Raw genomic sequence first — 60,948 nt, forward strand, 5'->3', positions numbered from 1 at the left:
GGGGCGCGGAGCACGCGCCCGCTGGCGATTAACGGAGTTTTGACGGCGAGCGGGAGCTGCAGCCGCCACCGCGCGGCACGGCGGGAGCTTGCGGCGTCGGGGGGCGACCGCAGGTTGTCGCCTCTTGTGGCACACCGGGGTGGCGACTGGTAGTGGGACTTCTTCCCCGTCCGCTAGGGACACGTACGGTGCGTGCGAAGTGCGGGCAGGGGCATTGCCGCCGTGTCGGGGCGAGCGGGCAGGCCGGGGGAGCCAGGGCTGGTGCTCGGGCAGTCACAGCCCGTCTGCTCCCGCACCGGTGCGGCAGCAGGCGGGCTGTGACACCCTGAGCACACACCGGCCCGGCCCGCCCAGGACTCCCGGCTCAGTCGGTGTGTCGGTGTCACCGTGCAACATGCCAGTATACTGGGTTTGTTCTCTGTGGCGGGGCGCTGCCTGCAGAACACTCGCTCTGCATGTTTCAGGCCCTGAAAGATATCCAGGTACTAACGAAAGGTTACAAAAAGTGACGAGATCAAATAGTTAAGGCAGAAGAATGCTGCTTCGGAGACCTGGACTCTTCTTGCCCGTGATATACATTATATTAATAAAGATTTTTTCAACCTAACATTTCCGTTGCCCGCTAATTTCAGTTGCTTGTTTGTTAGAGACTGGCACCAGGGATCCGATTTATGAATGTGCTGAGCCCTCGCTGCCAGGGAAGTGATGGTGGTCATGCTCTGTGGGTTTTATAACCCGCTGCACGCTGAGAAGTCAAGTTCTCTGAAACCTCTCTCACTTTAAGCACCCAAAATAAATTTTTTGTAATCTCTGCCTCAAGGCTGCATCTCTACAAGGGGGGTGATAACAGGTCCCTTAGCTCTGAGCGGTTTATGAAAATAAATTTAATAATGTCCATAAAAATATGATGCTGGGGTGGTTAGCATCATGAGGAAATGGTTTGCTTAATGTGCAAAAACTAAGGAAAGAAGATTGAACAGTGGAAGAAAACAAAGTAATGAACAGACAAGCACTGTCCATCCTTAACAATGAATACAGAAGACAACTATGAAAACAGGGCTCTTAATAGTCTTTAGTGGCAGAACTACATTAAAAAATCAAAGCTAACCTTAATTTTCCAATTTTCTCATTTCTGAGCGCCTGTCTTTGTTACTGAGATAATATTCTGCAGAATATACTTTTCCACCAGGTAATTCACGTGGGTGCATGCTGCAGATCCCCATTCATTAGTTAACTGCTAGTTGTTAGTTTCTGCCTTTGCCAAACACATCTCTCTAGCATTACCCACAGCAGAGTGTTTCCAAATAATATTATGATAGGTTGCCATTCTAGACCCAATATTTAAATATCCCTGTCACAAGCAATCCTCCCAGAGAGCAGAAATGTCAACAGACAACAGCTACCCTTCTGGAGCATCTCTGATGCCCTGTTTCATTCTATTTTTGTGCAAACCATTTCTCTTCAGTTGCAAATGGGAACTCAACCTTCATTTTAATTATTCATGTTGCCCATCTTTCCTGCTGACTCTGCACTTCTTCTCAGCAAGTGTGTCTTCAGAGGAGTGAGGGGCTGAAAAGCAAAGACTCCTGGTTGGAAAATAATGGGGTTTGATGGCTTACAATAAATCTTCAATTACATGGTGAGACTAGCCGAAGCACTGCTGGAAAGAATTGTTCGTCTGCTAACATTTTCACCTTCTACTGCAGCATAAAAGTCTAGGGCTTCTTCACTAGGCTTCCTCTAAAGGGAGAGTCCTAATGAGTATTGCAGTTCTGTCCTTGTTAGCAGGAGGTGTGGATTACAGATGGAAAGCTAATGAAAGCTGTCGGGTAAAATCAGGAATTAATGCACACTGCTTTTAATGTCAAAGAAAGTCACCTTAAGCAATGAATATTTAGTTAGACGTATTATTTCCATTTGTGTGTTCTAAAAGCGCATCAAATACTTGGATAAAAACTGGCACCTTTTCATGCTCTGGTGTTTGGATGCCATTTAGTGTCACACTCCCCCCATGGAATTATTTTAATGTATTTCTCTCATCAGAGCTAATGAGGAATCTCATCCTATGATGTCCCCCTCTGCTAGGCACTACATACATATACTGAAAGAGACTGCCCCTAATTTACGGTGTCTGTCATCTCCAGTGGATGCAGGATGAGTAGTGCTGAGCACTCCAATCACAATGTAGGTACAGTGGGACACTTCCAAGGACTCCCTTTATAGTCTCAAATAAACACAGCTAAATTGAGAGGAATACATCTACAAATGGAAGGAAAACCATCTTCTGTGCATATCTCTAGCACTCCGCAGAGACTGAACAAATAAACGAGCCATACACCATCAGGTGGAAAGTACTGTATATGTATCGTTATCATTGTAACTCTGGGCAGTTTCCAAAACATTGGAGGCTGCTGAACAAGGAGATCATCACAGCACTTTGGATTCTGCCAGCCTGCATTTGAACTCTCAGATTAATAGTAAAAAGCTCCAAGTCCCATTCCGTGTTCCGGGCAAATCTAGTTCTGCTGTGAAGCACAAGGGAGATTTAAATTCCTATGCTAATGCAAAATTGCTGGGCTTGAATTACTTACGAAATGAGCTATTTACTACCAGTTTTATAGTAAATAGGAATGGCAAAATGTTCTTTTAAATGATTATCTTCTGGTTTTGGGGAAAGACATCATAAAATGAAAAAAAACAATGATAGAAAATTATAGGCAATGCAAGGAAAATGCTGAAATCACAAAATTTTAAAGAGGGATAAGTGAAGGTTTGAGTGGGGTACTATGAGTTCACCCCCCTTATTTTGTTTTAACATTTTTGCTGGTGAATTTTCCTCCTTTCTACCCTGAAAATAATGACAATGTTACTAGTATCTTCAGGTGGCACTACACATGCAGTCATTGACAGAATAGCTTCCAGTAGGCCTCAAAAGCCATCACTGAATCATGCTTTAGAAACCCATAGCATGGCCAAATTGCAAAATTCTGGTTTTAAAATCCTTAATCAGGCACTTTTGCTGACTTCAAAGTCTGTTAATTTCTCCTTTCGTTCAGTGCATCTGCCTGTACTTTTCTTTTTCCTGAGATGCTGTTTTCTGCACAGTTTTTATAAATACTGCTAATCACATGCATTGATTACAGAAAAAAATAGCCAGGCTTATGTGCTTTTTTTTTCCTCCTGGAAAAATGCCACAGGGAAGATCTAACTAAAGTGGCTGCAACGATGGCTGCAGCTGGTTTCCTCTTCAAAAGTGTCGCCCCCCTCCCCCTGCCCCCATTGCCCTTAGCTCTGGGTTGCAAAAAGCGGATAAACAGGGGGACAGTGAGAAGAGCGATGCTCCTGGCATCCTCAGAGCATTTTGATACATCTCATAGTGCTTTATGACAGTCTCCCGTTCGAAGGGATGGGGAAAAGAAGGTAAAACTTTCCTAACAGTCTAAAAGCTTCATGAAAACAATTAATCTCCCAATAAACCCCAAAAGGCTATCTGTCAAGAAGTAAAAATGAAATGTTAGGATGTCACATGGCTGGTAGCAACTGCAGGCAGGAGGGGAAATGAACTCTCAAGCAAAGGAGCACCAGCTATGTCATCTCGTGCATGGCCACATATTAAAACCACACTGAAGCTCCAGATGCCGGCTTTTGTGTTTCTGCAGGCATCTCTGATCTTAGCATCTCTGCTGCTGCATTGGTATTATCAACGCAAAAGCCCATGACAGAGAAGGATGCAATGAGTCCAACAGGCAGGTGTTGGATGACCTAAGGGGGACTGGTGGGAGAAGCAGAAGCTGCCCCATGTCCTGAGAGCTGCATGGGTCAGACGCAGACCAATGTCTGGGAAGAGGCAGATTGAGCTGTCAGGTAACCCTGGAGTACAGCCTCCATCCCACACAGCTTTACTTGCCTGCATTTGCTTGCTGAATCAGGATTAAACCAGTGTTTTATTTCCACCCAGTTTCCAAAGGGCAAATCAGGGCCCTGGATTAGAGCCCTGGCCCCGCTCACTGCTGATGAGCGATAGTGTCCACAGACAGCCAAGGTTTGCACAGGAGGGGGAAGGGAAGAAAAGAAAAGCAATTGCCTCCCCATGCACCCTCTTTATTGCACATGCCTAATAATCTAATAAACCCAGTCTCTGGACTGCACCACAGATTTAGCGTTTGTAGAATACCCCTCAGTATTCTGAACGCCATCATTTTAATGTGGGTTGTAAACCCTAATATGGCCAAATGGCGAAGTCCTTGATTTTTACGCCCTTAGTCAGGCACTTGGCTGATCTGAAAGCAGTTTTTAATAAAATAAAGAGTCTCTCTAGTCTGATGAACAAAATCAGGATTTTCTTTCCTGGTTTACTGTACTTTCTACTAAAAACCAGGGCCTTGATTTGGCAATGAGCCCTGTGCTACCCAGTGGAAGGATGCAAAACATCAACAGGCTGACCAGATCAGGAAGTGAAAAGAAATGCTTCATTTCAGTGTTTCAAGGTTGGTGAGAGCTGCAAAATCAAACAGGCATCATCCATGGCAGAACAGGAATGAAACTCCTAAAAACCTCTCTGCTTGAACAACCCCAGGCCCATAATGATGCTTAAAATAAAGGGGGTTGTTTAATTTCAGTGAAGAATCTTCACCTCTGCTCTGTACTGACATATATTTTTTTCCCTGCACCTTCTGTCTACCTTTCCTCACCTGCTCTGAAATCTTAATGTGTTCACTTTGTCCCTGCCGCAGGCGCCCACTGGCCAGGCAGGTCCCTAACTGGATCCCTTCTTCCCTGCTCTCCTCTCACATCATGTTTTTACTGGTGTCTGTTGCCTGGTAACCCAAACACCTCTGCTTCCTTCCCAGGAATTTTACCTGTTCCCCCCTGCCACATTGTGAGTCTGACACACGGCCGGTGGGGGAAAGCCCTCCCGTTGAGTCAGGAGGCTGGGAAAGGATCCCCTTGCTTTCTAAACTCCTTCTCAGAGCGGAGCCCAGGTGTGGCTGGATCTGACCCCAGCCTCAGGCTTGGGCAGCGGTTTAGGGTCTAGAGGGCTGTGTGTGCAGCCACTCTGCAGCGGCAGCCTCTGCCTGTCAGAGCCCAGCGTAAGGACTTTCACTGAAAAGTTTTTACAAACTTGAAAAAAAATAGATGCTTTATTAAGGTGACAGGTATAACAAACTCTGAACTGCCACTTACGCAAATGCACTTACTGCAAAAAATGGAGTTTGAGTTAAGACTTCAGCACTTTTTGTAACAGTGCTGTCCCGGGCAATGCCTAGGCGCAAGCCTTACCAGGAGGAGTCCCTCCTTTATCCAGGTGGCTGGGCCCCTCCCGACCTGTCTGGTGGTTGGACTTCTCGTCCTCAAAATAATAGAGGATTCTAAAATGACAGATTTACACTTATGGTGAGGTGGGACTAAGTCCATTACTGTGTGCCAACTGGCCCTTAACAAGGATCGTCAATTCTGGAAGGTCAACGGGACACAATGCTTCAGCATGGAGCAGGCAGGATTCAGTGCAGATACAGATTTATGGTACAGATTTACGGTTACAGATGTGCAGGGGGCTTCCTGGCCTTTCCTGAAGCACCACTTGGCTGTGAGCTCCCCACCTCACCCCGGACATCGCTCAGTCGGGTTGCTGGTTACACTGCACGCGTTACCTGTTTTGTGAGATAAGCACACTGCTCAAGTCCAACCCCCAAATCCACACTGAGCTGAGCCCCATCACTCACTGCTAGGCAGGATGGGGGGGAAGCACACTGCCACACCCCCCAACACGCACTGATAAAAAAAAAAAAACATTATCTCCACCCTGACTGCTATGTTCCTTCTCCAGCTGTGCCTCCACACCAGGCAATGCTGAAGGCAGACAAGTCACTCAGGCACTGACCCCAGGCTAGCGATCTCCACGTAGCCAGAGCTGCTCATCACCGGGCCCAGGGGGAGAGAGGGAATTAACGCTGATAAAAGAGCTAACCCAAGGTGGGGAACTTGGCCTATTTGCCGGGCCTGTGAAAAAATGAACTATAGCAAAAAAAAAAAAAAACACTCCTTCTCTGCTTGGTAATACTGCATTATCAAAGGTTATTTGTGAGGTAGCTGCACACTGTTTTGGGGAGAGCAAAGTCCTAGTTTGATAGGGGTGGCAGGAGTTTATGGGGGCCTTTCAGCTCAACAGCTACACAGCGGCTTTTGCCTGCTTAGTCTGCACAAGGTATTTTCAGAGAGGGAATTTACTCAGTTGTCACAGCACTCTCCAAACCATTAAGCTGCAACAAGGTCTTTTACCATCTCATACCAGCATACTCTTCATGCCAGTCCCTCTGCTGCCTTCTCCTTGTCTCACCTCATCCAGGGCACCTGTTCTGTCTACTCTTGCTTCTTCCTCTCTCCACTTCCTCGGCTGCTCCCTCTTCACTGGCTGCCCAGCCCCTTACCAGAACCAGCCACAGCTGCACCTTATCTACAGCAGCCAACCCACCGCCCCTGAAGCCAGCCCACAGCTGTATGTTATCAATGATCATTAACCCAGCTTCATTCCACTACACTCGGTCACTGCAAATGTGGCTGAGAAGGTATGGGTTCCCCTTTCTTTCCACTCAGAAGCTGCTGCAGAGACTATCCCTTTAGGCTTCACCTTGTTGCCCTATAGCCTCTAGGCTACAAGATCCTCTGTGGGGTAGGAAATTACTAGTGGATCAGCTCTCAGCATGGGCTCTGGGAACTAATAGAGCGTCATAAGTCTGGACTGTAACTTGCAGAGAAATCTCATTCTCAGGACCATCCATCCCTTCTCCTGCAGGAACAGCAAAATTCCTATCACAGGCTGCATTAAAAAGTGATGGATCTTCCTCTCCAAATACAGATTATCTCATCTTTGGCTTCAGTACGGTCCCAAAGAAGCAAGGCTGATGATCCCTTGAGTATCAGAACAATATCAGCCTACCATGCTGGTGCTATATTCTCCATCATCAGAGACTGAGATTAATCTTGCTGTGCCACTTCACAGAAACTTAAAGAGGCTGTACTTGTGACCCTACCCTCACAATGTACAAAGCTGGAAACAATCTAGCTTAGCAGAAGGACACTGTCCAGTGCATTTTGCACATAAGAGAAACCTCCATCTGGGGATATTCTGCTGATCACATCAGCCAAGAGTGAACCAGTTGTATTTTACACCAGACTTTGATAGGAAAGAGTAGGTTAAATTAATTAAGCTCACATCACAGAGATTCAGCATGTGTTCCAAACAAGTGACAAACCTCCGCTGATACCAGAGCTTCATCTGTAATCGAAAGTACCACAGCATCTCTCTGCTTTGCAGATTATCCCGAAGTCAGTAGGTATGTGGCAACTTAACAGAATATGGTGGCATAGTTGCACACCCAGTAAGGAACTAGTCATGTTCTTCTATTGGTGTGATGAAGAGTGGAGCAAGGACACTTACAGATTAACAAACAAAAGATCTTATTTGATCATTCCTCCCACTCCCCTCTCCCCCGTGTTTTAAATATCCCCTTTGCTGAACAAGAAAAAATCAGAATACCGAGGCAGGAGATAGATTAATATAGCTGATCTATTGGAGTGAAGCCAAAACAGCAAAGCCAGGCATGTGTTTCTATAGTACCTAGTACAGTGGGGCTCCACTGGGACTCAGAAGCTATCATGATCCAGTGATAAATAATGGTAATAAGAACACCAGGAGAGGAATACAGTCAAGCTAGATGTCCTACAATTCTGTCAAAAATTAACATTTACCATCAGCAATACACCACATGACTGACCTTCATAGCTAATTTAGTGCCGTGAAGTATATATTGTTGTCTGAGGGAACAAAAGGCAAGACAGAGCAATGAGCAACCTCTATCAACAGGGCTGTTTCTCCAGGACAGGCTTCCCCAGTATAGGACAAATCAGCAGAAAAGTGTTTCATTCACATATAGAGCATTGCATCTGTCAAAAATTACATCTGTAAGAAACTGCATTTCTACCCAGCAGAAAACACCCCTACATAACCAGCCTGGGCTCTGTACTGAAAGAGGACATCATGAGCCTCGCCAAGCTACATGATCTCGTTCACCCAGCCCCAAAATTACCCTTGTTTAGTCTCTGTCACTTTACCAGATCTCTCAATCGTGTTAAATTTCTTTTTTATTCCAAGTTATAACAAGATTTGGATTAAAGAAAGGTCAGGTTATGCGTTTCCTTGCCTTTGTAAATCCACTATCAGAGCTGTGGCAAAAGCAGTATCTTTCACGCTTAAGGTCCAGGTTGACTGGAGTATCTTTTCTATCCTTATTATCCATCTATGCAACTCACTGTGGTTGTTCCTTTCTAAAAGGGAAAGGTGACTGGAGAGGAGCATCTTATGGCTTATAACTTACTTGCCTTTCAGACGAAACCTTGGACTCCGTTCTGGGCAGAATAACTGATCATTTCAAGCTGTTCTCAGGTGAGTATCAAGGATACAGAAGCTGTAGCCTAAATTTTTGTATTGCTCATGTATTTCTACTTTCTCACCCGCAGTGGATTCTATAGCAGATCAAATGTCTCCTCTGCCTTTGATCATTTACAAAAGGGGACGTGGAAAGCTGTACTTATCACACATTTCTCTCTCTCTGTATCTCATTTGTTTGTCCCTCATTATTAAAATTCATATGTCTACCTATGTCTTATAGTCATTATTTATCATATTTATATCAGTACGTTTTACAATCTCTTTCAGTCTGTCTATGGGAAAAATACATAATATATTAAATGTAGTAAATTCTTGGGTTTCGCCCCAAAGATCTCAGGCCCTTCAGGTCAGGAGATGTTGACTTTCCCATTTGCGTGGACTATGTTTCTGAAGCCTGACTGCCTTCCAGTGCTGGCAGAATGGAAGTGACTATATACAGTGCACGCTTTCCAGATCGTAACTGTATGTCCTGGTTTTGACTGGGATAGAGTTAATTTTCTTCCTAGTAGCTGGTATACTGTTGTGTCTTGGATTTAGTATGAGAACAGTGTTGATAGTACAGGGATGTTTTAGTTACTGCTGAGCAGTGCTTACGCAGAGCCAAGGCGTTTTCTGCTCCTCACCCCACCAGTGAGCAGACCGGGGCGGGGGGCACAGCCGGGACAGCTGGCCCCAGCTGACCAGAGGGATATTCCATACCATATGGTGTCATGCCCAGCATACAAGGAAGGGGGAAGAAGAAGCAAGGGGGATGACATTCAGAGCGATGGCGTTTGACTTCCCAAGTAGGCATTACATGTGATGGAGCCCAGCTTTCCTGGAGGTGGCTGAACACCTGCCTGCCCATGGGAAGTGGTGAATTAATTCCTTGTTTTGCTTTGCTTGTGTGTGAAGTTTTTTCTTTACCTATTAAACTGTCTTTATCTCAACCCACGAGTTTTCTCACTTCTACCCTTCTGATTCTCTCCCCCATCCCACCTGGGGGAGTGAGAGAGCAGCTGCGTGGGGCTTAGTTGCCGGTTGGGGTTAAACCATGACACGGTACCATCTCCCACACCAATTTTCAGTGAAACAGCTTGTCTCAGTGGCATCCAGAATCTAGTTCTCTGTAGGAGCTGTAACCCTAAGACCTCAGTCAGCTGAGCAAATAAACACTGGATTTATGAGTGCAAGAGTATGTCAGAATATCACCTCTCAAACACCGTGAAATAACCACCACTGAAGCTACAAAGATGTTGCTGCTTATCCAGTCTGTCTACACAAATCAACCTTTTCATAAAATATTTGCTATGATATAAAAGTGACCTGCTTGCTTTCAGTCTATAGAAGACTGGGTATTATACAATGATCTAATTTGTAAAGTAAGGATGACATTAAGTGATTATATAAATTCCTATATCCTTAATGCAGCTCAAATATCTCATTTCAGCACTCATCCTAATTTTAAAGCACTCTTAATGCATATGGTAAATACTCAGACGCAATTTTCTAAGTATTTTTTCCATGCTCATCATATCTTCATTCCCTCATTCACTAAGAAAATGCTAAAAACACATCATGCATTTAAAAGGTGGCTTCACACATAAGCTGTTATTGGCCCTAATCCCCAACACCCTGTAAGAGATGCAGACGAGAAGGCTCACCCCGACAGGCGGAGCTGCGGGACACGTCAGTGGGGCTGGGTCATTGGGAGAAGCGGGAGAAACATGGGGAAGAGAGGTGGGAAGGTAATTCGGCTGAGGTGCACAAAGGTGTTGCTAAGAGGTTGGAGTTTAACCTTGGGCCCCTGTCACCTGTCCTGAACCACGCTCCCAAAGGTTAATGCCCTGGCATGCCGCAGGGGTCAGTCTCGGAAATGAGCCGCTTCAAGAGCTCTGTGCTGCTCATGAGGGGGTCTTCACCCATTTTGTGTTATGAGCTGACAGGTTTGTGGCCGTGCCTCCCCTTCCCACGGGTACCTCTCTACGGAGGGCATCACCTAAGAATAACCTGAGTAAACTGTGGCTTACACAGAGCCCTTCACATCTAGTAACTTAAGAGATATATATGAGTTATTGTAGGAAGAACGCTTAAACACAAAGGAAAAAGGATAACCAATAAACTAATCCAAATTCTAAATGGGTTAGCAAATAAACAATACGAGGACAATTGCGACATATCCCATTACTCCCAGAAGACTGGCCCAATTCCCACCATCCCCAAAGCCTCCCAGTACAGAATGAGCGATCTTGCTAATAAGGTCAAGCACAGCTTATTCTTCTAACTGCCCTGCATTTTTCAGTACTGGTATGTCTAAGTCTAGCACTGTGATCAGACGTGAACAAATAATTGTGCAACTTCATAAAGGAAGACAACAGCCTAGTGAGAGATTTTTCTAGGCTGATCCTTATGGGCAGACTGTCCTTAATTGAAAACCAATGGACTAAGAATTAAATGAAAACCGGATAGTGAAGCCAGTGGGTAGTTGATGGGAGATACAGTCAGAGAAGCAAACAGAGGCATGGTCAATGAGTGATTTTATAAATCTATATTATTACAGATACTTTCATTTTAGAGGAAAAGTGTCCATTTTCTTTCTGTTTAGCCAGTGTATATTTGGTTAATATAAATTGTGAGAATAATGAAGGCAATAAAACCCTGGTTTCAGATGAATTCCTCATACGCTGCACCTGACCTCTGCATGAGAAAATCCTAGAGAGCTGCAAAGTCTGTTATCTACTGTAGATTTGGCAGGTTTGCAGATAGGCTCTCAGAAAGTCTGTCCCATATGCCCATGTACTTCACTGGTATATGCACAGACCTCCGAATTTATGCAACAGGGATTTTGCAAGTCTATCTTTTGTAGAAGGGGTGTCTTACTGACTTCGCTGGACCAGATCCAGCCCCTACAAGTTTTTGTCCCTGTTTAGAAAGAGTTTTCTCCTTAACCACCTTTCTCCACTGTGCCCATCTCAGTAACTTTGATTACTCATTAAGGAACAGTATCTCCTTTTCTTATTTGTAGAGATCCACGTCTTTGGAGTCTTGACTACAGTCCACCTCTGGTGCAATCTGGGAAACAATCAATGCATGTCACTTCACAAATTTGTCTGAAGAAAACAGTGAGTTAGGCCTCAGACAAAGTCTGCTTGCTATTCCTGCCACAAGGATCACTAAATAAAGGGTGGCCATTTTTTTCAACTAACTTCTGATTAAATTGGCTTCTCCAGAGAACAGTCATCTCAATAGCAAATCCTACCTGTAGAGTGATGACAGATAGAAGGATTTTGCACATTTTGCCTGTTTATACCTCAACATGGATTTTTCACTGCCACCGACACTTAGCTTTGCTTCCTCACTCCTGTGCTGCTGGCACTTCTCTTTGTCCCTGCTCTAGAAATCCTGATTCGTACAAGTGATCCAGCCACCAGCTCATCTTTCAAAGAAGTTGCACCAGCTCCATCTTCAAACATCATTGCTTCCTCACTGAAATGCAAAGGTACTGGGTTTATTGTAGTATTTTCCATTTTCTTCCTCACCCATGACATCCTTTTAGTTCATCTTTTCCTCTTTCCACTCTTTGTTCTTTTGTATTCTCACTGCCTCTGATTTCAAAGCTCCTGTTCAGCTCCTTCTCTGGAGCACCTATCTGTTGCTGTCGAGACCACTGATTCCCCATTTTTCAAATACCTGCTAGAAATAAATTTCCCCCTTTCTCTACCTATCTGCCTTGAAATCATGCAGTATTTTACAGAAACATTGGATGGGAATAGAAAATTACTTCAATCATCAACATCCAACATTAATCAGGTCTCTATCTCTACTTTTAGTAAACACTATATATTGTATATACTAAAGCTTTTAAATAAGACGTTATGAAGGAGGAAACACATTACCGATGTAGCAAGACAGGAAGCTCATAGATGTCACCCAAGTCAAAGGAATTTCCAGCTTTAGATGCTTAAAGCAGCCATTTCCCATTTTTTGAATGACTTGCATACTCCTATCCTCTAAGGCCAGTGCAGGACAGAGAGAGAAAGAGGATCATGAATAGAGCTTACAATGGCTCTCTTTTTGGAGGCATTTGGAAACACTGCATTGACGTGACCTTTTTTTACCTGGTGTATTCTGATGAAATGCATTTTATATTGCCCTAACAGTCACATACGAAATATCCCAAACTTTGTGTCATTTAACGTTTTATTACCTCAGGGACACAACTTGTACAAGATACTTACTCCAGAGCAAAACTGACCTGTGTTACAGCTTGCCCACATTTTGGATGGCCTAATTTAGAAATAGCCCAAATACAGCTTCATGAGAGTAATGCTGAAAATTATGAATTATAATGACAACTGTTTATTTTAAGAACCAAAGTCTTTGGATTGTATTCCCATTGCTGCTGATTTAACTAATGACTCTAATTCTGTGTGTGTACGTACATGTACGTGTATCCATATGCAGGACATGCATTTTTGCGTTCACCAAGGACATTTCATCAAAAGTCTTCACATACTGCCTGTCAGTGATGCTTGGGAGCCAAGCCACCAGGCCAAGGAACATTTTACTGTCACACAATATGCAGAAGTGAATTAGGAAATCATAGAAAAGGCACAAAACAGGCCCAAGGCAGGCAGCAACAAAGAAAAAAATCTCAAAACATTAGAGAAAACTCAAACGCCAAGACACCAGGCAAAATCTCAACACCAGGAAGCCTTCCTTTCCTGAGCTGCCACAACACTCCTGCTCAGGGCTAAGGAATTACTGTGACAGCTGTGCGCAGAGAAGTAGGGCCATAAAGACGGCTCTTCAGACTCTCCTTGGGGCAACCTTGTTAATATAAGCTACGCACAACATTTGAAGGGGAAAGAAATACCTTTTCGAAGAGTATAACAATGCAACAACAGCGTGTTGCAGGAAACACTAAATCAGTTTTCTGCAGTGAAATCCTCAGTGAGCTTTGATTAAATAGTGATAGTGCTAATCTCTACGTGTCCACACTTGGGACCTTACATTTGCAATATCATGTGGTCCCTCTAAATGAGTTTGAAAGGCTTTCATAGATCAAGTTCCATTAGAGTTTCCCATCTTCTTGCAGGACAAAGCAATGATGTTTCCTCACTTAAGGTTCACTTAAGCTCCCAGTATATGCAGAGTTATACTGATATCACACTATATTGGCCACCTTCCATCACTGCAGTGCCCTGGGAGATGAGGTCTGGCCTGGAAAGCTGCCTGGATGGGGAAAAGAACCATTTCTGCAACAAAAGAAGAAAACCGAGAACCTCACATGTGAACTGCAGGCCTGATGGGACTACGATCAGGCACAGATGGCAAGCCTGTGACCACGCTGCCTGGGGCTCTGTGCTCACCAGACCTCACAAATTTGTTTTGAGCAAATCTGGGGTTGCATGTCCTCAGGAAAACCCCATGTGCTGCAGGATGATAACTGTTGGGGGTGCAGCAAAAAGCATTCCTCTTTCAGAGCTTTTCTCCTTTTTTCTGCTTTCTTGTGAGCAGATCACCCACACATGTGGCAAATGACCTGAAAGATCTCCCGTTTCCGCTGCAGCTTTCACTCAAGTGGTTTCACTCAAGCACTTCTTTAGATACAAGAATCCCCGTGCTCAGAAATGGATCTGTCTCGAGGATGAAGTGAGCCATCTGCTTAGCTGTGCACTGCAGCACCCTCAGCTTGTTAGGAGAGAGAGAAAAGCAAGCAGGATAACTACATCCAAGTGGAAAAGCAAGTGCAAATGCGTTTACACTGAAATTTGACCCAGGCCCTGCAGCTTACACTTTAAACTCAGTAACAGCACAAGTGTATTAAAGGTCAGGAGCATAAAACACCTTCATCTCACCTCTCTTCCAAAGATAGCATAGCTAACTGAGCTGCAGGGCCTGCCAGTCTGCCGACAGAGTGGCTAAGTACTCTCTTAGGGGAGAGTACCATTTACTGCATCATCAGCCACACTTCCTGAAATAGCCTATTTCTCCTTGGAGGCCACTCATCTGATCACCATCTACAACTTGCGGGGACTTTTGAGACCAGACAGGAAAACAGTAGAAACTTTCCCTTCGACATCAGCCCAGTCAGGTATGTCTAGCATGGCAAGAGCCTTCCCAGAGGCCAGGGTTTGGTACCCATCAGGCATGACAAAGTTGGTATCCTTAGTGAAGGTTGCCCCATGGCGTAAGACAATAAAAACAGATGCCACGTGTGAGGCAATCCATGTAAGCCCTGGCTTTCAAAGACATCACCAAACTAGGCACTTTCCAGACAACTTTGCTTGTTGTGAGATCTTAACTCCTTCACACGTCGCTGGAACAGATATTAAAAAAGGCAGTCGCTTCTCTAGCAGGTCTGCTTGCTCTGTAAAATTAGTGCTCACAGTTTTCCTCTTGCAGTTCAGCTGTAAGAAGGGTTGGGAATAGCTGTGCCTCGCACTATCTGGCTGTTGCGCAAAGCAAGCAATTAGAAGCACAAGCGTCCCCATTTGCTCCCACGCTTCATTTTTAATCTCATAAACAGAGATTGAGCCACAAAACAGAGAGAAAGATTTTTTTTGCAAGCTTAGGGGTAGTTAGATGCACGTTTGATGGGTGTCTGTGTGTTACCATGGAAGAATTCAGCTGAATGAAAGTTACAGCCATATGTGTGAGTTCAGCCCAGGAATGCTGATGTTAGTTATGTAGGTTCAGGCAAGTAAGGCTAAATATACACTTATCCTGGAGTGCAGCTGCAATCATTGCTTGATCCTGAAGGTGTAAACGTGATGTAAAGACTAGGTAGCAGTCCCAGTGTGGACACTTAAACTGAGCAGGCTTTACTGCTGGTGGTCGCTGGATGGCATTTCTCTCCTGAGTGCCAGCAATTCAAGATTTATGGGGATTCAGTGCATTTTATAAGTCTTTTTATGTTGTTCAGCAATTCAACTTCCAGTTACACTCACATACTGTCTGGTTAGACTCAAACCCAAGGGACTTAGTCCATGCTTCTGTACAGACCTGAATGCCAAGTGTCACCTGGTCTATCTCTTGGAGTTAAGTGATCTTTACTAACCTTGAACCACTTGCCATTGACCTGGGCAGTAAGAAGATGCCAGACACGAGCAGCCCTGCAGTAACTGCTTCTGTGTAGACTGTTATTGCCCACTAATGCTGCACAATATGCAGACTTTCAGCATTATGGGAATGAGTGTCTTCACCTTCATGAAGGGTCAGAGCAGGCACCCTGCCAGTCGTGGTGGAGCAGCTGATGCACAGAAACTCGAGCCCATACTGCTGTGGCATAGCATTAAGCAGTTCTGCAGGTCTCCCTGGGGCAGTAGTAACTGGGTTGATGGAGTGAGGGTCTGCTTCCTTAGGGTCTCAGTAAAAGCATTGTTCTCAAGTCAGATCTAGGTCACTGCTAACTCAAAAGCCTCACACCATGCTCCTTTGCCTGGCGTAGATGTGCCTTCAGAATTAGGACAGCCTTGGATACTGGTAGATAAGATAGAGGAAAAATGAGTGCTGGGAGATATAGGAGTACCTACTTTGCAATTTTCAATATCCTCCTGATAAGAGAAATGTGGGTGGGTGGGCGGTTTTTTTCCCAGATCTACTGTTTTCACACACAACAGAGGAATCAACCTCACTGCTCTGCAGTCCAGCCCAAGTGCAAGAGTTTTCCCAGAACACTGGGGTACACTTGAGAGATTATAGCTGCAGTCTGCAGATGGGCTGTCAACAACCGATTTTAAGAGATTAAAAAGTGATCCTCAGAATTTGTTGGCAGCATTCCCTTCCAGTGCAACTGTTCTGCAAATCAGAGTACTAATTTCTAATAAAAGTGCAAAAAGAAACACTGGGAATGATGATAAATGGTTTTGACTTGGCCAGTCCTGGGCTCTTTAGCCTCCATGGCTAAACCTCTTAGCGATTTGTTATTGCCTTTATGAAAAAGAAAGAAAGAATCCAGTATGTTGAAAATGGAATTTGGAACAGTCGTTTTAATTCTGAACAGCTCTTCTGTTTAACCATCTACCTCTTAATATTCTTTATTAGCAAACATTTCTGTGACAAAGATGTTGCTCACATACATGCCCAAGGAATGGCTTGTCATGGAGACACTTCTATTTGCCTGCAAACATTTCTGTTGTCTATTCTTCCCTGATTGTATACTATTCCTGGGAAATTCATTGTAGTCCTAATTAACCATTCTCAACCAGGCAAGCAGCAGGCATCAAACAGCCCAGCAGGATCAACTGACCCATCACACAACCCAGACTGCGGAAGAAAACACATGCGCAATGCTCTCTAAGTGAAGTGTATTGCGCTTGATGAATATTTGTAAACAACAGATCTCTTGTGCTAAAAGGATTTATTGACTGCCATAAACGATATGGAGACATCAAAGGAATTTGTACCAAGGTGGCAACCTTTTGTTGCATATAATTTTGTTTTCCTTTCCTTTCTTCCTTGGATATAACTACATAAGACAATCTCCCACATAAAGGAATTCAGAGGCTTCTCTGCTTTTGTTTTTCCAGGTCTTTCAGAAGCTCTGTCTCTTCTTTTCCCTGTACGTGGACGAAAGGCTATGGTGCAGAGCTTTACATACGATTTGGAAATAAATAATGGATGATTGACTAAGCTGGTGACAGACTGTAGCAGCAGCAGCTGTGTATGCTGGAAGCTCACTGCAGCTTGGGAATTCTGTAGCTGAATGGAGGCAGGGAGGGATCTCTTCTCCCGTTCACAAGGGCTTGATACCATTTTCATCACAATCTGGTTTTGACCCATTCAGAAAGGAGTGACACTGGTGGTTTGCCCCTGTAAGTGTTCATGAAGGACTTGATGAAAATTCTCATATGGCCAATAGTCCCATAAATGCCAATGAATGCACAAGGAGAACTGGCCTGAGGCCTTACAGGCTATACTGCTTCCCAGATTGATATCTGGTTTTGAATGTATATAGACTTGAGCCATCATAGCAGCCCTTAAAGTTTCAGTTTCTAAAAATCTCACCCAACAGAATAAATGCTACAGCAAATTCACATCCAGCTAGAAAAATGCATCAGCAGAACCCAGGTGCCCAGCCTCCTCAGAAACTTTTCCAGTTTCCTTGTAGGACTGTCCTGAAATGAGAGGAATCTGTCCTACACCTACCCATGTATTAACTAACCTATTGGGCAGAGAGAAACAATCACAGCTAGAGGAAGGTCTGAAGATCTCACAGATATGTATCCAGTATGTTTCTGAATATTTACAGTTCCACCCAAGAACACATCTCCCAGCCATGAACAGGACCCCACAAAGACAATTTCCTTCAGGTAAGCTGTGAGCTGGAAATTATTGTTTGGTGAGTCACAGATCCTAAAGTATTCCTACGAAGTATGTGACCACTGCATCATCATCATCATCATGATCATTATTATTATTGAGGAATGCAAGTGTACGCTTTTGGAATGTGCTAAGGAAATCTCAATGTGGAGGTGGAGAGACAGGCACACCAAGGCAGTTTTAGACACTGACGGCACCTTAGGGGCATCCAGACAGACACACACGCCCCATCTGTTGCAGAATGAGACAGATAAGCACGTTCTGCTTCTATGGACAAAAAAACCCACCACTGGACAAAAGACAAGCACAACAGCTAATACTGACCAACACCATGACCTCATCTCATGGCATACAGATACTGACTGCAACCTGGCTTCATTTTGTCCGAACATATGCCTTATTTCACAGTACAATGTATGTATATAATATATAAACTCTTCCTGATGCTGAACTCTGTCAGGTTTTCAAGCTGGGTATCATTAGAGGTGCTGACCACCTGCAAGACTGTATGAGGAGTCTAGTGGGCCCCAGGCAGCTGAAATCTAGATCTGGACATCACGTCATATGTTAAATGAAATGTGATGTATCTCTCAAGTACAAATCCTGTCTGACTTGAAAAAGTGATAGCTTCTCATGTTTGCCCTCAAGCACCACGTTTCCCTTGAAAAAGAAAAAACAAAACAAAACAGTCCGTTACAAGAACGGTCAACATGGTGACCCTATGACTGATGTTGTAATGTTTCTTAAATACTTTAGTACAGCCAGCATGTTATTTAGCTCCTCTCTAGGAGGAAGAAGCTGATGGGCTAAACGGACCTTTGCCAGTCATCCTGCACAAATCTTAGGGCAGCTTTAAATTCTCTGGCTGAGAGATCCAGCTCTCAGCTGAGGGATACTGTTTGGTATCAACATAGAGTCTAAGTTGGCCAACAAACAGCAATCATTCAGGCACTTCTGTTATCATCTATTTTGGGATTTACACAGTTGTGACGTTCTTCTTCATATTCACCAGCAATCTGTCAGGAAGAGAGCTCGGACATTTCTGGAAGAACTACAAGATGGAAAACTCATTTGGGTGCTTAGGCAACATTCAGGACTAAGCCACAGTTTAGTATATTCAGTATGGTTCATGATGCAAGGAGCACCCAGTTTTGTCAATATTTTATGACTTTTTCTGACCACATCTGCACGCATATCGACTGAGGCCACTGCCAGGCTCTTTTGTAAGAAAACTTGTTTCAGGCATCCACTGTTGACCAGTAACCAAAGGAAAGAATCTCAAAGATTTCCTTAAGACCAATGCATAGGGGGGGAGAGAAGGAAAAGTCACCTGTGTCTCAGTGCCCCCTATACCATGTATGCCCATGGCCTCAGGCAGACTCTGAAAGAGGGAAGCAACATCAACTTCCAATGACACTTTGCCACAGCACACTCCAAGAAACCACTCCCTTCCTCGATTGCTTCCACAGCTGCTCAAATCTGAGGAATTAAACCTCTGTGGCAGCCTCCTTTCCTCTGGCAAAGTCAGTGTTCCAGCACAAGACACATACATTGTCCTTGTAAATTCTCCTGAACAGCAATCAATAATGGTACAGCAAAATCTCTGGAGTTACTTAGACTTACTTTTTGCAATATGCCTAGCAGACAGATTGAAAAACGACCCAGCAGGATTTTTTCCTTCCTTATTTTTTAGGTTCCACACATCAATTCCACTCTAGCTACTGTGACTAATACCCACCACCACCACACCCACCCCGCAGGATTTCCTGATTCTAGATCACGCATAGTTTGAGAAAGATTTGTAACTTACTCATCATTTCTTGGCTTGAGGTACCTGAAGATGCTGAGCATCCATTTTCATAAAGTAAGATGTCGTGAAGATGTGTCTGGTAGGGCACCTGGAAATCAAAGCACTTGAAATCATGTCATCATTGCTGAATAGCTTAGCTGTAATTTCTTTCATGCTAGTGTTTTCACAGTTGTACTCTCGTGGCAAGTATGATGCTGTTTGCTTCTCCTTGAGGCTCTGGCTCTTGAATTCAAGTGAGTAGATGTATGTCTGTACCATGCTGTGACCACAACCTTGGCAACATCCAGAAATCTAGCAGCAGCGGCCTCACGTTACCGATGCATAAAGCCTGATTTACTAGTCCTGCTAACAAGGAATTACCCAGGCACAAGTTCCAGACCTGCATTCATACCTTTACGTGGAGCTGTGCTGCACAGCCACCCCAGTTTGCCCAGCACTGCACCACCACATGCCGTCACACTGGGCTGGACGTATCTCAAAAAGAAACTCAAGTTTCCATTTTAAAATGGCTTCCTGGTTGCAGAGGGAAGCTTGAACACATTGTACCGCAGCCGCAGCTTCGCCATGTAGAAGTTACAAGGGTAATGAAGAGACACCTCCCAATGTATTATTAGGAAAACAATCTCACTATATTTTCATGCGTCCTCTAATTTTTAAGCATGAGGTACAACCTACAAAATATCTGGGCACAGCAATGCACCTGAAGTACATCAAACCACTCTATGCAGACGTGGTACTTGGCCTAACGAAGCGAAGCCTGGTGCCAAGCGCTGCCCTCCCGCTGCCTGCACGGGGGAGCCGCACCCCGCTGGTACCCCCCAACTGGGGAACCTTCCAGGCGTCAGAGAGTGTCTACCCGTTTTTCAGCAGCATGTGGGAAAACCTGGATCAGGAAAATCAAAGCCCCCGCGCGCTGGTGCCAGGGCAGCAGGTGGGCCTGGCTGTCGCTGCCCTGATGCAGAGGGCACGGTGGGTTTGCTCGCCCGGCAGTACGGGTACCCACAGCCCCGCACCCTGGGGGGCCCTGGGCTGGTGCAGGTCGGGAGTGGCTACTGGTGGGGTCCGGGAGAGGCCAGGGCAGAGGAGAACCTGGAGTGAGGAGGGGGAGAGGGGGAGATGGGGTCCCAACCCGAGGACAGGGGGCATGAGAGCGCGAGGCGCAGGAGGGGAAGGGACCCGGCTACCGGGGGCCGGGGGGAGCCCAGTCGCGGGGGCCGGGCGTCGGGCTGGCCAGCGTGGCGAGCAGGGGTCCGGGCACGCACTCGCCCCCCGCCGGGCCAGCGCGGCGAGCGGGAGCGGAGCGGCGAGTCCCCGCACCCCGGGCTCGCCCCCGCCGCCCCTTGCCGCGCCGTGCGGGGCGGGGGTCGCGGCGGGCGGGGACGGCGGTGCCCGCGGCGGGCGGCGGGCGGCGGGGGCGGGCGGGGGCGGGCACCCCGCGGGCTGCGGGCGGGGGAGGAGGAGCGGCGGCCGCCGGAGGATGGGAGCGAGCGGCGGAGCCGGGGAGCGGCGCGGGGGCAAGGCCGGCAGCGCGGCGGCGGGCGCCGCGGCATCGCCCGCGTAGGGCGGCGCGGGAGCCGGGCGGCGCCGCGGCCATGGAGCGGGCGAGCCCGGCAGCGGGGAAGCTGAACGCCGGCGGCCGCGGGGCGGGCGATGGGCACGGCCCCGCGGGGGGAGCCCAGCCGCGGGCGGCGGCAGCGGCGGGCAGCGCGGAGCCGGGCGAGCTCATCGGGCGGGCGCTGGATTTCAAGAGCGAAGGGGCGCAGTGCTACAAGGACAAGAAATTCCGGGAGGCCATCGGCAAGTACCACCGCGCCTTGCTGGAGCTCAAGGCGCTGCTGCTGCTGCTGAGCCAGGAGCCGGCCGGGCAGCGCCCTCCCGCCGCCGCCGCCGCCGCCGGGCTCAGCGAGGAGCAGCGGCAGGCGGTGGAGGCCATCGAGGTCGACTGCTACAACAGCCTGGCAGGTCAGCGGGGCCGCGGGGCGTGGGGCGGCGGGTCCCCCCTCGACCGCACACACCTCCCTTCCCCTCCGCAGAACAGCGCTGCATCGCTTCTCCGCTCGTTTCATCGCCCTCCCTTCCGCCGCCTTCCATTTTTATTTTCGCTCTCACGCTCGGCACAGCAGCGCGGCCGGGCACGGCTGGGCGCCCGGCTGCCTCGGGGAGCGCTGGGGAGGGGGCGGCCGGCCAGGCCGCCCCTTGCGCGGGCTTCGGCTGCGGCCCCCGCCCTGCCCGGCCGCCCCGGCCGCTCCCCCGGGAGGCAGGTGATGGGCGTGGGACGCGCGGATCGCACTTGGGGAAATGTGGCTCGTCAGCCGGCCGGGATTGCATGCTGCGCTTCTCCTCAGCCCCAGATGTGTCCTTCAGTCCCTCCGCCACAGCTGCCGTTCTGGTGCCTGTAATTACCAGTATCACAGAGGGAGAGACTCCTGCTGCCACATCTCGTGTAAGGAAGGGGAAGGGGTTTGGGCGCTACTGCAGTAGCTCCAAATAGTACTGGATACAAAAAAAATGTTGGCCTCTTAGCAAGGAAAGTTGAAAGCGAATGCAGCGCTGGCTTCCCACTAGCTGCCGGTCACCACGGCGGTCAGCAGGGGAGCACGCCCTTTGCTCCCTGCCAGCTGGTAGCAAGTGCTGCAGGAGGACGGAGGGGAGGGCTGGGGGGGGTTAACTACTTTGTTAGTCTGATTGTGAAGTCCTTACGGAGCCAGAACTCCCGTTGACTTCAAGGAACTTCACCCAAGCGAGAACTGCAGGATCAGAGGTTATTTTTGGTCCCTAGCAGCGCATGGATTTTTTTCTTTCCAAGCCTGAAAGCGCATCTCTAAACCAAAAACTTGTGCCTGGGTACATACAGGGAAGAGCACGTTCATAACCTGGACAAGGTGCACAAACTAACAACGTTAATAAAGTTCTGCTGTTTTCCAGAAGGATGAAGGGTCACTCGTTGGCCTTTCTGTCCTTGAGGGGGAAAATGGCAAAAATCAGGACATTAGTGTGTCAGCTGTCACCATCACTTGGCTTTGGGCTTTCCAGACAGAGTTGGTTAGATTTGTTTCCTGTTGCCTAGCGCTAAAAAAGAGGCAGAATAAAGCGAATGGTTTGAAACACCAAGCCAGCATTTCCTCGTGTCTTAATATATGCCAGTCTGTTATACCTGACATGCCTTTTGGGATGTCATGGGGGGCACACCTTAGCCCCCTTTTCATCTTGTTTTCAAATACTCTTCCCTCAAAAGCCTGTTGAAATTGCATAGAGGGAGAGGCAGGTGAGATTCCTGAGCAGTACCACAATTGCACAGCTGTAATTTTGTCTCTCCAAATTTCTGTTCACAGGTTTATTAAAACCTATTGTATTTGGCAAGGATCATTTAGATTGGCAGGGTTATATACAAAGAGCCCATAATACTCTGAACAGTATAGCTTGGTGAGTTCCTGGGCTTGAAAAAGTACTGATGAGCAATATCTCTGCTAGGCACCGATGAGATGTGGTAGGTAGAAGGTAAATGAAGTGGGAGGGTTGGATGGGATTTGCTTCTGTGGCACTTTCTGCTGAGTACACAAGTTCCACTTGCTCCTGCTGACGGAGTTGGCCTGTGTAATGGTCATCGTCCAGCCCATTTATTTACCATTTGGGGTTTGTGGGGGGAATTTTTTTCACGGTTGTTTATATTTGATCTTGTCAGCAGGATCATTCAGTGTGAGAAACATGCTCCATCTTTAACCTAGATTTGAACAGATTTTTTCCTAAATTTAACCAGCGTGAACACAGGAGGAGATGAGTATAATTAACCCTGGAGTTGCAAGCAGTGCTTTTCCTGAGATAACCTCACAGCAGGTCAAGCTGTCATTTTACACAGACAGTTGTCACGTGTTTTCAGTAGATGGCACGCACAGAGCAGAGAACAGCATTTTTCTCGGAAATGTGTGGCTTCATGTGTGTCTGCAGAGCTGTCTGCAAGCAATTTTGAAGAAATGCCCTGCATGTTGGAGAGGGGAGTGTGCAGTTAAACTGAAATTGCAGCATTGCTACTCCTAGCCCAGTCTCAGAGCTCCCATTCTAGCAGGAGGATCTGTGAATTCGTGTCTGAAGAGAAGGGAAGAGGGGGGATGAGTTTCCCCAGCAATGCCATAATAATTGGTATACCTTTCTAATAGCAACTTGAAGAGGTGCAGCAGCGGGGCTCTAAGTGTGGTGCAGCGGAAGCCACCAGTTTCTTTACACAGTGGGTGCTAGCGGAGGCACCAGCACATGGTGTTAGAGCTGAGGTCAGTGTTACTTGACATGGGGAGGACAGGAGATGCATGGAGTTCTGCTTCTACGCACTGAATGAGTGCCTAGAGCTATTTTTAAAATAAATAAATCTGCATAGTGCAGAAAGCATAACAGGAGTACATGTTAATTCTAGAGAAAGCAGTTTTTCACTTAGCTCTGATATATACCCGGTAGCATTAGCAGCTGTCATCTGAGTGTCCTTATTAGCAAGTTCTTTTAGCACCTCCGCTTACTCTCTAAGCTTGGCATTTATGAAGCCCACCTTGCTTTTGCACTGTCATTTTGCATGTGGCCACCACACAACCACCTGTCAGAGATGTTTTGCATCACAGATATAGATGCACACACACACAATTTCTTGTTTATTTGCAGCACACCAGTCAGGGGAGAGCATCCACTATAGGTAAATAATGCACTAAGCCAAGTAAGTAGGTGAGAAATATACACCCAAAGGGGATTTTGGGCAATCTCATGGGCGAAGGCTGGGGTTGTTTGGTTGTTTTTTTGAATCTGACTGATTACATGAGTAAGAACATGTGGGCAAACACTAAACTGTTCAGTGCCTTTATTGCTTTGCAGAATGTAAATTTAGGCACAGCCATGCACACAGATTCTTGTTTAGCTCCGCTTCTTTTGTAGAGTATGTTCAGCAGGCAATTCTCATACTGTGAGGTGGGGTGGCCAGCTCTTGTATTTAATCAGAGCCCCAAAATATTCGGTGTGTTTTCTAAGGTAGAACTGTGTAGCACCCCCATAACCTAAACTATTTAGCCCATTTCAAAGGATCCCAGATCTGCTGGGTTTTAAATTCTTGTGATTTTTTTTTTTAAATATTTGAAATCGGCCTAGGATTTTCACCACTTGCCATTGGCAGTCCTGTGCACATTTCTTTCGCTAAGCTGCTAGCTAAGCTTCAGTTTAAGCTCCAAGAGTTTTGCCTTAAAGGGACTCCTCCTCACATCTGCAGAATCCAGTGCCACCATGTTCTTACACAGGCCTGCTGATGCCTCCCTGCATTTTACCACAAGTCTCTGGTAAATGTCACCAGACGCAAGGGCAGCAGCATGGTCAAGGCTCCCAGAAATTGCTAGGGTAGGCAAAGAAAAAGCCTACCAGCAGCATAGAGCCTTGCAGAATGAATGCAGGGTTGTAAGGCAAACAGTCCGTTCTTTATGACTCACTGACGGTCTCTGACCTTGAGGAAGCCACTTGACCTCTTTTTGCCTCTCTCAGCTCTATTGAAAAAGAAAGAACAGGGACCACAATCTCATCCTGATGGTGCATCCAACTGAGTTTCCCCCAAGTCAGTGGTCTGCGTTCTTTTAAAAAAAGGTGAATGTATGAAGAATGCCTGTGGAAAAGCAACCTGGCCAAATATCCCTCAGATCTTAGCCTCCTTTCCCGCTCCTACAGCATCTTTGATCTGGAAGAAGCTTATATGCTTTATGTACTGCATGCAGGTAGGGATCATTTACCTACTGCAAATGCAATCATTACCCTCATTAAACACAATTATTATTTTATTCCAGCATTACTGCCTAAAAGTTTACAGGATCAAAAGGACTATGTCTGCTCTGCAGAGAGAAACGAGTCCTAGTCGTTCCAAAGTAGCGAAATACCAAGGGTAAGCATAGTTTTAAGCTCTTCTGGTGAGGGAGTGTTGCAGTGTGATAAGCAAACCTTTGTTGGTTTTCCGAAACACGTGGAAATGCTAGAGCTAATCCTGGCAGGAGAAACAGAACCAGAGGGAGAAGTGGGTATACGAGGAGTGGCACTGGGGGATCTGGGTTTCCAGTTGCTCTTCCATGAGCTAACCAGTTGTGTTACCTTCACCAAATCTTTCCGTTCATTGAACCTCTGTTTATCCATCTGCGTTTATGATGTCTTGGCAGTACTGTAAGGCTTTGTTAATTACATGAATGTAAATTAAATGTAATGTGTTTATATCCCCATTCAGGTATGTTTAGTTTACTGTAGGAGCCTTGGCAGAAGGGCACACATACCTGCACAAAGCATTAAAAACGTAGCCATCCAGGATACATCTCAGCTTGGATGATGAGGTTTGGCCTCCTATGCTGGCAGAAACGTGCACTGGTATCATTCATGACTATGCGAAGGTCATAGCGACAGTCCCACAAAACATGGCACTTCCAGCAGCGTAGGAACCTCCTGGCAGCCTCGGGCTCTAGGCTGGGGCACAGGTACTACCCCCAACCATCACCAATTGTGCAGACTTTGGCGAGTAGTCACACTGAGAAATCCAAGTAAAAATATTTATAATGCTTAATCCAAATAAAAATATAACTAAACATGAGAAAAGCTGGTAAAACTTGTCTCTACTGACCACCCACTAGGACTCCTCACAAGGAGTCTCTGCTAAAATCCCACCCCAGTATATAGCCATTAACAAGCACAGACTCTACCAGGACACATGGTGCTGTGGGTGTTAAAGCAGTTTTGGATTGTTGCTTGATGTGAAGTTTTTTTTATGCGCTGCATCAACAAAAAACACCCTCTGTGAGGATGCCGTGTGGTGGGAAAGACAGCAGCACAAACAGAGCAGGATGTGGTCTGCACTTTCGTGGTTTGAGGGTGGAGTTACCCAACACTCTTGGTTTAGATACATCTACCCAGCCAGGGTGCATGGGAATATCTTGTTTTACAAGCCTGATGCACTTACTGCTCCAGGTAGGTGCAGCTGCAGCAGAGAATAAACACAGATGACTATGTGTGGGGTTTTAGTGATAGACCCAAACCCTGACATGTATTTAAGAAAGAAATGGGGTTTGAAGCCGTTGTCATGAATTAATCTTTAGAAATACTCAGTATTTACCTGTTTCCTTTTGGAGAAAAAAATTCTCCCTCTTTGTGGAGTTTCTTGTGCATTGAAAAGATGGGATGGAAATATATCCAGATGCGGGGGGGCGGGAGGGAGGAAGGGAAAGGATGGCAAGCTGCCACCAAACTTGGTTTAAGTGATGCATGTCTGACAGCGTCTCTCTTGCTGAGGCAGGAGATGCATTTTGCTCTATATATGTCACTGTCCTTCCCAAGCCTTTTCAAAACTTGAGGCTTTGGGGTGGGGGGTGTTCTTTGCAGCCACTTCTACCACCTGTTTAATTCCCATTGCATGAGGAGAAGCCTGTCCCAGATGACCTTGTCATCATTTGCCTGAAAAAGAGTACTGAGAAAGCATAGATCCCCTGGCCAAACTGCCCAGAGGAGCTGCAGTCTTGGTGAGTTGAGATACATCCAAGTCTAGCTACTGCTTACCATGGGAGATGAAGCAAAAGACATCAAAAATCACAAAGCTTCTTCAAGAACAGAGCAGTGGTTGATTTGTTTACCTAAAGAGTACTGATTGTTCTCTACCTTGACAACACTGGTATATTTTCTGAGAGTTCTGTAGTAGCACATCCTGTCAGCTTTACTCCATCCTCTTCTGAAATGCTTTCCTAGAGTTTCCTCCAGCAAAAGTCACAATGAGTCACACCCTCTTAGACCTCCACAGGAGGACTCCTCAATTCATGGAAATGAGTCAGGCACAGCACATTTTCTTTCTCTGATAACCCATGGCAGAAGCAACAGCTGGGAGCAATGATCTTTATCCGTCATAGCTTGATGTGCCAGAGCTCTCATCTGTTACTGTCCATAGGCAACAGCTAATGTCATGATCTTTACTTCAAAATCCACTCCATTCTCCCCACTCTCCAGTATTCTTGACATGCCGTTGCCCTGAGGCTTATAGGCTGGATAGCACCATCTGCTTCTCCTTGGCTTTGTCCCGTGCACCCGGTTCTCCCATCATGTTTCTCAGCTCAGGAGTCAGGGCTGCTTATGCAGTCCGTGTCTTTACCCTTCGAATTCCTCACTCTCCCAGATGCAACACAGCTACGTTAGACTTTCTGACCTCCCAGACAAAGTTTGTCCCTTCCCAGGCTTCCCCCATCTCTCCATTCTGCCAGTGAGGCCCTCTCATCCCCTTTGTTCTCATACTCTGCTGCACAGCGCCTTGTGCCTGATTCCTTTGAGGTGATTTTTCCTGCAGTATATTAGTGCAGGTTGGACCTTCTTGCCATTCCTGGCTCTCTTCAAGGTCCATCTCTGCTGTGGCACCTTTTGGAAGCCAGTCAGTTGGTGCTGGTTACCTATTTATGTATAAAAAGGAGGAGCACCTTTCTGCAATGGTGTGTACATGTGCAAGCACATGACTATATTCTGTATCTTCACATCCTTTGTCATTCACCGTGATAAAATTACCAACTCTTCAGATCAGGGGCATGAATTGTAATACATGCCTGTCCTGCGCAGCCATGATCACAACTTTGCTCATCACAGCAGCACATACTCATCTTGAAAGCCTTAGGCTGTGTAAGTCACCACCCCTGAATGGTTCTGCAACAGCCTCCCAGCCAACAGGAGTCGTGGGAAAAAAGGCAATCTTGTGCTGTTTGCACCTCTAGCAGTTGTGGATCTGTTTGCCAAAGAATCCAGAATTGTCTGACAAGCTCCTGACTATCACAACATCTCAGTCCTATTCACTCAGATACACCGTGAACAAGGCATGAACTGCAACTCTGTACGTGTTCCTAGGTGCAGAGAATAACCACCCTTACATTGCTGCCTAAGCCCTTCAGGATACAGGACACTGTTCGTTGCAAGGCATTGTCATGAATTAATCTTTAGAAATACTCAGTATTTTTCTTTCTCCAGCACATCCATGTTTGACAGGTCAAGTCTGCCCTACTAAAGCGAGTACTTTTCTAGCCACTGCTCAGTATTCCCTTTCTTTCTTCAGTAGGCGCACTGCCCATTGCATTTACTTGCTGCCAGTTTAGGGGGCTGTCATGTAGATTGTTCTGCATCAATGGCAACAGCAACTCCTTTCGTATCAGAGTGGCAGGCAGCAAAACTCTGCTAATCTGGCCGTTGATCTAGTTGCCTGGGAGCTGCTGGAAAGGAGCAGCTGGGTCAGCTACCAGAGCCGCCAAACCAGTGTTCCTCAAATTTTGATTCCAAAGATCCTGTGATGCCCCGATTGCAACTGTCAGTTTTCACACCTTGGGTGTTACTTGAACATGGACACATCAGAGACATGTAAACAGCTCATTACCTACCTGAGGAAACTCAAGTGAGGTATCTATCTTGCTATAAGTCATCTTGTTCTGTAAAGCAAGGGGGTTTAGGGCCCTCTCGGTAGAAATTCGCTACCCATCTGATGCATCTGTAAGGCTTAGCCTAACATGCAAAAACTGATTTCAAATCAGCCCAGCTGGATGCTGCTTATCTGAGGTCTTTCCCAACTTGAAAGACTTCAGTCTTGACTCCAGCCAGCAGAGCTGTTTACTACTACCTGAAGCAGGTGGAGAGGAGAATACAAAACAAGCAGTGGGGTATCCTTGCCCTGCACGTTCCCCAGTGTAGCGTGTGAGAGAGGAAATTTACTCCTGGAAGGAAATAAAAAGCAGAGGAAGTGTCTGGGACTTAAAAATTTATGTCAGACCTTTAGTGCTTCCTTTGGCTGTTCCTGGGCTGATGTGACTAACCAATGTCTGCCTCCGTTGCGCTGTGCTGTTCCTACAGTCGCCATCTAATGCACAAATTCACCCTGATATGAAAAGCATCTTTATGATACAAAGAAGGATCTTTCAAGCAGGAAAGAGGCTGTGAGAATTCACATTGCTCTGCCCTATGCCCGCTTCCAGAGAGAGAGAGGGCAGAAAGATTGTGTTTCATCCACACTTTCAGGGAATAAGTCTGTGGAATGGCCACAGCCTCTCCCAAACAGGAGCTGTCCAGGGAGGTCATCACCCCATCCAGAAGCAGAATGATGAGGGAAGGAGTCTGTTATGACACTCTGGAAAATCATTGTAAGTCAGCCCTAGCCATTTTTCTGTAAAGGCGCCTTTTTTCTTGTGTAGCTTTTCAAAATGAATCAGATCAGAATATCTGCCCCATGCTGTAGCAACGATTCGCTCATCAAACAGCATGGTGCAAAGTTAAGCCTCAACTCCTTTAGTCACCATATTTTTTTAACACTGGCATAATTCAAATCCTAGATTACTATGCTCTTAAATGCTTTGCAGTGATTAATTGCTTAAGACATGTTAGTGCATTCATGTTGCAAGGAAACCAGAGCAGCATAAGATCCTCACCTATACTGGAAGTACAAAGAAAATGTAGTAATTTTCCTTTTTACATTCTCTAACTACTGTGATGGAGTTCAAACTGAGGCAGCTCAGGAGCTTTGCTCATGGGGTGGGGTTGGGTAAATTAAATTAATAGTTTAATACAAAATAATTTTTAAAACCCAGGGCTGATTAACTTGGACTACAGTGCCAGAAGGTATCATGGAGTTAAAGAACCTAATAAGGTTAGAAAAGAAGGCTTAGACACATAACTAATCAGAACATTCACTGCTGTATTAGGATAAAAACTGTAAAGCAAGTATTCCATTTTCATGCTTGAGAACCACTGCTAACTGGTTTGGATTTACGAATAAATTTCTCTGAGATTTCCATTTCCCTGTCCACAGCCATGTCACATAAATGACTCAGTCATCCTGTGATCATCTAGCATATTCACATCCTTTTCCTCTTTATAGTTTCCAGCTCATGAGCTCACAAATTCTAGCAAAACTTCTTTGTAGTCCCAAAGAGCACGGTTTTACATTTTGTATTACCAACTTCCACCCCAAATAAATTTACTGCTGTGTTCTTTTTATGTCACATTGTCATCCTTGTGCCTTTTGACAGTACCTTAGAACTTCACAGTCAGTAGGGCGCTCCTACTTTTACATAGGGGCATTAACAAAACACTAAACAAGCTCAACTCTGAAATTAATTCCTGAGGTATTCTACTGGTGATTTCTACTTACAGACCGATACTCTTGTCAACAGAACCCATTTCGGCTTCTTTAGCCACCACATAATTATTCCACTACATCTTCACCTTCCCTAGCTTAACCAAAAAGACACAGTCAAGACAGAGAATTGTATTATTGGCCTGATTCAGTACAATGATTCCGGTGTTCCTGTTGCCTGAAAACAAGTTTTCTACTTGGGGTGGAAGTTACCCTCCACGTGCTCCTGATCAGACACACAGACTCCTACCTCCTTCTTCCACTGCCAGCAATGCATTGCACACGCATGGTTTGTGAAGGGGGTGGGAATGATCTGAGACCTTTATCTGAGACGCTTTACCACAGCTTATATTAAAGAGAAGACATCTTATTAGAGGACTGGCTTATGCTCCTGCACAGTTGTCCCTCTGGTCCTTTGTTTTCAGCCCGATTTCCAAAGGAAATGAGTCATAAGCATGTATGTTTTCCATCAGTCCCCTCTCAATAACTGTCAGACCTGTTGGCCAACTAGATTTGATGGAGAAACAGATGTCTCAGTGGTGCTAAGTTTATACAGTGTAAAGGGAGGGCAGGCAAGAGGCAAAGACACGAAAGGCCCAGCTGCACGAAAGGGTGACACTGAAGTTCACTTTACATCGCCTACCAAAGCTCAGCCAGCTGCCACTGCCACAGGGTTAGTTGGCTGTGTCGCTGACAAACCGCTCTCCTCTGTAAGTTTGTTTAGAGCATTCCTTAAAGGAAAACAAGGTTGAGAGCTTTGTTTTATACCTGTCTGTCTTCGGTTAGAAAACAGTTGACTTGGGCATCCTCTGCCTATTTGATTCTGTCAGTTGTTCTCTCCATCGCTCCCACAGAGACTGTAAAGGTTTTTCTGTATTTCAAACCATTATTAAAATGGAAAGGCTTTGGGCTACACTGGACCTAGATAAAACATGTGAATGGGTTATCATTTTAATGAAGGAAATGTTCTTCCCTATTTGACCTCTCCATCTTGCCAAATGAGTCTTTTCAGCCAGGGAGTGTTCAAGGAAAAAACAAAAGCATTTCAGTCCCTATCAATTATAGATGGTATGAATACACAAGGAGGTGGCCCCAGAGACAGCCTGCTTAGCAGACTCTGCAGCTGTCAGCTCTTTCAGGTGTCCTGGAGGTGAACTGTGAGCCACCACAGGGCACAGCACACAGATGTTGTGGAGCCACGTAATTGTGCCTTGTTTGTGGTGCAGGGTAAAGTGCTAGCTTTCAGCCTAAATTGAACATGCTGCAGTAAGCCAGGCTTGAGGCAATGCACAACTATCAGTGACTTCATTTGAGAGCCTTCAAGCTGTTCCAGCTGCATTTCACAGTACTGCTGTCAGTTATCTGAACCACTATGAGCAAAGGATACTTTACCCTTCAGTAGAGAAGGCAGCTTGAAATCCATCGCTTCCTCCAAAATGTCTCCGTACTTTAACAAATCTCCTCCTTGTCTCAGATGGGTTTAAGAAAAAAAACAACATTCCCTTAAGACCTTAATTTCACTGTGTAATATATTCTGGTAAGAATAATAAAATATTTGATAGCACTTGTTAGAGTTGGACTGCTGCTGAATTCTAGGCACTTACAAGATAGTTGTCACCATCTGATGCTCCTGATCTCTGATAAAATTCTATGTACTTTTGCCTTGTGAAAATGGCTCAAGAGATGAGATTCCCCCAGTGGGTGGCAATAGCAACAGGGAGCCAGACGAAAGGGTACGATGCAGAGAAGGTGCCATAGTGAGAGAGTAAAGCAACACAAGGTGAACCAAAGCAAACCATGAGGAAGAGGCGGTGGACCAAACAACAGCTGGAAGAGTAGATCTGAAGGCCAAACATCCCAAGTCATATCAACTGGACTAGACTGAACTAGATGGATGTGTACTGATTTTAAAAGATAATGACAGATCAAAGATTACTAGATAAATATAAAGAGGAGGAGGAAAACTCTAGGGGATTTAACCTGGCAGATTAACAGTAACAGCCTTGGCAAAAACAAACAGAAGGGATGTCCACCTCTTCTAATGTGGCTGCAGGAAGAGCTAGTATTTATAGCTATTATAAAATCAAAATGATCTAGTAGTTAAAAGTTGACTAAAGCTTTTGCTCTACCAGTGCTTTGCTCAGACTTTGCTCCTACTTCTCCTGGCTGGGAAAATCAAAGGCATGGAGATTAGAAGATGCAATATGAAGATCATTTTCACCTTAAGCGCTTTATTTTGGTGGGATAAAGATTTGCTGTTACTCAACTGAGAGCAGATTTTGGCTTGAACAAAAAAACCCAAAAAACAAGAACAAAATTCTTGTTTGCTTGACATCTAGGTTTTAGCTTCTTCTTTAATATTATCATAGCTAGGAATTTTCAGTAGAGCCTTTGGTTCTGATTTGAAGGACCAGTAACTATTGGAACTGGTAGGTCACAATACTTTTTCAAAACAGAAGCTATGAGGATCATATGAAAAATTTGCTAAAATTCCTTGTTTCTCAAAGCTTTGATCCTTTGAAGGAAAACTGCAGTGTTGTATCACTGGATTTGTGACAAAAAAAAGAAGCATAAATCACTACAAACTTGCCTTAGAATAGCTTAAGAATCATTTCGAGATAACACTTCTAAAGAACTTTGTTTTTGAAAATTAGAAAGTCTGAAATAGGGGAACATAAACACACAGAAAAGGCAGAAATCATTCATGCCTGCTGTTACTTACATATTCACATCTGGCTAGGATGTTGCTCTGACAGGACCTTCCGACAGGGATTAGCACTAAATGGCAGCCATCAAGGAGAACTGAAGACCGTTCATGCTCTGTGTGTTACAGAGCAATTAATAACAGGACTGCAGATCTGAACAGCAATTCCAGAGTCTTCTGCCCATACCCATGCATGGTACAAGGGTACAGATAAGACATATCCTAGGTAACGTTTGCTTAGGCTGCTCTTAAACACTTGCAGAGCTAGGATCCTTCCCAAGTAGTCTCTTTCAGTGCGTCACTCTCCACTGCTAGAAAGTTCTTCTAGCTGAGATGTAAGCCCTCTTCTTAGTTCCCAAGTACACGAACAACAAGTTGTATCCTGGTTATACCCTTCTTTGCATTACAGGTGGGTTTTTTTCTTTTTACGTGTATGAATGCTGTTAACTTACCTTCCCTCACTGTCATCTTGAAGGCTTATATTCTGACTTCTCTGAACCACTTGTTACTGTCAGGGTCCTCCCATGGATTACATCCGCAATTTATTTCAAGATTGGCTTCCAAAATGAGACATTGTACTCTCACGTGTCTGCCAATGGCTTTTCGTACATGTCAGTGTGCAATTTTTTTTTTCTTTTTCATTAACAGTATAGCCTTGTTGACTTGAGCTGGTGACCCTCATCACTCTTCAGATCCTTTCCAGCAGAATTCTCCACCCAGCTGTTCCCCTGCTGTACTTACATAGTAGGGTTTTTTCTTGCCTAACTGTAGGACCTTTAATTGCCCCTGTCAAATCGCATCCTGTTTTTATTAGGACACCACCAGTTTGTGGGTATCGTTTGCAATTCTGCCCATGTCTTCCAACTGAGGCCAGCTCCTCACATCTTGGTGTTTTCTGTGGATTGATGAGGCAGTCTGCAGTCTGTCATTTAGGCTTTTATTGACAATACCAAATACCATGGGGCCTAGGACAGATCAGTGCAGAACTCTACTTAATATTGTCTTTCACTTTGTTAACAGAGTTACGTCTATTCATTTAGACTGTGCTCCTTCAATCTGCTAAAGAAAATGTCACTTAAGTTTGTCATTTGACTAGAGTAAAAGCCAACATACGTAACATCTACTGCTTCTCCTTTAACTTCAAGATTGATTACTCTATTGCAGACTGAAGTGACACTGATTTGTTCTGACAGCTCACATTAGCTGTTACTCATTTCCTTGTTATCAGCCCTGTGCACTCCAAGGGATGGCGATAGGCAGAGTCCTAGGGTGGGCTGCCAGCCACAAAAAGCCTGACAGGCAGGTTCAGCAGATCCTTTAAGAACTGCTAGATACATCTTAAAATGTATGATGGTGGAAGCATCAGCGTACTGCAGTCACTACTACTGTCCCTCTCCTAGAAAAGCTAATTGGAACTGTGAAGTCAGGGTCTTTCTTCTGGAAGAGGTATGAAGGGCTCAGGAGCAGCAGAGAACTGAGGGAGACCATGCTATGTGTTGGAAGGAAAGCATGGCCAAGGCGGCAGGGTGGGGAGGAATGGTTGGTATCTGTCTACAAATGGAGAGGCAGGCTGAGAAGAAGGGGAAGGCAACTTGGAAGACGTGGCTTCTCTTTGTGGTCTCCAAACATTTGTGGATCCACACCTCATTTAGCATTAATCCCTCCCTACGGAGAGAGACAACCTGTCATACGGTTTGGATTTTAATTTTCCACACGTTTCTCCTCAAGCAGAAACATACGGGCATGTTTAGGCCTTTTTGGTACCTGGAGAGGAATAAATGAGAGCCACTGGCTGGAAAGTTGGATTGTCATTCTGATATTCCCTTTTCATCCCATTAAGGTTGTCCAGAAACTTGGAGTCAGCTGTTCAGATTATTGCCAGACATTATCAAGCTGTCTATAATTAGCTTTTTATTGGTGAGAAGCCAGAAAATCCTTTTTGTTTGCAAGCTTGGACTATAGAGAAAGAGAAGAAATATTTCATGGAAGAGATTGTTTGGAAACTGCAGATCCTAATTAGTGTCTCAGCCTAGCAGTGAAACTGCATGCAGCTTTTTTCGGGGGAAAAAAAAGATGCTTTAAACATCCTCTTTTGAGGAATGCTGGATTGCATTCTTGAAAGGCACAGCACACATGGAGCTTTACCACCTCAGCTCTGTTCCTTGGTGTAGGCTTCTTACATTCCTGCATGTTATATTGGCTCCTTCTAGTGCCAATCTGGATTGAAATTTTAAGACAGGTTAAAACATAGTTTCAAAATTGAGCTGTGCCATCCACACGTAGCCTGTGCAGCCTGCACACTCAGGACCAATAACTTCAACTTAAGAGAAATTTGAATAAGCGTTCCAGTAGTCCAGATATTTTTACGCTGTACATGAAAATTACACTAGTTTCAGTCCAAGCTGACACTTAATCCAAGATATCCCTTTACATTTTCAGCACAATCGTATGGGACACATTTTAATTGATTTATTTTAGAAGTTAATTATAATTTAAATTACTAACAGTGGACACCGTAAGCTCCATGCGCTTTTTGTAAACACCATTTACACTGCAGCATGGAGAGATTAACGATACATCCATTAGTGGCATGGTTAGGAGATTGCTGTCTATTCCAAGACAAACATTATTCCTTTTTCTCCCCTCCTGGTTTTCTTTTTTCTGTTTCTTTTTTTTCCTGTTTCTTTTTTTTCCTTTTTTTTTTTTCCTTTTGTTATATTCCAATAATTTTTCTTCCCAAACACTTTAATCAAACCAGAACTTACTACTATCATGTTTTATCTTTTCTGAGGAAGAGCATCTCTATGAAGGATGCCAAGCCTTCTGACATAACAGAAGTATGAGACTCTCCTAGCCTGTCCTACTATTTTGAGTCTTAAAGAGATATGAGAACAAAGCCTGTTCAATGATATATAAAGGTCTTAATCAAATGTCTGAATAAAGCCCTGAAGCAGTAATATCAAAGCATCAATCATATGTTTTCCAAAGTAGAACCAGAGCAAGAATACACACCATCTTCCTGCAATTTAAATAGACTGTAAGTGAGCTGCGGGCTGCTATACTTAGGGCAAGATCATATCAGAAAGTGAAGTACCTTGCAGAGTTTAGTTGTGGTTATTTCTGGGAATGTCACTGTCAGTTTGTGAAATGCACATTGAATTTGTAGTGGTTGGAGTACCTAGCACTTGCTTAGGAGTAATAATCCACACAGGCTGTTAAACTCCAGTGGTGGAGTCAAGAACAAGTACAGTAAAGAGGGAATATCTACTTCAGGTTTAAGCAGTAATGGGTTTAGCTACTTCTCTCTGCTTTGCAACCAAATCAATCAATACAAGCTGTTTTTTACAGTCTAAAGGGTGGGAAACAAAGGTGGTTTGGATTCAGACCCTTTTGCATGGGTACATGAGTGGTTCAGCCACATGACTTGCTATTAGCTCTTGCACAGGACACATGCTCCAGCCTCCAGGGTGTATTTGCAAGGAGTAGCTTTCAGCGCTGCAGCCCACTGTGAGTATATCCAGCAGAGAAAAAGATGATTCAGAGCAGGAATACGATTGTGGTTAAGGGATCTGCTAGAGAGGCTGCTGCCATACACACCTAGGGAGATTAGGTTCTGCTTGGATTTCACGATTATATAAATGCTCCTCTTGGTCCCCAAGCTGGCAGCACTGCGTCTCTATCTCCCGAGCACCTTGTCCCAGACTCTAAACTCCTCTTCTACCCCCAAACTTTGTCTTCTCAACAGACCTTATCTCCCCACCCCAGTGGGTCTGTGCCTCTGTCCCCACGTGGCCCTCAGCTCCAGCCTCCTCCTTGCAAGAAGCATCAGTCTCCCTGCCTTTCTGTCATAACTGAGACAACCCCTCTCAGCTTGGTTTCCACTTTCTGCTCTTCTTTCTTCCTGTGACCAGTGACCCAATAAGAGAATTTTTTTGCTCTCTTAAGTTCCCAAATCCCCGCTTTTTCCTAGATCAGATTGTGCCTGGGGTGGACTGAATACTCAGAGGATTTGGGTACCAAATTCTAAAGCACCTCTATGGAGTACTACATGCAGTACTATACTGGTTTTATTTTCAGAAGGTTATCAGTTGGCCAGCTATACATTACCCTGGGGATAACAGAAGGCACCTGCTTGACACAAATGATAACTGCCAGATTACAGTTTGCAAAGTGAAATGATGAGAGGACATGAGACAAATCCAAAGAGACAGTCACCAGAGATCTTTAACAAGGGAAATATATGTTTCCCTAGCCTGTTTCTCCAAAATACCCGAAAAGTCTTGGCTGACATTTTCCAAAAGCAGACATCAAAGGTAGACATTTCACATGGATATTTTAGTCCAAAAACTTAAAAACTAACAAAGTTATGAGTAGCTGACTCCTCCAGTGGAAGGCACAAGGCAGTCTTAAAAGTAGGCAGCACTACCAGCTTACCTGGGTGACGGAGAACTGCGAACAAGACAGGAGTTGTGAAATAGGAACTTGCAACCCAAGATACTGCTGTAGGGCAAGAACATTTTCAACAACAGCAAATGAATTCCTGTTATGACTAACAGAGTGTGCTGAGCCCAAGGAACATGCCATGGGGAAGGGATATGCTAACATTGCTTGCGCAGTAATTTGGCTCACTCTCTGAAGTGTTCTATAACATGGAGAGGTCTTGAGCCTTGCCTACAGCGGGAATTTAGCCACCGGTATAAACTGTGTCTGGAGGATTGTTCTGGCTCACAGATTTACCCTTTGGTGAAAATTGCCAGGTGGGCAAGGCTTTAGATATTGTTGTTCCAAATCTCCATGTTAAAACCTGTACATCCTACTTCCAGACCTAGTTCTTAGCTCAGCCAAAATTAGCAGCCAGAAGTTTGGGCCAAATGGAGCTATATGCATAACCTGCAGAGGTAGTCATACAGAAGAGGCCTCTCTAGTAAGATGCTAACAGACAGCTTCAGTTGAACTTCATTTTGAGGGCTCAAAGAACAGCTATAAAAGTGAGAAAAGCTGAAAACCAGGGGGTTTTTTCAGTAAGAGACTCCAGGCACTTCTTTATGCAGGCTGTTAAAGGGAAGATGAAGGAGTGACTTGACCAGAATCTCAGAGTACCAATGCAACAAGGAAACACAAGCTTTTCAGGGTAGCAAAGGTGTGGCTACTAATTGCACCAGTGGCTGGTAATTGCAGCTAAACAAAAAAATCAGTATAGAATCATAGCGATGTTTCTTAAACAATGAAAGTAATTAACCTTTGGGAGAAAAGGGCTGTCATGGATCCTTTCTCACACCTATCAAGCCTAGATATCTTTTTGAAAGACACTCTGGAATTCAAAATTCAGTCAGGGTGCACTAAAGTAGAATCCAAAACGCTCAGCTGTCAGGATTTTAGTTACAACTTCCCCCCATTGCTAACCACCGCTACTGGTTACGATTAAAGGTGTAGATGTGTTTTATCTCTACAGGTGCTTTAATCTTTGTTTTGCCTAACCTTGTGCTGAACAGTGTCACACAAATTAGTTCTATTGGTACAGTTATCTACTGGTACCAAATCTGTACTGCACCTCTCCGATTGTTGCAGCTGATGGAACTGGCTGGCATAGATCGAGTCCACAAATTAAAACTTAAAAATTGTCACCCGATAGTTTAAAATGGCTAATTTTACAGCAGACAGGGACTCTTCATGACCATGTGACATATATGGTTTCAAAAATTAGGAGTTACTTATTGCTTAAGCTGACACAGTAAATCAGCTGCCAAATTGAGAATGATAAGCAAGTATGATGGATAACCATCACAAGCTGCGGGAAAGCAGGACACCCTGCATTCTAGGCTGGAGACATGTAGCCACCAGATGCTGTATTACAATGACAAGACCTGCAGGGAATGGTTGACTATGGTTTGCATCTGCATGTAAAGGGTACCCTTCTAACGGCCAGCAAGCTACTACAGATGGTGCTGTGTGGGATCAAGCCCATTCAGTTTCAAGAAAGCAGCAGCAGGAGCTTCATAAACCTCTCGATGCAGTCTGAGTGACGTCTGTTCCTCAGAAGGATTCACTGCGGGTGCATTATGAACTAAGAAGGAGGGTGATGAGTTGTTTGATGTGGTAAACACTCCCAGCCAGAGATGCACATGTCTGTTTAGGAAAACGTTTTCAAAACAATTCTCCCCTGACTGCATTAGGTAGGAAGTACAGGGATTCCATGTCTCTCCCATTTCTGAAAGCTCAGTTACTAACGGCCTCAATAGTTGCACAGAACCACAGTCCATTAAGATAATTTCAGTCCACCAAGAACTGAAAGCACGCACCTGTAAATATTTATAAGGGAGATACTCCCTCCAGGTTCATTTCCAGCAGCCGCTTCCAACGCTGGCTCTCCAAATGGCCAGCTCTTTCAGCAGAACCGTTTCCTGCACATCCATCTGCTCGCTTTGTTCAGATAAACACGTGTCTCTCCTGCTAGCCATGTGGTACTGACTTCTCTCTGCTTTATGCACGGTTAGTGGGGATGCCCTGCAGAATCTTTACTGTGAGTATGAGTCACAGAAAGAACCCAGCTGGATATCTGGAAGCCCATTTGGATTTATGAATTAGCTGGCTGTGGGAGACTTTTTCTTTTCTTTTAAACCAACCCATGAAGCAAGTCCAATATGGAATTACTGAGTTAATATACATGAATAGACTGCCTGTCATTTTTCACAGTAATTTCTGTGACTCTAACTGGAAATACCAAGTAGTAAATGAACAGAGAGACTGAAATCCAAATCCACGCCCCATCCCCCCGGCTGCACTGAAAGGCAGTTTCTCAGGACGCAAAAGGCTGGATCAGATTGGCAGCGTGCAGAAAGCTACTGCCACTGCTGTACATGCCACTGGTCAGCAGATAAACAAAGCAATCCCATTCCCAGGGCTGTGAAGCCAGCAGTAAATTTACACAACCATCTTTTTAATAGCTTTGAAAAATAAAGGAAAACAAGGCGCAGTAATTTCAAGCTCCATTAGAAACAGAGTGAGAAAAATCAATGTTTGACAAATAGGAAGGGACAAATTCTGGGTAAGGAAATTCTACTAAGCTTTCAGAAACATATGTGTTTTTTAACTGGCAATCAAATAGCAAGCGACAAGATGCTTTTGAAATACCTGTGCACTTTAATAGCAGGAGCAGTTAAAATATATTGAAAGTCCATCATTAAGGCAAATGGAACGAAGCTCTCAGCAATTACTGCATCGCTCAACCAAATGTAGCAGCAGTGGGGCTAGTTCTGCAGTCCTTGCTCAACACATCTGTACCATCAGTTCTCTACTGGTAAAAAAATCCCAGCTAGCTATTTAAGCTTTAAACACATACTTGGGTTAGGAATGTATTCCATCCATGTTAACTGATGGTTAATATGATGGACATGATGATGACTTGGACCAATTTAGATTGGAAGGAATATGTGGAGGTCACCTAGCCAAACTGCTGCTCATGAAATATAAAGTGAGATACAGAAGGGGTGCACAGCTTACTTCAGGGGTGCAGGGGAATGGGATCCAAAACTGTATCATATGCCTGATGCAGCATTGTATCCTCTCAGGTGCAGGCTGCAGTTACCATGCAAAAAAATGAAGTCTGGCTATTCATTGGTGACACCTGAACCGTGACAACTTGGATTTCCAGGAGCAGTGAGTCTCCTTGCCAGAGACACACTGAGTAACACCACCTGCCATGGGAAATTTCTCTCCATGCCCTGGCACTTACCACTGCCAGCCTCTGAACTGATCCTAGCAGCAGCATCCTGCCTTACTTCCCCCTTCCCCAAATGGTGTCATTCCCAAAGCTGCCTTGGGTTGCAGCATCAGGTGGGCTTGCTGACAGCACAACTTTATGCATTTCCCCAAAGACTGTGGCTGCACCGTGTCCTATTTATGTCAGTGTTCCCAAAACTATTTTTAATGCCCCGTACACCTAGTCAAGTTTAGCCCACCAGAGTGAGTGCTACAGGAAGCCACAAACAGAGCTGTAGAGCATGCCCCCAGGATCTCCTCCTTTCCTCTTTATTTCTTTCCTAGTTGCGTGAAACTCACTATGGGAATTTTCTTCAGAAACTTGACATTCATGCAACAATTGCTCTTCAGTGTACAGCCCTCAGCATGCTGTTGCTTCACTGTGCTTACCTTTTCCTTTAGGAGGTCCGCAGAACCGACCTCTTGCAATGAGCTTGTGTTGCAGCACCTCGCAGGAAGCACACAGCCTGGCATATATGCTCTCTCCTACAACTCCAGGTGTCTCTGGTTTGCTAGCAGTGCATTCTCTAGCAGAGCGGGGCCCCTTCTTGTTTCATATAGCAGAACTCCATACAGGACCTCTTGAATAAAAGACAATGACATATTATTTGCAAATGTAACAGCCTTAGATTAAGCCAAATACAAAATTTGATCCACTGTAGTCCCTCTTTTCCTTGTCAGGTAAGTGTGACTGCCTTTTTGTACTTTGCTGAGCTCCAGCCCTCAGACAGAGAAGTGGTTTTACTACAGATGAAGCCTGTAGCTGCCACAAGACCATTCAGCATTCCCACTCTGTGAAGGGATGTTTATGTTCTCACACTCTCCCCCTCCCTGGAGCAAACACAATCCCTTCATTTTGCAATGCCAAAAATAGAAGCATTGATATTTCAATTGCGAACAATCGGGTCTGGCAAACAATCCCTATGACCAGACCCTTTCTGAAACACAGGTCTGAGGAATTTCCCTCACCTAAGCTGCTCTTTTCCCCCATGCAGATTTCAGGAGCAGGGAGGTAACACAGCACTAACTTTCTCCTGTGTCTGTCTGTCTCCCCATCCTGCCCATCCCCTGCAGCCTGCCTGCTCCAGGCGGAGTTGGTGAATTACGAGCGAGTCAAGGAGTACTGCCTCAAAGTGCTTCAGAAAGAAGGTGAGAACTTCAAGGCACTCTACCGATCAGGAGTGGCATTTTACCACCTGGGTGACTTCAACAAGGCCCTCTACTACCTGAAAGAGGCAAGATCCCGCCAGCCGACAGGTATGGGGAGGGGGAGCGGGGATGTGGCTTTGCATTGAGCACTTTTCATGAGCTTCAGCGTGTCCCTGGGCTTGATTGTGTTGATTTCCACAGGGATGAGCATGACCCACTGTATCCTTAGCTGTACCCCTCTTCAACTGCCGAGGCTGCAGCACAACCTGAAGATGACAATATTGCTGGAATGCCATCTGTGTGGAGGGGATCCTGCCTCTCTTTCCCTCCCTAGTTTATTTTTGAAGAAGAAAGCAGGATGGGGAAGAGTGTTATCCCAACCATTACATTTCCTGACTGAGAAAAAGCTTTATCCCCTTAGCAAAGCCAGGGGACTATTTGTAGACCTCAGTAGCCACACCTTCCACCATCTCAGTAAAGGGTTAGTATTCTAGTTAGATCAGAGGCAGACATTTACTCACAAAGCTTTCATCAGGGTGCTTCAACTTTCACTGTGAAATCAGCCACTTGCCAGTTCAAGTACCCGTCCGCCCATATGTCAAAACCCAAGATTTCATTTTGGGACAGCAAAGAAATTATGTATCCAAACAACTTACCCTTGCCAGAGCAACCAGCTTTACGTTAACCTCCTCAGCCTCAGAACAGGGGGTGGAAGGCCACAATGCAGAGATGGTGCTTTTATTTTTCAAATAGTAATGGGGACATAAAACCACGCTATGGCTTAAAACATTTCTGCTAAAAAAGAATTTTTGTAATACTCAAAGAAAAAATAAAGGAGCACAAGAAACCAAAACAGAAGCCGTGTGCAAAGAAAACCTCACAGAGCAGCTCTTCCACCTGGATGTGAGAACTGGTCATGAAGCAGGAGCGAGCCTGGGTCCTGGCAGAGCACAGGAGCTGATGTTCATTGAACTAGAGGACGCAAGGGAGGCTGTCAGAGCTGGCTGTGCTTGATGTCCTACAGGCACTGGCTCTGCAAGGCTCCTGAGGTGGCTGTGCCCTGGAGGAGCACCAGGGAGGGTGTGCTTGGGGACGTGCTGGGTTCTCCTTCCTCTTCCACCTCCCCTAAGAGTGCCTGGTCCCATCTGTCACGCTTGGTCATGGGCTCCAGGCAGTCTGACAGCACAGCTGTGCACCCCACACTCCCTGAGCAAATGTGCTTAAAAGCTCAGTTTAGCCTATTTGAGTTTGCAGTGTGCCCTTCTGCTTTCAGCCCTTGCCAGAACCAGGAAAGGGAGAAGCCTATGCAAGAGAAAAATAGTCTGTGGAAAATAAGAAGTTATCCCAACCTTGAGGGTCTGACTAGGCTCAAATTGAAACAGTCCTTCTAGCTGAACCACTTTGCTTCCATTTTTTAAATATGTATTTCTATGCTCCCCTCCTGCCCCGATACCATTTATTTGGTATCCCTCACTGCTTCTTGAAATAAATACTAATTTATTCAACAGCAACAGCTTCAAATACCACAGCTTGCTGCAAAAACATACCAGAAAGTGTCTCCAAAGGCCCTTAATGTATACAAAAAAACAGTTCTGGCCTTCAGCTCTGCATCAGAGACTCTTCCCTGTTATTGTTAGACCATTCAGGGCCATTATTCCACTGTTTTATTTATGATTATGGAAAACCTGAAGGGTGTTCAGGGGGAAAGAAGTGAATACATACAGTAAGAAAGGATGTGACTGCTAAAACACAGTAGCAGGAATCAGGTAACACTATCAAGAATTATAATAATTATTGAGATATATATATCAAGATATATTATTATTATATATCTTATTTATATAATATATATTATATATATTAACGAATGTAACAAAATATATCAAGACAGAAATAAGTCAGTCTCTCCACTTTCAGTGTTTCCATCTGCAAAATCTGATTGTTTTTCTTTATCTGAGTTTTCACAAGGCTCACTGGTAAAAGCACTTGGACATTATTACAGTCATGTTCTGTGTGTTCTTTTTTTTCTAATAAGGATGTTTTTGGCACAAATCACTGGCAGTTATTCTCTTTGGTGGGGGAGATTTTAAATGGTAAAGAGGAATTAGCTAGCAAAGGGTTTTACTTTTCTAAAGGGCTGTCAGCACAGCAAATCCCTTATGGCTATTTACTGTCTGTTAAGGGTGAAAGTTCGGTTTGGCCTGATTTCTTATGCTACCGCCAAACAAAAATCACAAAAGCAGATGGAAATAACACAAGATAATTGTATAACTCTCCTCACCAAGGGAGAGGGAAGCCACAGTTAAGTTGTGCAAAGCATACATGCAGCCCACCCTGAACTCTGTGTCGGATGGACACCTGACCTTCCAGCCTTGCTCAGCTTTTTCCCACTGGTGGGGCCACATCGTCAGGGTAGGTGCTGACTGGGATTGAGGCTGAACCAGCATCTGACCTGGTAATACCAAACACCCACAGCTGTCTCTGCTGGCCCCGCACTGAAAGCTCACGGTCAGACATCACGCGGGCTGCACATACAAGCTGGATTTCCCATGCTGTGCGGAGCGGGCTCGTGGCTGAGCTCCGCAGCTGCCTTCCTGCATCCCTGTCACTCAGAAGTCCTGGGAACAAAACCCAGGCCACAGTGTCTGCAAAGCAGATGGGCAACTGAGCTGTGAAGCTACAGGGAGGAGCAGAAATTACCTTTAAAATGGCAGAGGGCCACTCTGCACCAGGGACACAGGCACGGTCCTAGCAGCCAGGGGACATGTTCCTATTGCAGCTCTGCCGGCATCTCTGTACAGGTCTGACCCCCTCATCTGAGTTGTCCTTGCCTGTTATTTCCACATCAGTAGAAGGGGATCACTTCTTCCTCACTGAAAGATGAAAATCTTCTCTTCATTAACATTTACACGTAGCTTTGAAATACTGCTGCAGGCAGAACTAGTGTGGTGCAATAGTATTTGATGGAAAAGACCTGACAAAGACAGGGGCTCCACTTCTGTAAATGGAGTGCTGCTCTTATTATTCCTCCTTGGTAAGATAGGAAGGAAGGAAGCACAACATCCCCAAACATGCCCAGATTTATAACTAGCTCTCAATGGGAGCATCTCCCACCCTCTATCAGGCTACACCTTGCTTTGCCCCCAGCTTCCTGGGCGTGTGGCAATCTCCCAGGCAGGTGAGGCTGTGCTGCCAGCTGCTAGCTGCCTTACCCGCAAGCTAGGGGCAGCTGCCAGCCTTTCATAGCCCAGTTATGCACCAAACCCACCGCCACCCCCTCAGCCAGACGCCGAGTCCCTGCAAGCCTGGGCAGGTGGGATTCCCTAATGTGCCCTCCCAGCTACCACTTGCCACCCACGCCAGGCAGACATCCAAAGTGCAAACCGCAGCAGCGGGGACGGGTACCCAGACCACAGCTTGTCAAAGCCTGGAAAGGCACAGAGCAGAGAGATTGCAGGGATGTGCAGGCAGCATAGCAGGGCTCTGCCCTGGCTACATGCCCTACCCTTACACCACTAGGAGCTGTTAGCCACCTCCCTGCCATGTGCACTGATTTTATTTCAGGGCTAAAATTGAGGGCTATGCCCTCAACTGAATGTCTACTCCCTGAGGCTGCACAACTGAAACCAATGCTGTTTTTAAGAAAGCTGCTTTTAAAATGTGCTGGGCTGGTATGAAATGCTGGTGCACAAACAGCCCAGGATGCTGGTGCACGTTGTCTGACAACAGCAGAAGTCCTTGGCTCATTAAGAATGCCCCAGGTGGGGCAAATAATTTAATCATTGAATCCCACCCTCCAGACTGACTAGGATGATGCAGTTGTACCTGCAGAAGACAGCAGGGAGACCCACCCCACCAGAGACAGCTTGAGAAGTCACAACAGCATTGCCTCAGCCCATTGCTACCCCATGGCATGTTTGCGGGGAGTTCTGTGTGAAGGGAAACGGAACAGTCTGTCTCCCACTGTTTCAGCTGTGGCTGAGAGCACAACAGAGATGTCCCCTTCTCATGTTTAAAGGAAACTGCATCCACAACTGCTTTGGTGGGTGCAATACCTACACTTGCGAGTGCTGGACAAGTTACTAGTAATTTGTTCATCTCTTTGAAAGCCCAGGTGCTTCTCATTTCCCTAGCTGGACCGGAGCACATTGCTGTTTGGGTGAGGAGAAGACAGGATTGCCCTCTGACTGTGGACTGCAGTGTGCTTCAGATTAGTTTCTGAGGATCTAATGGCTTAAATAGACTAAGATGGCCCTGGCTGGCTGAGTAAGGCTGTGAGAAAACAACCATTTTTCAATCAATGCATGAGTGAAAGTGACTATTTTTTTTCTTGCTTGCTTCTGATACCACATGGCTTTTGCTACTATGTGGGTGGCATGTGTGTGGGAAGTCACCCTCATGATAGTAAACCAATGTGATTTGAGAAAGGATTGACCATGAGTGCAGAATCGTGGGGTCTGTCTGGAGACACGCTCGTTTAGATCAACCTGTGCTTCAGGGTGAGCAGTTTCACTCATTGCTGAGGCCAGGTGGTAAAGCAAAACTCATGTGTGAGTCTCTGTTAAACCATGACACTGTGTCGATGCACTGAAGTACTGGAAGGAAAAAGAGCACTCAGCTTACCACTTGCTCAGTGCTGGGACCTCGCAGCTTTCTGCAGGGATGAATCGGTGGTTCTCTGCCCCTAGGAACTTCATTAGACAGGATAGACCAAAGCAGTATGCAGCATATGACCAAAATGCAGATAGAGTGTCATGGTGGAAGGACTTCCAAATATGAAATTTAAGGAAAGCAAGGATACAAAGAGAACATGAAGGATGCATTTCCCAATTCAACTCATCATGAGAAAATAAGAGGAGAGTGAAATAGGCTGTAAAAGGAATAGGAGGGCAAAAAGGCAGAGCATAACCGTACATAAAATGCCTTTAGGGGCTTGTATGCAGGCACGGAGGGAAGGGAAACCAGTGAAGGTGCTGTTCCAAAAGAACAGGCAGGGATGACCTGGATAGTTTCAACTGTGCAAATTCAATTGCGATGACCCAGAGTAATCAAAGAGAAGATAAAAACTAGCTGAGGCAAGATCATGCGCAACAGGGATGGCGAGCACAAATTGGGTCAGGTTCTCCAAAACCAAAGCTGCAGGGTTTGGTTCAGAGCACCTTTCAAATCATGCTGTTCCTGCAGGCAGTGTGGGAGCCGTGTTGCTCCCCGGGTGATGCACCAGGGATGAAGGTGCAGTGTGTCTGTCTTCCACAGGGAGTTGTAACCAATGTGTGCGTACATGTGTGCTCTTTCCCTGCAGATACCAATGTCATACGATATATCCAGCTGACAGAGATGAAGCTCAGCAGGTGTTCCCAGAGAGAGAAAGAAGCCTTGTGAAAATGAAGCCACTTCAGCTGAAGTGCCCAAGGGGGAACATTTCCTTCCTAGAAACTCATTTGGTGGATTTTCCTGTTTGCTCTGCCTCATCCTCATCTCCTCATCCATCCACTCCCCCTTGCTCTTCATTGAATCCCAGTTTTGAAAAAAAAAAAAAAAAAAAGAGACTTAGACACTGGATATAGCTGCTTGCCAACAGTGGTAATACCCCTTCCCCGTGGCAGGAGAGCACAATGGCTACAGCCAGCCTTGTTCCAAGACAGTGTCACACACCTGGAGTAGGCAATGCTGGGGGACCTTTCTGGTCCTGAGCTGACTGCCTATTACCTGTTAGGGAAGCAACCCCAGAACAACGACTTCCTGACCAGGCAAGCTGGAGACAGTTTCTGCTCTGAGTGGTCAATGGAGCTTGGAAGAGCTAAGAAACTAAGAGAGCTGCTGGTCATTTCACAGGGGATGGCAAATGCCCTTTTACCATCAGTTCCCTCTGCCTGCTTCTCCAGTGTGTGTTATCAGTCTCCAGTGAGAGCTCACATGCTCCCAGTCTAATGCCAGTGAAAACTGTTTCTAAACATCCTCTTAATGAAAGCACAGAGCACCCTACAAACCCCCTGCAGAGCTGTCCCAGCGCTGGAGAAGAAGGCTGTGGGCTACCACAGAACACTGAACGGACTGTGAAAGCGTGGTGTACAGTATGAGGGAAAAACTGTGAAATAATTCATTAAAGGCAAATAAAAATTATTAATAGGCAACAAGTCTAGGCATTGCTTTTCAAAGGGACCTCTTGGGTTCCCCGTGTCCAGACAGACAACATTGTCTAGTGGGGGGCAGCATGGGGTTGGGAACAAGAGACATCTCCATTCTTATCTTGCCTCTGCTAATGCCTTGCTGTGTGATCTTGAGCAAGTCACTTAGCCTCTCTGTGCCTCAGTTTCCCTATCTGTACACTAGGGATAATACTTCCCTACCTCGCAGGGGTGTTGTGAGGATGTATTAGTTAATGTTTGTAAGTAACAGTACAGTGATGTACAGTGCTAAGTATTATTAGTACACTGGATTGAGGTCTTGATTCTCCCACCTTGTGTTGGTGCTTCGTGTGTCCTGTTTTTTCTTTTGTAGGAGAACACGGTGCTGGCAAACAGGGCAGAGCTTTGGAGCCTATTTCAGCAGCCCATAGGGCCTGTTGAGACCTCCACCAGCAGTCTGATCACTTCTAAGAGCTCAGGCTCCTTGGCTCAAGGGTCCTTTTCTGAAACTGCTAGTAATGGGACCAGTAAGTGCCACAAACACATTTCCAGTGGGACTGCCCCATCAGTGGCCCACAGGAGCCGGCTCCCAGTTGCAGGATGTGCATGAGTGGTCATCCCACAGTGGTCAGTGTGAAGCGAGTTTACTCAGAGATACTTCACTGGCCCTCAGCTGAAACATGGAAACAGAAGCACAGAGAGTTGAACAGACCAAGTTCAGCCAAGCGTTGTGTGCTTCGGTCCCAGCAGATGTGGTGCCTGCAGACAGTTGGCTATGGCATCCCACATTCCAGCTGTGGTATCTTGCCATTTTTCTCTAGCCAAAATTTGAAAGAGTTGATAGAGAAACACGAAATAAAAAGGCAAATCTCTATCATTGTCTCTGAAAAAAAACTGAAGTCATATTCTTTAGTTCAGGGACACATCCAGCCCACATTGGGGGTGGGGAAGGGACCATCTTGAAGTGGCATATGTCTCTGAGATAGCATGGACCTACATCACTTGGTTGAAACACATTACCTGGGATGGCACCAGAAGTTTGTGTTCCTCAGGCGGGTGGCAGAAAGCAGCTGCTTCCCAAAATTGGGAACACTGTGTGCAGCTACTGTGAAGGAAAGGACTGCATTCTGGAGGCAGCACAGTCACCTTCCTCAGATGGCCTGTGGTTCATACATCTGTGCCTGAAATAGCAAGTGCCTCTGCCCACCACTACGTATGTCTAGGCAATAAATGAGGCTACAGCTATTGCTAGGACAACAATTGAGTTAAAGACAAAGAGGACAAGTGAGGGAAATTCTGTAGGTGGTTGTTAACTAGATCAGAAAAAAAATGTTTAGGCAGAGATGTGCTTGTAAGGTGTACCCGGTACTGTATAAAATACAGAGCTATAAGGTTCTGGTTCTCAGAGGCATGCAGTCCTCCATATCCTAAATATATCACAGCATGCAGCAAATTCAAATAGAGGTGACTCCCCGCTACTTCATATTGCTAATGACACCATCCCCACAGCTGCATGTGTTGCTTTGCTAGGAGTAAAATGGGGATTCATCCTGCAGGCCATGTAGGAGGAGAGGACACCACCTACACTAACAGTCTCTGCCCCAGGAAAGCTCAGGCAAGCAGAGACAGGCTTGTTACTCATGACCTTAATGCAAGAGGAGGGCATTTTCCAGTCACGGGAGATGTATGTAGGTCCACGGACTGTCACTTTGTCTGGAAACAATTTTAGCCCTTGCAGTGGCCTCACTGACATACTGTCACTGCATCAGTCCCGTGTATACATTAGCATAGAAAAGGCACAGCGGACTCCAAAGTACAGTCTCCTCAGTTCTCAGCCACTTCCCGCCCAGGAGCACTGCAAAGTGTGGGGGAGAGAGGGAAGTTTGTGAATGTGCGTATGCAAAAGATCTCAGAGAGCCATCAGGTGCTATGCAACATCCAACTTTCTGCAGAAAGTGGTTGTCCTTAAGTACCTTGACATTCAGAGTACCTGCAAGCAGTGCACACTCCCACCAGGAGCTAGAAGAAGGAAGTCACCAAAGAGAAAACAGTCATGGACTGTTTAGCCAGCTATATAGCATCTGTATGTTTCCACCGTGACACAGAGCTTGAGAGAATCATGGACAAAACTCCAGGTGGGGGCCCTCCACATGTCAAGGAGAGAGACAGCAGCAATGCCAGCAAAGCCAACAGAGCTCCTGTGGACTGCGCTCTCCTCACAGTAGCCAGCTCCACCTTGCAGTATCAAACATCCCAGTAGAGTTTGCAGTCCGATTGGAAAGATGTGCAGACACATCGCCACTTCTACTGCATGTGCCAGGGGTGTAAGGAAGAGCCTTGGCAACTTGCTAAAAGGCTTTGTCTTCTGCAGAAAGAGAAGGCATAATTGTCATCCAGCACATCAAAGGGCTCTTCAGCTCTAATAGAGCAAGACCCTAAAAGACCATGGGCAAGTTTCTCTCCTGGCAACAGCTGAACATAGGAACACCCAAAGGGAGAAACCTGTGGTATTGTCCAAGAACTGCCTTAACAGGAAACAGAAGAGAGAAACAAGTATTGGCCATAAAGGGGAGAACCTAGTATCAAGCCCTCAAGAAAGAGGTCTTTGTATACAAGAAGACCCTTCAAAGTCCATAGTTTATAAATAGTTAAATAGCTTTTCAAGTGAGTTGGTCCTTAACAGCCAGATGGGGAGGTGTGGGCAGAAGCCACCCAATCCCACCCAAGTTACCCACTCATTGCTGTAGGGAGTTGAAGAGACAGAGAAGGACACCTTGTTGGAGGTGTTCATGTCCACTACAAGTTGGTGGTATTTTTCTGTGAAGCAGTCAAATGGCAACGTGCGAATACACATCCTGGAAGCCAAAACAAGCAAACAAGGCTTTAACTCAACCAGGTGGTATATGCATATGTCCTCAACATGCGGCGCGTAGGGGAATAAACACATGCCCCTCCACATACCCAGCAGGGCTAAAATGTCTCCAGAGCAGTGGGAAGTGGGCCCATTCACCCATCACATGTGAAAACAGCAGGAAGAAAATGGCAGATGCCAGGCAGAACAGTAGGACAGCAAGCAGGAACTGAGGTTGAAATGGGAAAGGGATGAGCTTATCATGGGATGCAAAATACAAGCCAAACCCAGGTTCATGGGCAGAATGAGAATTGAACTAGAAAAAAACACGATGAAAGGCTTAGCCACATTATTTGCAGTTCATAACAAGACCCAGTTTTAATTGGCAGGATACACAGCAGGAAAAAAGGCAGTAAGATTAGAGGTGATTTTCCAGCTAGAGGGGGCAGAAGAGGGGGAGGCTTCCTTCCTCCAGTACAATCATATTTGAAAGTGTGAAAAGAAGACAAAAACATGCTGGCTGCAGAATTTTTCCGAATATGTGTTAACCATTACAGTTAGCAAAAGTGGCCTGGACGGAGTGGAGAAGTCTTTGGTTAAATTAAGAAGAGGGTATGACTGGTTTCCAGAGCTGGCAGGAAGGCAAAGGTCTGGCTAGTCTTGCTTGCTGGTGAACCCAGGAGTCCGTAAAATGAAGAGTGCAGAGCAACTTCTTTAGCCGGGCATCTCCTCTCTGCTTGCCTAGAATTTCCCTGCAAGTTTCATCTGTGTAAGTGTTCTCCCCAGACTACAGCCTGGCAGGCCCAGGAGTGGCTGTGTTCTCATGATGCTTCGCATGAGGTCTCCAGAGGTTTTGTCTGCATTGTGTTCTTTATGCTCAATCCCGTGATGATACCCTTTCTCTTTTCTTTTTCCAAGGGGCAGAAGAAGGGAAAGGGGAGGGTATGCACTAGGCAAAGGGAAAATCAAACCAAATCCGCACAGGACCTGCTGACTACCCCTCTTCTCGTTTATTCACCTTTCCTCCTGCACCCTGAAACACACTGATGTTCCTCCCAAGTTTCTACTGCAAAACTCCTTGCTCTGTGCAGTAGTTTAGAGGCTTGGGCAGGGGTTACTTAAATAAGGAGGAACAGTGGTGGGCCAGTGTGCCACCCAGATGGGATGTTTGGGAGGGTACAGTAAATTATCAGGTTCCTTAATACCACCTATGGGTTCACATAAGCAATTAGTAGGACTTTGTGTTGCTGTAGCTGGTATGAGGTGGTTTCCAGAGATTGTTCTGGGTTGATCTTCTTAGGAGTTCCTCAGTTACTAAGTGCTATACTACTGTGCCAACAACAGCCTTGATGCTGCGTCAGTGAAGTGTGATGAAAAGACAAGACACCCTCCCGGCTCCTCTCACATCTACAACTGAAGCAAGGTAAATTCATGGGTACTTCATAAAAACACGAGAGGAAACCTGGGGCAATATGTGACTTTGAGGCAGTCAGCAGCTTGTGAAGTGGAAGAGGGTGTAAGTGGTCCTACAGATCACAGAACCATAGATTCATAGAATCATTTGGGTTGGAAAAGACCTTTGATATCATTAAAGTCCAACTGTTAACCCAGAACTGCCAAGTCCACCACTAAATCCTGTCCCTAAGCACCATATCTATGTGGTTTTTAAACACCTCCAGGGATGGTGATTCCACCACCTCTCTAGGTAGCTTGTTCCAATGCTTGACCATTCTTTCAGTGAAGAAATGCTTCCTAATATTCAATCTAAACCTCCCCTGGCTCAACTTGAGGCCATTTCCTCTTGTCCTGTCCCTCGTTATCTGGGAGAAGAGACTGACCCCCACCTCACTACAGCCTCCTTTCAGGTAGCTGCAGAGAGCAATAAGGTCTCTCCTGAGGCTCCTTTTCTCCAGGATAAACAACCCCAGTTCCCTCAGCAGCTCCTCACAAGACTTGTGCTCCAGACCCTTCACCAGCTCCGTTGCCCTTCTCTGGACACGCTCCAGCACCTCAATGTCCCTCTTGCCGTGAGGGGCCCAAAACTCAACACAGTGTTTGAGGTGCAGCCCCACCAGTGCCCAGTACAGGGGGACAATCACTCCCTTGCCCTGCTGGCCACACTGCTTTGGACACAAGCCAGGATGCTGTTGGGTTCTCGGCCACCTGGGCACACTGCTGGCCCACGTTCAGCCGGCCGTCAGCCAGCACCCCCAGGCCCTTTTCCCCCAGGCACTTTCCAGCCGCTCTGCCCCCAGCCCGTAGCGCTGTGTGGGGCTGCTGTGACCCACGTGCAGGACCCGGCACTGAGCCTTGTTGAACCTGGTACAACCGGCCTCGGCCCACGGGTCCAGCCTGTCCAGATGCCCCTGCAGAGCCTGCCTGCCCTCCAGCAGGTCAACACTCCCCCCAGCTCGGTGTCGCCTGCAAACTGGCTGAGGGTGCACTCGATCCCCTCGTCCAGATCGTCGATAAAGATACTAAACAGAGCTGGCCCCAGCACTGAGCCCTGGGGAGCACCACTTGTGACCGGGCACCAGCTGGGTGTAACTCCATCCACCACCACTCCCTGGGCCCGGCCGTCCAGCAGCTTTTTACCCAGCGCAGAGTGCACCCGCCCAAGCCGTGAGCAGCCAGTGTCTCCAGGGAAAGCTGTGGGAGATGGTGCCAAAGGCTTTACTAAGGTCCAGGCAGACACCACCCACAGCCTTTCCCTCATCCACTGGGCAGGTCATCTTGTCACAGAAGGAGATCAGGTTCATCAAGCAGGACCTGCCTTTCCTAAACCCACGCTGGCTGGGCCTGACCCCCTGGTTGTCCTGCATGTGCTGTGTGATGGCGCTCAGGATGACCTGCTCCACAACCTTCCCCGGCACTGAGGTCAGGCTGTGACAGGCCTGTAGTTCCCCGGATCCTCCTTCCTGCCCTTCTTGTAGATGGGTGTCACACTGGCTGACCTCCAGGCTGCTGGGACCTCCCCAGTTAGCCCAGACTGCTGATAAATGTTGGAGAGCGGCTTGGTGAGCTCCTCTGCCAGCTCTCCCAGTACCCTTGGGTCCGGCCCCATAGGCTTGTCTGTGTCCAAGGGGAGCAGCAGGTCCCCAACCGTTTCCTCCTGGACTGTGGGGGCTTCATTCTGCCCCTCGTCCCTGCCTTCCAGCTCAGGGCTGGGTACCCAGAGGGAAGCTGTTCTTGCTGTTAAAGGCTGAGGCAAAGAAAGCATTAAGTGCCTCAGCCTTTTCCTCATCCTGCGTGGCAGCGTTCCCCACCGCACCTGATAAAGGATGCAGGTTCTCCTTGGCTCTCCTTTTGTTTCTAATGCATTTGTAAAAATATTTTTTTGTTACCTTTTACAGCAGTGGCCAGCCCGTTCTAGCTGGGCTTTTGCCTCTCTAATCTTCTCCCTGCATCACCTTGTGACATCCTTACAGCCCTCCAGAGTTGCCTGCCCCTTCTTCCAGAAGTGGTAAACTCTCCTTTTTCCCCTGAGTTCCAGCCAAAGCTCTCTCTGTTCAGCTGAAATTTCTCTGTTCAGGCAAATGACAATGTAGGGATGGGAAAATGCTCCCTCTGTCACAGCAAGGGACCAGCTCAAACCCTGTTCAGCCCAGAGAGCTGTGCCTACAGCAGCTGTTCCCAGTAGCAGTTATGGTGGGGAATCAGGAAACAGACAGACTGTATAGTGCCCAGGGAACTACCTTGTTACCCTGCTTTCATGCTCACTCTTGATCCTATGGAAAGCATCTGTTGTGTTACATGGACGGATAAGGGGGGGTGTATGGCACTATTCAACCATGGTAGTGGCGAATGAAGCTGCTTCTCAAGAGAGACTGACTTCGCCAGCCCTGCCCACAGCCTCTCTCCTTCCTTTATCACCAGCCAAGTTTTATAAATAGCAGCTCTGCAAACTACCACAACTTTTGTTTCCTTCCAGAGGTCTCCTCTTCACTCTGTTTTGCCTGCCAGGGAGTGTGAACCTGTGCCAGCTCATAGCTACTACCTCTGGCAACTCCCCGTCGCTGGTGAGGGGATAACCTATAACATAGCCAGGTAGAACCAGCGAAAGCATTAGGAAATCAGAGGAGTTTGGCTGGGGCTTTGGGCCAACACGGATCTTCATACAAGTAGTGCCACCAGATCTGCAGTGATTCCGCATGCCCAGACTCCTGCTATACACGGCACTCACAAGAGCTCCCTGTTCCCCACCACAGCCTACAGAGGTGATAGGAGATTAGCTCAGAGGAAGGGTGAATCACCACCAGTGTAAGCTCTTCATTATACTATTTTCTCCCCAGAGCTGAGCTAACAGTAGCATATGAGCATATGTTCCCTTGTCTATTGTCAGAGCTACACATCACAACTGTGATTAATCTGGAACTGTACACTTTCTGTATTAGACCCCAGCTTACCTCAGTGCTGTAAAGGTTTGGTGTTAACTACTGTGAAATACTGACATCCAAAATGCAAAATATGAGTGCTGAAGATGACAGAAAAGGTTTCTATAAAGAGCTCTGCCAAGTAGAAAGAAAACAACAACACTTTGAAATGAAAGGGGAAAGATGTGGTTACTAGTAACAGAAGCTAGATGTATTACTAAATTATCTGAGCCAGCAGCTTTGTTCCCAGCATTTGTGGAGGCATTCCTCAGCCTACACCTATGTGAGTGTGCGGGTGGGTGGGTGCACAAGGGGGCTGTGGGGTGCAGCCCCAAAGGCAGAAATACACAAGACAAAGCTGGACCAGACCTCGTCCTGCTATCCAGCCCATCCCACAGCAGGACCTGCTCTGGCTCAACCAGTCCTGACACGTTTTTACTGAATACTTGACTCTCTTGAAATGAGAGCAGGGCAAATATCTAGTTACGGATTAATGCTTTTGAGTTCCCAGTTCCACAGGCTTTCATCTGCCCATGAATCTGCAGTGAACATAACTGGTTACACATGCTCCCTGTGGAGGGAGAGGAGCGAGAAGATATGCAAAGGGAATAAGACCTTCATTGAATGTGAAAACCAGCCTGAGTGAAAAGTCTCCTGACAAATCAAAGCAGATCCAGTTCACAGCCTGGGATCCTGTTTGGGTGAGAAAGGAGAATGAGGGTATCTCAAAGGACAGTTTAGGTGGGAAAAGGAACAGAGGAGAAAGAGACACAGATACCCATAGCTAAAAGTGTGAAGGGCCTCTGACTCCAAGGCCAAGGAGGAGTTTTTGGAATGAGAGACACAAGGAGTGAAACACAAGAGAAAGAGGAAATAGAACATGGTAGAAAAACTAAAGGTTGGAGCTGGTAGCAAGTCTTCCCATCTGTGACACAAGTAGGACTTGTGGCAAGAATGACTTGGGCATCAGGGTGACCAGACCCTACCATGGCTCTGACCCTGGAGAGAGAGGGAGAAAGAGTGAGACCGGTATCTTCCTGAGGAGACTTCAAGCAGTGGCTGTCTGTCACCTTAAGAAAAGGGGCTTCCTCAAACCCTTTGTATTTGATCAGCCTGTCAGTTTCCCAGGAAAGATGAGACCCTTATGTCCAACCAACCTGTTTGCTACCTGCATTTTGACAGCCCGCAGTATCGGAGGGCAATTCAACTAACCTATTCGGAGACCCTCGCTGATAGCATCACTGAGTCAAATCCCTTACAACAACTACTCAAATCTCCAGAGATTTATACAAAATGAATCTCAGCTGAAGATGTTTATTATACAAAATGCAAGTTTGTGACAGAACAAGGTTCAAAGATTGCCGGTGATAATACATTGACTGTGAAACAAGCTTAAAACAATACACCTAATAGCAGCTAGCCTGAGTTAGCCATAGAATTAAGTTTTTACCCAGCAGCTATCCCTATGGGGGAGAACAACAGTGCAGCCCATCAACTGATCCCAGAAGCTGCGATGGAGTCTCCCTTAAATTCTCCGCTCCATTGCTTACTTTTTGTACTTCACAGTACATTCCATATTCATTATCATACACAGGACTGGTTAGCAGTTTCTCACTTCTAATGCAAATTAGTACGCATCCTCAGATAACACTGCTGAAGTTTTTTACTAACTATGCATGCTCCCCAGGCGGGGGTTTGCCCTCTCTTGGGGCAGGGGCTATTTGAGCTGGAAATTGTAATCTCCCATTACCACAGTTACATTTGTCCTACTTTCAACTAATTTTCTGTGGATTGCAACACTTCATCAACTTGTCTCCTCTTGCGGCCAGAACTTTCTCACTTGGAGGCTTCTTTCTGCATAATTTAGATAACAGCCTGCCTTCCCCCATCTGTTCTTTTGTTTCCCAAGACTGACTCCCTTGATTAGAAATCCTTTCATTCATCAATCTTGACAGTTTTAGAGGGTGGGTCAGTTTGACCTAAACTTTGTGCATATAGATGTTTAACATATAGTTAAAGACTAAATTAGTTTGGTAATTCAGGAGTTTAGACAACAGTTGCCCCCTTTTGGACTTATTTCAGTCCAAGACCAGTCCATTTTCTCTACATTTAGGTGAGCTTGAGTGAGTCTAGTCATACATATTCTTGTTACTGATTGGTATCATATGCCCAGTGAGATATGGTAGCACCGTGGAGGGGGGTAGCTTTGGGATGGAGGTGTGTGTTGGTATTACAATGAGATTATCTCATCTGAGGAAAGTAATTTCACCACAGTTGTTGGCTCAGCAGCAGACATCTTCTCATCTTATCAGCTGTGTGGTACCATCAAGTTCCCATTCCCACAGGGAGTATGACAGAGCCTGGCCACCATATCGTGTCTCCGCTCTGCTCCTCCCTCTGTTACTCCTATCAGCTTGTGCTAAAATAGCAGGGTGTGTTGCTTAAGAAGCCATAGCAAAGTAGATTTTGTGCAGGCCAACTATCCTGAAAGTGATAACTGTATTTTGCCCTAAAAAGCTTTCTGTAATACTACCCTTCTAGAGGTCCCAGTTTTCTCCAATTCCTCCCCAAAGTAATTTTCCCACACTGTCTGCTGGACCTTTAAATACTGATCCCTTTCTTTTGCCTTTGTATTGCTTTCCATATGGTGAACCAAGAGACAGACTAACTGCCTTGCCTAAATGCCTTTCAACACATGACAGCAGCATTGGGGCAGGGGGGATCAGGACAACAGGGTCAGCATTTTAAGACCTGTATTAGCTGGAAGTGGTAACCCACCTTCATTATGTGTTTTGGAGATAGAATTATTTTGAGACCTGAAAAAAAGCAAATGAGGGCTTTTTTCCAAGGCTGGTAAGGGAGTTTGATTTTCTTGACGACTTTAGGTGCCAGCCCTTTTGCCAAAGCTGCCCATAAAGCAGGCTGCTGTTCAGTTTGGTGGAGGGGAGCTTTTGCTGCTAATGCCTCTGCTTCAGCGATTCAAAACCAGATGCTGTTGCACCTTGTTCCTCTTGCAGCAGCATCTTTAACTCTTGTTCTAGACAGAAACTGTTGCTGAGCATGTGATACTAAAATTAAAATGTATTTTAATAGTCACTAAAAAAAAAAAGTATATTCAGATTACCCACAATGAAACAGATGGACTAAGTGTTTCTCTGATTTTGCTTAGCAAAGACAGCTGGGGCATTTACAGTTGGGAACACAAGGATTTTCACTTTCTTAACCAACAAAGGATGGTTTGCAGCCAGTCTGGCTGCCAGTGTTATTCTCATTTTGTGATGGCAGCCCAGAGAAAGCAGCTTAGTATGGCCTGGAACAACCTCAGGGGAAAGTTATATGCTGGAGGGACTGTGGTATCAGCTCATTGAAAAGAGTTGGTGATAAAGCTACAGACCCTGCAGACTTCCTTCACTTCACATAGCAGCAGCACCAGGTTACAGTAAATCTTTCGGCATCAGATAAAAAACAGCTGTTTCACATTACCGCCTACAAACTTCTGGTTATAAAAATGGCCATATGCAAATAGCATATTCCTTCACTTAGAGCTGCTCTTCGGCATCTTGGTGGGGCTGAACTAGATCCAGCCAACAGCTTGCTGCATTCAGCAGGTTATCTTTGAGGCTCTACTGCCTGTTGGCAAGCTCTGAGCATTGACTCAGGGAGAGGATATAAGCCCATTCCCTGAAATAAGCTTAGCAAGCCATGATGCAAAAGCCCTTTCATGGGGTCCTTTAGATGGCCTCTGGCTGAGCAAGATACAGGGGCTAAGCCAGGATGCTCACAAAAAGTCAGGTCTTGGCATCAACCAGGCAGAACAGATGTGTGACCCACTTGTGGTCAGAGGCCAGGCTCTCACATCAGCTCTGCAAGCTGCGAGAGTGGTTCATGAAGCCCGGGCTGACCTCTGACTGGTACATCCCCACTGCCAACAACACTCGCAGGTTTTGACTCCCCTGATCTTTCATGCTGGGACTGCACTGTCATCCTGAGGTAGAGGTAAGTCCCTGTTTCTAAAAGCCCTTTAAAACCCGAGGAGTAAGGACTCCAAACATCAACAGGCAAACTGTAAAAATCCATGAGGTTTTTTTGAGCTCTCATTGAGAGGGACTCAGCTCATCACTTCTTAATGTTTGTGGCAGGCAATGCTGCCTGCTGATGTATCACACAGGCCTGGGCTTTCACATAAGCACAGAAAAATAGTTACCTAGCCAGTGGCCCCGCAAAATGGAAAGGCTGAAAAAGAGAAAAGCCTGCCTTGAACATCACCAAACCAACATGTCACAGCAGCACCCCAAACTTAAGTATTCACCTCAACCTGGCAAGCTCAAGTTGCTGTTCAGCAAACTTAAGGCTGTCGGTCAGGGAGATTAGATTGATTTCTGGAAAATTATTTCCATATGAGAGAAGAAGATGAAAAGCTGCACACAGGATAGGGTCTGAATCTGCAGATTACAGGTGACTGCACAGCTTGACACTCAGATCAGTGGCTGGGAACACAACACTGCCAGTTAGGAAAGTCCTAAAATTTATAGCATACACAGTCAGAATTCAAATCAACAGAAAAATGAGGAACCCCACAGCACCATAAGTACAGGTTGCCATTACAAAATGAGCTCCATTTTATTTCTCAAGCAATGTATCTTCTTCTAAGGCACATGCTATTGTTGAGAGACATCTTTCTTATTTTCAGTGTTCTGGGACAGCCATTTTCCAGTCCACCTGTTATTAGTCTAAAGACTGATACGGAGGCTCTAGGGATCCTAAATGTTTGTATCTCTGTGATTCAAGGTCAGATGGACTCAGTTAACTAACGAAAGATGGCTGTCTAATAAAAGATGGGATCTCTCTTTCTCACTCATCACCAGTATAAATACAGGTTCCCTGCAGGGACTTGACAGCTCTGTTCATGATGAGCAAGCCAAGCCAAGTCATCTCATGCCATAAATCTGAGGAAGTACCAACTCTGAAAATAGGACTGGAAAAGATCCTTAAGAGAGTACATCTAAGAGATGTACTCTCAAGAGAGTACCCCATTGCCTTGAGGCAATTAGGTCAGATTGAGTTAAACTGCTCCTGAGAGATGTTTATCTAACCTGTTCTTAAAAGCCTCCTCTGAGAGAATACCACTGCCTTCATAGAAGAAAAGTTAAGAGACTTTTTACTAAAGCTTAAACTAAGTCTCCCTTGCAGTGATTTAAACCAATTACTTCTTGTTTCAGCCTCAGTAGATAAGACCAAAAAATTATTCTCTCACTTTACAGCGATTCCTGACCTTTGTGAAAGGCT

General features: G+C 45.9%; 1 protein-coding gene across 1 annotated transcript; it reads left to right on the forward strand.

The window, feature by feature from the left end:
- Positions 1–12,415: 12,415 nt before the first annotated feature.
- Positions 12,416–48,672, forward strand: TTC9 (tetratricopeptide repeat domain 9). The gene is made up of 3 exons (XM_080396138.1): positions 12,416–21,527; positions 42,236–42,418; positions 47,613–48,672. The coding sequence occupies exons 1-3, from the start codon at positions 21,158–21,160 to the stop codon at positions 47,690–47,692; spliced, it is 633 nt and encodes a 210-aa protein (XP_080252264.1). The 5' UTR covers positions 12,416–21,157; the 3' UTR covers positions 47,693–48,672.
- The last annotated feature ends 12,276 nt before the right edge of the window (positions 48,673–60,948 follow it).

The sequence above is a fragment of the Falco punctatus genome (genome assembly GCF_963210335.1).
Source record: "Falco punctatus genome assembly, chromosome: 7".
Taxonomy (NCBI): domain Eukaryota; kingdom Metazoa; phylum Chordata; class Aves; order Falconiformes; family Falconidae; genus Falco; species Falco punctatus.

Bases quoted from the DNA above. Each gene is read 5' to 3' on its own strand.
- TTC9 (XM_080396138.1), top strand. From the start codon at position 21,158: ATGGAGCGGGCGAGCCCGGCAGCGGGGAAGCTGAACGCCGGCGGCCGC. The intron at 21,528-42,235 runs GTCAGCGGGGCC...CATCCCCTGCAG, and splicing joins CTGCTACAACAGCCTGGCAG to CCTGCCTGCTCCAGGCGGAG. The intron at 42,419-47,612 runs GTATGGGGAGGG...CTTTCCCTGCAG, and splicing joins AAGATCCCGCCAGCCGACAG to ATACCAATGTCATACGATAT.